This window comes from Vanellus vanellus (assembly GCF_965231255.1).
Source record: "Vanellus vanellus genome assembly, chromosome: 3".
Lineage (NCBI taxonomy): Eukaryota > Metazoa > Chordata > Aves > Charadriiformes > Charadriidae > Vanellus > Vanellus vanellus.
In genome coordinates, this window is record NC_138907.1 from 109833073 (window position 1) to 109905161 (window position 72089).

Here is a 72089-nt window from a genome sequence, read left to right on the forward strand (position 1 = left end):
TGGTGTAGGGGAGAACTTTGTAGAGTAGGGTAGATGGTTGGACTCGATGATCCCAAGGGTCTTTTCCAACCTAGACAATTCTATGATTCTATGATTCTGAAATTCCAGGGCAGTATAAGGAGAAGGATGTTTCTGCTTTAGAGAGGCATTCTTACCCGTGTGTAAATTAATAGTGTCCGTGAGTCATAAATGCTTCACAACTGGTGACCGCAAAGCTGGAAAATGGAAAGCCAAGAGCTCAGCAGCCCCTGGACAAACAGCCGTCATGGCACAAATAGTGCCCAACTAATCCAGTGGCTTCCATGGTGGAGTGATTGCATCAGTGGGCAAGGGAAGATCTATGGCTGTCATCCACCTGGACTTCTGTGAGGCCGCTGATATGGTGCCCCACAACACTCTTACCTCTGCCTTGTGGCAGGCAGACACTGGCTTATTGCCCCTGTTAAATACTGCCCTGGGGCAGCCTGGAGGAGCCATCTCTGGGGCTGCAGTGAGATGCATGGGGACATGGGGTCGTTGGGAGCAGGCACAGCACCCCGCTAAAGCCCCAGGGTGGGCGGTTCGTGCACAGGGTTGCGGGGGTCCATGCCACTTTGTGCATGGGGATGTTCCCGTGAGTCCTGCATGGAGCCATCTGTCCTGGCTGCCCCACCAAAGGGCTGCTTTCCCTGGGGAAGCAGACAGGGGGTTCACCCCCCATGATTGCCTGCAGCGCTGGCGGTGACTCAGCCCTGGGGACAGCATGGTGCCCTTTGGGGCTTGGTGGATCTGATTTGGGGCTCAGCAATGCTTTTGCACCACTTTAGTGCCATTTCCTGGTGCCACTGCACTCCCTCCCCCTCACAGGTGGACACAGAGAGGTTCAGGATAAATGGCCTTTAATGGAAAATCTGAGAACAGAACGGTCAACAAAGCTACTACATCATCAACACACCCCTCTCTCCCTCCCCAAAACCATCTCTTCCCTGCAACAGGTCTAATCCCACCCTCCTGGCCCAGCACTGGCTGTGGGAGCCTTGCACTTGCTGCCATGTTTTGGCAATGAGCCATGTCGACGCTTCTTCCCTCGCTTTTCCAGCCTGATGTTGTGCTGGGACACGCTGCCTTTGGATGGTGGCAGATCTGTCCCCACATCCTGCCGTGGATCCTCAGGCTTCATCCTGGTGGTGTTGAAGTGTTCCAGGATGAAGTGCTCAGGATGGCTTTGGAAGTCTTGGGGACACTGCAGTCAGTGGAGAACATCTTCTCAGGCAGCCACAGCAAGCTGATCTTGTGGTGGGGGATGGTAGGGTCGCAGGGCATGGTAACGCTGCTGGGACTGTCCTGGCTGATCCCCACTGCCCCCAGGGAGCAATCCAAGTGCCTCATAGCTCCTTTCCACAGGACCTCCTCAGGCAGAAAATGTCACCATCTGGAACCACCATGGTGTCGCTGATGGCTTGCACATGGAGGGCAGCAGAGGGACTGTAAGGAGTGTCACTGCGTAGGGGGATGTTACTGCGTGGGCGGCTGCCTTCCTCCATGGGGACATCACTGCTCAGGGAGGTATTATGAACTGCAAGGGTGCCTTCCTCCATGGGGACATCACTGTCCAGAGGATTGTCACCACCTGAGAAGGTGTCCTCCTCCATGGGGACATCCCTGCCTAGGCTGATGCCACCATCAGAAGAGGTGCCATCATCCACGTGGACATCACTGCCTGGGGGGGGCTGCCACTGCAAGGGGTGCCCCCAAGGGGTTGGCTATGCTGGACAGGCCATGCTGTGTGTACTGTCCATCAAGGTGGTTGTAGCCATGCCAGGGTGGGAGCAGCACTGAGGGGCCAGGGCCACTGTTCTCCCCTGATGCTGGTAGGGCATGAACATCTGCGGTTGGTCCTGGAGGGCCCCTTATCAGCCCAGGCCATGGGGAGCCCACAGGCCTGGGGTCCCCACAGGGCGGTGCCTGGCAGAGGAGCAATGCTGTGGCGCATTGTGAAGGTGGCTGACGGAGGCAGGTTGGTGCTTGTCCACTCAAAGTGGAAGATGTGGGGGTTGAAGAAGCTGCCACACAGAGCCATTTGCAGCCCACCACGGGTGAGAGGGTGATGTGGTGGGCTGGAGTTTGGGGGGAGTCTCCTGGGGCACCCGCTGAGCCGGCTGCGAGCACAGACGTGCCCCTGCTCTGCGCCAGGAGAGCGGGGAGCCTGAAGGGAGGATGATCCCTGCAGGGTGAGCTGCTGTGCCAGTGTGATGGGGTTTGAAAACCATGGAGGTGAAATGGGAGAGATGGCCCCAAGGTCCTGGGAAATTATTTGTAAATTATCTTTACTGAGCAGGCCTTGCCGAAGCGACGGCAGGTATGCTCACTGTGCCTCACTGAGCCCACGTGCCACAACTGCCATGGAGTTGGGGTTGCTGGGGATGCTGGCGGTGCTGGGGGGGATGCAGGAGACAGAGGAGCCACGGGTGCAGAGGTGTCCAGGCAGATGGGGATACCATACATGCTGGGGGTGTTCAAGGTGCAGGGAAGGGCTGCCTGACTCGGGGCAACCCCTGACATTAATACAGACTAGAAAACAGAAGGATTGAGAGCAGCACTGCCGAGAAGGACTTGTGGGTACTGGTGGATGAAAAGCTGGACATGATGATCTTTGAAGATCCTTTCGAACCCCCAAAATTGTATGATTCTATGAAGTGTAGGAATATGAACCATAAATGATAGGAAAAACGGAACAAAGAAGAGAGCTTCTGAATTTGAAAGGAAAGAATGTAAAGGAGGATCATGTAAATATCACATTCTGTCTGGAGGCAATTGGGACCTTGCAAGTACTAACGTAGGGTCAAAAGGAGCACATAGCATGACCTTTGGTGGCTGTCATCAGTGACTGTAACTATCATCGCTACAAATGCACTAATGAATGCAAAAGCGACTCTGGTTACTGGGACGGGACAGCGTAACCCATCCAGATGACAAGCTCTGTGTTTGGCACTCGGAGATATAAATGACAGAAGAAATTGTAACTAAGACAGATGAATTAAAAGAACACTGGTTTATCGCTGCACTTTTTTGAATGCCCCTGAGAAGACTGCAAAGTTACTGCCGCTCAGTTTTCTACACTGGTTATCCCTTTTCTGCAGAGGAGGTTTTGTGGGCTTCTGTGAGATGGCTGTAAAACCTGCAGGAAGCGGAAGGAGTAGTAACCCCTGAGCCTGGAGTAGGAATGTAAGAAATTTGCCACGGAAGCCAGCACAGTAGATTGCCATATGGGATATTGTCAGTGCTAGAACATTTTCAGAGGGCCACAAAATTTGTTGAAAGGTATCCTCATGCTTTAGGGAGGAATGACAACGTTCCCGACACAAGCAGAAGTTATACTGAGTATCTGTCAACACTAAAGAAGGTATTTCAAAAAATGGAAGCAAAACAGCCTCAGGGAAAACAATTTTTTTTTTAATTTTTTTTTTATGAGACAAGGAATTGTGTAGCTGGACTGCAGAGAAAGCAAGGAGGATATTCACCCCATGGCAAAACATGCCAGTTTTTTGTGTTGAAGACTCCAAGTTACAAGATTTCTCTCTGCATTAAGTTATAACACATTTCTCTGAAAGTTTTTTGTATCGTCAGAGCTTTAACACCACCAACAGAGGACTCAGAGCCTTTGGTATATTAAAGGCATGAGAGAGAGATTTCTAGATGTGTGAAGGGCTACTCGAACCATTTGATTTTTTGTTTTGAGTTGACAATTATACCTATCATTCTTCTTCATTTAGTATAAACGAACTTTTGTCTGATAATATGTAACATGCTTCCTAAGGAAAGCTATACATGTTTTTTTTCAGAAGTAACAGTAAAAATATCCCATTAAAAATACTCTTTCCCAACTACAGTTGGGGAATTGTGGCAGGAAAGGGTTTTGTGCTGCTGTAAACTGGCTTTCCACCATACACATGAGGGTTTAAACATAGTATTTAACCCACTGCAAAACAGATCCAAGCTCTACCTTGACATGCGAATCGGTTTCCAGAGGAGGCTGGAGAGCGGTGTTTCACCTGTATCAAAGTAGTAAGAGGGATGGGCAATGGACGATTCTTCCTTAAGCTGAAAAATGCCTCAAACTCTGGTTTGTCACTGCCATGAAGTGTTTTAACCAGGATGTTTTTCTTCTGATACTCCTCTGAATATGGTTCCAGGTGGGAGGTGATAGGAACGTGGCTGCCAGAAAACCCAAGTTCTTGCTCAGGATGAGGAGATGTTCTATTAGGCAGAAAGACTGAGGGATAAAGTATGATTTCCCTGAACTGTTGTGTACTTCAGGGACTGAAATCTTGCTTGTTTCCATGGGGAAAGAAGGTCACCAAGAACAATATAAATGGAAACTCAGCAAGAAAAAATACATCTTTTAGAGACCCATAGGCAGAAAACCTTTGCAGGGCCTAAAACACATGCCTGTGAAGTACTTTTTGTTCCATAAATGAAATGTGCTATGTGAGTTCAAGATACCATTATTTTACCCTAACACTCCATGATGTACCTGATGGTAACCCTGTGCTTTCTGTAGCAGATTACTGGGCTTTACTGGGGATTTTAATCCCCTCTGAAAGCCTCAGCCTAAATGCTGAATGGCTAGCTGTGTTACGGAAAGGCTGACAAAGTACTGTCATATTCTCTCCATTTCAAATAATGTCATAGTTTCTGTATCTGCCTTGAATATCTACATGCTGTAGAACGGATTTCTGGGATTCAAAAGCCTCACTGTATGATAATAAGGTACTGCCTAATTTGGAAAACAACTTATCCATGTCCTTTTCTTTCAGATTTGATTTGAGATTTTTTGGTATTGACCTTCAGTTTTGTAGTGGATTACGAATTTATTATTTGATTTTAATAGTTTATTGGACTCTGTGGCAAGTGAAAAGTTCTGAGGTATAAGTGAAGGTCCTTTGCTAACAGGCTGCTACATGTGCTGTGGCACAAAGTGACAGTTGTCCTTCAAAACAAAGAAGTCAGGTGTTCAGTTCAGGTTGGCTGCCTTTGTAGGATGGCACAAAGTTTTCTGAGTCTATCTTTTGTGCCAGAAATTACATGCCTCCTTTGTGGAGAGTTGTTTTTAAGAGAACAAGTGAAGAGCACTTAATGAGGTGCCATATGTCAGGTCTGGAGTCAGACTAAAAACAAATAATTAAACTATATCCCTTCCCTATCAAAACAGATTGTGGTATGTTTGTGGAAGGAAGCTGAATCTGACATATAATGTTTTGACAGTTTTTGGGACTATCAGTCATACTTCAGCAGTATCACATTTAAAAGTTGCAGTTCTATTCATATGCAATACAAGATTCAAGCTATAACTAATTCATGTTTCCATAACTATTCTATACTGGCAATAAAATCAGAGCCACACACTTCTGAATGCATGACAGAGTTTGAAATCCTTTTAGTTATATATTGGTTTCAGGCATGAAATAGGATAACTCTGCTTTTGCAGGTAACTTACAATCCACTGAATCCAGGTGAGAGCGTTCTACAAAGTATTTCTTGCCAAAAAAAATCAGTTCCCTGTGTCATATGTCAGAGAATGACATGCAAAACCCTCCGAAAATACATTTTTATAACATAATTTTTGACAATGTACCATATGTGGGCAACTTGCAGCTATGGTTTTAACACAAAATATCAGGAAGTACATGCTCAGCTGTAAACAGTGAGTTTCTGCCTGTTCCCAATGGTGATTAAAATTTACCTTTCTTTGTGTATCATCTTTGTCTAACATTCCCGATGCTAGAATACTTGCCAGTTGAGGACAGGATCCTATTACTTCTCCACAACATTAGACATGCATGTATACCTCAACAGATAATTTCTAAGCATAAATATCATCAGGAAAAACAGGGAAGACTTTGACTAATAGACTTCATGAACACAACACTTCCAAAAAAAGTCTCAAAAAACTCAACCAAACAGCAACCAAGACAAGAAAATGAGTACAGCCTTGTTCCTGCAAGTGTGTAAACATGCTTTAGGTCTGCGTGGATGGCAGGTTGCATTGCAGAACTTTTACAAAACCATAATTTCATCAGCGACATCCTCATATTCAGAAGGATTCCTGTTTATCTGAAATGTTACCAATTTTTTTTGAACCATTTTTGATTACTGGTTTGAATGTGTGCACAATTCCATTTTAATTTTCTAAGAAGTTTTCCAAGATACGAGTTACTGAATCTAACGCACCTATCAAATCTCTTTCTCTATTCAATAGCTAACACTTAAGTAAATAAAAAAAAAAAGAAGAGTGGTTCTTCTAGTCTTCATAATCATAGGCAGCTTGGTTTTGTTTAATAAATTATTCTTGCTTGTTTATTATAAATTCTTCTTAGTGGTTTTGTGTTTTTCCTTCTAATTATTTGTTCTGTTACTTTATAAGGAAGTGAGATTAGGTTGTTTCCTGTTGTTATCTCCAATCAGAAGTTCAAATAGGATCCTATCAATTTCTAGATAGATGAGACTATAGCACCTGATAAAAGATTCTTTTTAACAGACCATATGAAAAATCTGGGCAATCAGTACCATAATTACTCAAATGATTGCCATACCATGCAATGTGTCCCTAGGTCAGATCCAGGCTTGTGTTACAAGATCCTTTAATTTGCAAGTAATGGAAATACAGTTTCTGAGAGTGTCGTTCTTAACTTACATCTACTGTCCAGTAATAATTATATGGTGCATGTGTTGGTCCCCATTATCTACTTAATGGTTTACCTATTGTTTAAGTACAAGACTAATCATAAGTTTTAACAGCCTATATAATCCAAACAATACCAAGAAAAATTCTTATTCAATACCCCATTTCACATGCTAACAAACTGCATATACATGTTTAATTTTTTTTACATTGCCATTGTGTGCCAATAGGATTGTGCTTTGGGTCTAAACCAGAGCGTTACTTATTTCTCTAAAACAATTGTCTGAAATTAAATGAAGTCACTGAGTAAGTCACAGGAGTAAAGACTGACATCTTCACAAGCAGAGCTATCTTGAAGGAGCCGCAGGCTGAGCATGCAAATGTGGACAGATATAGAAAACTGAAATGGCGTACCTGCAATACGGAGTGTCTGTACACATGCACAGAAGTCCGATTCTTCAGCAATGCTGCATATACTCAGAGCAGTTACACTGCGCACAGTCAGTAAGTCCAACATATCTCATATTGGACTTTCACAGTCCCCTTCACACTGAGGGCCCATTTTAGGTTTCCTTCTCTTCTTAGAAATCACATACGTTCCATTAGCAGTATGTTATTTACCTAGTTTTTCTTAATTGCTGATTGTGTAGACTTTTCTTATGAAGCACTGAGGCTTCAGGCATGACACTGCACCTATATGCAGGTATTACTGGAGTGCAGTATCTAAGTGATTCCTGTTAAACATAAATGCTCCTCTGTCTATTGTTTTTAATCCACTCTTGTAAGCTTAATAGCCTGACTTACTTGAGCAATTTTGCACTGCGACAGGTATATATGTGCTTAAGTATTTTCAAGGTTAAGGTCTAGACAAAATTTGCATAAATGCTTTTCTAAACACTTTGCCTTAGAGCATGTAATATTAAATGCTACCTGTCAATTACTGCATCTTATATTTATCATTCACAGGGTTGTACTAATGAAACAGTTAGGAGTAGATATTTTTGTTTGTTTTGTTTTGATTTCTTTTACAATTTGTGGTTTCAATAGCACTGAAATATTTACAGTCTTGAACACTGAACAGATATTAATTCTGTACTAATTCCTGTACTTTATTGTTCTTTTGTAATTTCTACTATAAGCAATACACTTATATGAAAAATTTCATGCTTTTTTTTCCTTACAATGAAAACCTCTGCTTCCATGCTAATGGGCAATCTACTTCAGGCTCCAAGTTCTGATTTTCTAAGTGCCATTAAATTCCTTTTTATAACTCCACAGTCATTAAGAGCTAAAATTGCTGACATAGTAGTTTACACATTATGAGCAGAGTAGGTAAAGGAATGCATATTTTTATTAATTAACGGTATCATGATGGTAACAAGCTCTTCATATTCCACAGAGCCTGCATATATGGTAATACTGTCCTGAATAAAACCAGAATATTTCCCATTACAAAATCGCAGCTGAACAAGCCCAGCTGCGTCAGCCTCTCCTCGCAGGGCAAGCACTCTCATCCCTGACCATCCTGGAAGAACTCACTCCTGTTCATTGATTTCCTTCTCCCACAAGTCCCGAAGCTAGATGCAGTACGCTGGCTTTGGTCTATGGAGTGTTGAACTGCAGGGCTAGTGTGGCAGTGAGTCAGAATGGGAAGTAGGTGAGAACATCAGCTAACACTGAATCCACGTTTCATCACTGTAAAAATTTTGGATGCCCACATACATGCACACACTTCTACTGAAACTACTGCATACTTGTCCTCCTAAAGTCATGACAGAAGCACATAAAGTTGTATGTCTTTCCTTTCTGAGCAGTCTTCATCTTCAGGACAGCTAAAAGGCAGCCTAGGAACACTATAATAAAAGGTATAATAAAAGGTAGCTGTTTCGGACTTTGGAATTGTAAGACCTCAGCAGTGATCTTGTTCCCATTATTTTTTTTGCCACTTTCTCAGTATGTTTGTTCCATGAACTGTAAAATAAGGCTAATGAAACAGTCTGCTGTTTAAAATGCTTGGAGCACTTTCACTGAAAAGTGCTATAAAAATGCTAGTGGTGGTGTTATACACTGAGCAGTCTGAGGATGCTCATTCTGCTTCATCAGATATCATGGATTTACCACCTTAGTCTAAGGATAGAGGATATCTCAAAACTTCCAACACTCCTAAAATCACTAGGATTTTTTTCAAGCATTGGACAGCATTTTAATCACATTGTTCATTTAATCTCTTATGTTTGTGATTTTCTCTTTACTGATGGAGCAGCTCATATCTAGAAATTCAATTAATTTGCTTTCATCATCTGTTACAGCTTAACCAACCTTACAGGGAGAATTTGACCACAGAGATGAAGATGGCTAGATTATAATTGCAACATATTTTGAATAAAGACTCATAGTCCATTAGAAAACCCAGGCAGGTCACATAGTTTTACCCAGGCAGATCATTCTACTACCGTTCTGTTAAAAGCGATTAAACTCTTTTTAGTACAATAGATAATCATGTAAGATTCTTATCATATCTAGTTTTCTGGTTTCAGTTGTCATTCTCTAAAGTGTTTTTTATCAACCAGCACTCTTCTTCAAGTTGGTGTTAAACTAAAAGGAAAACCAAGATTGCAGCTTTCTTATGACAGGAATAATACATATGGACTTGCTTTTGCAGTCTATTTGTGATGTTAAATTACCTAGTGCTTGCTTTTTCTTCATTATTAGCTTCATTATCAGTCCTGAAAACCTTTTCTGTATGAGTGATGTCAGTGAAAAACTACGTATGGATGAAATCTTGCCTGTGCAAGAAGTCCATAGATTTGTGTTTACAACTAAATCCCATTTATGATCTCCCGGGAGAATCTAATTAGGACATGTGTAGTTTATGTTTAAATTTCCATCAGATAAGGAAGAGTTATAAGCTTCATTAATTTGGGGCTGCAATTTGGAAAAATGTATTGCCTGACAAATTAACTGAAATAAGCAGATTGGTGCTACTTAATGAAATGAGTAGAATACCAGTGCCACAAAGTCTTGGTCATTTTGCTTCAGGAAAGTCAAGCTTTTACTTCTCTATTAGTTTAAAAGATTTAACTATCTTCACATCAGGATCGTCATTCTCTCATTTAACTACCAAGATGAACTATAGGAAGTATTGTGTCAACACTGGAAACTGGAGAAGATCATGAGATTATAAATTCATAGGAGAGTTCAATATGGAAGGTCTCTAACGTTCTGCTTGAAGCAGAGGCAGCTATGATATCAGACCAGTTTGCTGAGGGCTTTATCCATTTGGGTCTTGACAACTTTTTTGAACAACTTACTGCACTGCTTGGCTGTTTTCATGGTGAAAATGTTTCCGCTTATATCCAGTCTGAACCTCTTTTATTCCATTTTTTTTGTCCAGTTCCTCTCAACTCCTGCCTTCTATCACTGTGAAGAGCCTGGTTATGTCTTCTCCATGCTCTTCTTGTAAGTACTGGGGGGCTTCTGTTAAATCCCCTCAAAGCTATTTCTTCTCCAGGCTCCCTCAATTTCTCCTCACGGGGCAACCACCCTCAAACACCTTAGTGGACTTCTTGGATTTGCTCTACTTTATCAATAATTCTTCTAGTTCAGGGTTCCCAAAGCTGGATGCAGTATTCTTTAAAAGCATGGCATATGCTGAGTAGCAATTGACCCTTCCATCTTCCAGCAACCAATGATGTAAAAAATGGCCACAAATGAATCTGTACTCCACAACTGAGTCTGTTCTGGTTTTTTGAAAGACTTAATTCTGCAGTTTTAGTTTTCACAGCATCCCAACTTCAGGGTTATATTTAAAAAAAAAAAAACAAAACACAACCCAAAACTTAATTTTTTCTTCTTTATATCTTTTGCCTCACACTTTTATTGCTGTTTTCTAGCTGAAAGAGTAAACATTCACTCCACGTTCGCCTTTTCCATTCGTGATTTTATAAATCTGTATAACACGCTCCTCTTCGGTCATTTATCTTCTAAGTGTAAACATCCTTTCTAGTATCTCTGGTTATCCATTCAGGCCTTGTCTGTGACATTTACTTAACAAAAGTGATCAGAACTACAAACACCATTCAAGGTGTGGCACGGTAGTTACAGACATGGTTTAGTGGTGGTTTTATTAGTGTTAGGTTGATGGTTGGTCTTGATGATCTTAAAGGTCCCTTCCATCCTAGCCGATTCTATGATTCTATCTATTTCAGCAGTGGCATAGTTATATTTTTGGTCTGACTCTATTCCCTTTTGCATAATTCTTTCCTGTGGATTGCCATTAAATATTGTTTCTCTGTTTTCAGAGTGTTACTCACAGTGACTTTAAAATCCCTCTCCAGATTGGTGAAAACTAATTTAGAGCCCGTTGTTGTAAGGTCGCTAATCAGCAGCTCATTTCCTATTTGCATTTATCAGTGATGAATCCTGCTTTGTTGCTGTTTTCAGATAAAGAGGCTTCAGGGTAGATGACAGATTCCCCTTAAGACTCATCAAGTTATGCTTTCTGAGGTGGTTGTGTATGATGGCATGGCCTCCTTACTAGTTCCTTACTAGTTGTAACCTCCTGTAAAAGGCCGAGCAGGAGTTACAGAAGGTGTGAAGGTTGGGATGCTGGTCACTGAAACCTAAACCAATTTCAAAAAATGCTTTGTTAACGGAAGACTTTGACATCTCACTGTTTGCCCTATTTTTGCCATACAATTTATTAATATGTTAAAAAGCACGTCACAGTACTCAAGATGGCCTATAACCAACAAATTTTATTTCTCTCTTATTTTTATCTAGTTTCATTTTTTCAAGAGAGAAGATACTATGCTAAGGGTCTTGTTTCTTTATTTGTTTGTTTTGGTCTGTTTTTCATCTATTTCTAGGAGACAATGTTGAATTGGGGTACATTATGATCACTATTAAAGGAAATGTCTTGTTGGAAGTCTCTTTTTAGTTATAGCCTTAAGGACCCAGCTGGTCCTGGACAAAGTTTAGGGTTAGATCAAGACTTAATTGTCTTTTTCTTTCCATACAATTTACTAAAAGAGAGAATTTACAATATACAGAAACTTTAGTTCCTCTTCATGATGGTTATGTACCTATAGTGTGGGGAAAGTAATACAATTATTTCTCTTTTTAAATGATATGGGGTATTTATCATCCATTTCCATATTCTATGATGCTATCACCATTCAAATTTGGAGACTGATTGCATTGATCTTTCCCCATATTCCTTTTTATTGTTCTTTGAATAAAATCCTTAGAGTTCCTGTGGAACATTTTAATCGTTAGCATATTTATCTAATCTGATCCTGTGCTTTCAATAAAATATACTGATACTTCTCCATCAGATGCTTCGTTTTGTCCATCTCCTGAGGTCTCCAGATATTAGTCAGTGATAGCAAAGACCTACAAGAAGGATTCTCATCCAAGGCAAAGTGCAGCTCTAATGTTTTTATCAGATTTTCAAGCAGAACTGCCAGTGTGGATCAGTCATGACTGAAACGAAGAGAAGTATCTGTGTCCATCAAGATGAATTGTCATTTTCCTGTGTAGCACAGTCAGAAACATTCACTCATCTCCATTCCCACCATTCAGATTGGTGTTTGTCTATTTGGAGGAATCGCATTCTTTAAAAAAAACAGTTCAAAATTCACCATTTTCACCAGAAAAAAAAAATAGGTCTGAAGTATGACACAGTCACAGCCAGTGAAGATTTCCAAAGGAAATTATTTTAACAGGCCATCTTTTAACTTAGGAGGCCAATGTATAGTAAGACCTACCTATTGGAATAAATTAGATAATTCGCACTAGAAAGGAGTTGTAACTTTCTGACAGTCAGAGAACAGTTGCCTTCTGCAACAATTTACCGAGGCATTTGAATTCTTCATCACTAGAAATTCTTATGATATAATTAGGTGGATTTTTTAAAAGATATGCTCTGGTTCGAACAGGATTAATTTCTGGAAAATCCTGTAGTTATTAGATCAGACTATCTACTCACAGTGATCTGTTATTCCTTATGAGATGTGAGAAATTTGTGATGACTAAAATTGTGATCTTAATATGATTCAGTACTTGTCTTTACATTAATAGGACATATATATTTCCTTTTGTAAAAATTCCTACTCCATAGAAAACAGTGGTGATTCTATAAGCAGGTAATTGAGCACAACTTAAACAATTATTTATATTAAAACTAAATAAACTATAGGAGCCTGCAGCATATGCCAATCCTAGCTGTACAAATGTGTTGCTCCTAAAGCCTAGAATGACACCTGTCATTGACATTAGCGAAAAGACCTGAATGTTACAGTATAAAAAGCTTGAATTCCAAAACAGGACAAATATAGGCTGACTTTCTAGTCTAAATATACAGAGCAGGAGGAGGACAGTCTAGTTTAAATATTTATTTGTAGCTTCTACTTTTAAAAACTTCCAGAAAGCAATGTGAATTCACAGCAATTGCTAAACTTTAAGAAAATCTTGGTGCTTTTAGAAAGCCTTGATGAAGGAAAGATCAGAGGTTAACCAGTGCACTTTCTCAATTAAATATAAGCATTGGGCCACTGCAGTATAAGATGTGAAGGGATTAATTTGAAGATGGCATCCACCACTGAGCTAATTATAAATGAAACTACTGAACTCTTTATTGCACGTGAATGCGGACTTGATATTTCAGGCATTTTTGTCCTTGTCTTAGGCAGCTTCTTGTCTGCCTTAAGTACTAGTTAGAATATTCCTTTAAGCAACAATAACTAATAACGATTAAATAGCTTGTCCTTTTTAATTATTTTTTCCTAACAGTTGTTTTTAATTCCTTGCTATTATGCCAGTGTCATTCCTTTCCTGTATTATCTCTCCTTGATATCTCACTAGAGCCCTGATCTGCATAACTGAGCTTCCTGAATTCATTGAGGCTATTCTGCAGTTTGAAGTAACATACAGCAGAATTGTGTGCAGGACTGTGAGGTGGATGTGGCGAATGGGAACAGCAGGTTTACATCATGGTAGGAGCCCAGCTAGGTGACAGCAATGGTCAGGAATGCATGCACACATCACTGGCTGTCAGGTTGGGAGGACTTCTTTAAAAAAAAAAAAATGAAATCCATTTCAACCATTTTTTTCTGCATCTCAACTTTAATTTAAGACCAGAATCTTACACCTGACATACTTTTTGGTGCAAAAATGCTCTACAGTGTTATATGAAGAGCCACATGATCTATCACAAATGTGGGCAGTAATAGGAGCCACCAACAAGTTTCTTTGACAGAGGACTGCACGATGTTCTACATTAGCAGGCATTGAGCACAACATTTGCATATAGTATCAGGTACACTTTTAAATAACTTTTCAAAACCAACCAACAAAGCAAGAAGCCTCTGGGAGTTCTTCACACTTAGTTCTTTCCTTCTTTTTGCTGTTACGTGTATGGCAGCATGGTTATACCAGATCACTCAAGTTTTTTCCATGTTAGGACACACAGGTGGACCTACTACCTTCTGGTTTCACAGAGTGTGTACTGGGTCTGGCTGGGATTGAATTAACTTTCTTCATAGGAGCCCATGTGGTGCCCTGCTTTGGATTGGTGGCTAAAACAGTGTTGCTAACTTTGGCTGTTGCTAAATGGTGCTTGCACAAAGTCAAGGCTTTCTCTCTTTCTCTCTCTGCCACCTTCTCCCTTTTTTCCCTCAAAGAGAGTGTGGGCAAGAGGTTGGGAGGGGACAGCTGACCCAAACTGACCAAACAGATATTCTGTACTATATGATGTTGTGGGAAAGAAGAACGAAGGCAGAGAGTCTGTGGTTATTGCTCTTGTGTTCCCAAGCAAATATTACGTGTACTAAGGCCCTGCTTTGCAGAAAGTGGCTAATAAGAAATAGTGAATAAATTCCTCTTATTGCTTTGCTCGTATGTGTAGGTTTTGCTTTCACTATCAAACTGTCATTATCTTGATCCACAAGCCTTTTCACCTTCTTTCTCTTTTTTCCCCATCCTGTGTGAGAAGGGCATGAGTGAATGGCTGTGTGGGTGTTTGGCTGTTGGTCAGGGTCAATCCCCCCTGAGGTACGTACTCAGCTTTGGTAACTCAGCTTTGGTAACACAGCTTCTGCCTGTGCACATGTATTTGACCCTGAGGAGATGCACAAGCTCTTAGATCTGCTCTGCTGTGTCTTTAGTGGCACTTGACAGAGGTATAGCCCACTGAGCTAATAGCTTCGTGAAGTGTTAGCTTCCATAAAAATGTGGAGCCTTGTACCCTTTACTAAAAGAGATGGCAAGCACTGGGATTTGGTGTGTTCACCCCAAACCTTTTGCATGACCAGATATCTGCAAGATTGTCTCCAAATCCCATTTTGTAATCTGGGTGTGGTGTGGTGTGTGGGTGTGGGTGTTGGCATTGCTGATCTTTGATTGTCCTGAGTTGTCAAGGTAAAAGAAGAAAACCTCAGTCTAGTTTAAGATTTTTTGTAAGGTTTTTTTTTTTTTTTTTACTTTTTTAATACACATGTAGAGATTATGGGTCTCTTGTACAAAAATCCACTTGCCCTGTTTTCTATGTGTTTGCATAAACATGGAAGATTACACAGAAATCCATATTTCCTGTCCTACCCATATCATCTCTCCCCCTTCCTTTGCACGCAAAGAGCTACAAAATAAGAACGAAATAGAGGTGGCAGTGTAAGCACACAAGTTACACCCGCAGGTGACAGGCTGCTAACCTGCTGACAATGAAATGTTAAAACATGCATTTGCATGCAACGCTAGACTCATCTCTGTTGTTTGTTGAATAACTTATTACTTCTGAAATATTGGGGCTCCAGTTGATAACTTCTTAGGGCAGTGGATGCATTGTCACTTGATTCTATGAAATGACAGGTAGTTCTGTGGATGCTTATGAAAAGTTATAAGATTGGAATCTTCACAGAATCACAGAATCACAGAATTATCAGAGTTGGAAGGGACCTCTAGAGATCATCTAGTTCAACTCCCCTGCCAAAGCAGGATTGCCAGAGCACATTACTCAGGACTGCATCCAGGCGGGTCTTGAAAATCTCCAGGGAAGGGGACTCCACAACCTCCCTGGGCAGCCTGTGCCAGTGCTCTGTCACCCTCACCGTAAAGAACTGTTTCCGTGTATTTGAACAGAACTTCCTGTGTTCTAACTTGTGCCCATTACCCCTCGTCCTGTCACTTGGAACCACTGAAAAGAGCCTGGCTCCATCCTCCTTCAACCCACCCTTTAGATACTTGTATGCCATAATAAGGTCTCCCCTCAGCCTTCTCTTCTCCAGGCTAAAGAGTCCCAGCTCTCTCAGCCTTTCCTCATAAGGCAGATGCTCCAAGCCCTTAATCATCTTAGTTGCCCTTCGCTGGACTCGCTCCAGCAGTTCCCTGTCCCTCTTATACTTATACTTATACTAACTTATATACTTATAATCTTATACTAACATAATTAGTATTGATACAGCTGTTACTATTCAGCCTTATTCCAGGTAGTCAAAATGTCAATTCCAAGAAAACACTCTATTGCATTTCCACATTGAAGTTATTGTGTATTTGTAAGCTACTCAAATCAGTTTTCAAAAGTCTGCAGGAACAATGGAAGGAGAGCAATATTTGCGTGGCTGAATCAGGCGGCAAAAAACTCTTATCCTTTAAGAAATGTCAGGTCAATTGAACTTCTTGTCTCCCCGGACACTTTCTGCATCAGTAGAAAAAATCCTGCACTTGAAACTAGACCTTAGAAAAATTATTTATGTCTTTTTCCACATTTCTTGCTGTTTTACTCATAAATGATGAAATTCATCTTTGTCTCGACAGCCAGTAAAGGTCTATGCCTCACTTAAGTCTTGCAAACAGGATTTAGGTGGGAATTAAAAGTGTCCACAGTTTGGTCTGCCAGCGGTGGATTTCATCCTGCTCGAGTAAATCGAGCAGAAATACAAATCAGAGACAGTGCCGTCTCCCTGTTCCCCGGTCCCAGGCTCATGTAGACTTTCTTAGAAATTCTGACTCTATTTTGTTGAGAAAAGAGGCTGTATTTTTGTCTAGAACAGAGAAGTCTCTCCCTTTGATTCCATTTCTGATTACATTTATTCCTCATAAATACTAAGGCCATCAGGGTTTTGTTTGTTTTCTCAGTGTACCCAGGTACTACGCAAGATGATGCTGAACTGGAAAACAAGGATTTGGATGCTGCTGTCCTTACTCAGGCAATGTTTCCAATTTGCTTCAGTTTCAAGGACAGGTTCTTGGGGTTCTGTTTGATAACCTGTACAGATTGCCTGAGTATATGTTTAAATTCTTTGCATAAGAGTTTCCCCAATATTGTCCTCACAGTATTGAAACCAACACTACTTCTTCTGTGTGTTGTTTAAAGATGCAAGTGGAAGAACATGAACAAAGTGTTTTCTTCTCTTTGCTATGTGCATTTTTGTCAGTGTTTTTTGAAGAATATTCTTTAGATAGATCAGTTGTCTTTGGAGATAAAGAGCCACACCGAGGTTCATTTGAAACCCTTCCTGCCTGCCAATACATAATGTGTAAGAAGAATCTATATTACTAAATAGACTTTATAGGCTACAGGAGTATTTCTCTTTAACTGGAGGCAAGTAAAAATTTGTACATAATCAAAGGCTCTTCAAGTGGGATCATAATGAATGATGAGAAATTCTATCACTTTATTAATAGGAAAGGTCATCTTGTGGAATAGCTAACTTCTATTTTGATAAACAGTGAAATCAAATTAAGACAACTTTTAGTAATGTATGGAAATTTATTCCTCTCTTTTAAGGGAAACAAGAGATAAAGGTAAATGTCTCATAATCTCTTCTGAAGTAAGTAGGCAAAATTGGTTGAAACAAAATGGAAGGTAAATACTTTTCAGCAAAATAAGCATATCCTGTTCTCTTGATCTAAATTTCTCCTGATCTCTTAATCTTTGACTACCTTCCACTTTTAGGAGAAATACAGCTCCTTATTTATTTAGGAGATTTAAAGAGTCACTTAAGCAAATTCAGAAAGAACTGACCCACACTCTGCTCAAACACAAGTACAAATAGAAAAATGCTGTACAATATTAAGACAACAACATATGCTGCTTTGAAGATAAGGTTATAGACCTACTACTCTACTGATACAACTAGCAATTAATTATTATGCATATACTGCTAGCATCAGTAACACTCTCTTTTTTCCCCTCTGAAATCTCAAAACTTGCAAGTTGTAAACTTGAAAATTGTTAATAATAAAAAGAGGGCTAGAAACTAATATTAGGAAACAGAAGCTGACTAAAAGTCTCCACAATCACTTGCCCCGTGTGCAAACATCAAATTTAAAAGGAATAATAGATATGTTCAGTACAGTCTAGCAGACGTTTTGCTTTTTAATGCTCATTAAATCATAAGACTGTATACTGGAATACCAGAAGTCTGTCCTTACATGATGATTATAACTTCTGTCATTACTAGTTTACAATAATTGGTTCACTCTGCTTCATCTTTATACACCTGTTTCTTTTGTATCACACTGGTTATTCATCTTTCCATGCTTTCAAGTCTCATTGAATCTTTTTGCTATATAATCCAGCAAAAAAATTACCTTTATTTTCACCATACTGACCTTCTTTATTACTCTGTCATGGGAATTTTGTCTACTGAATAATACATAAAAAGACAAGTTAAATTAAGCAGAGCTTGCTGAATAACCTAATAACTAGTCCCTGAAGAATAAGGCTATTCTTTCACTCCAAGAGGTTAGCTTTGGAGTACGTGCTGATTTCCTGCAAAGACTCTCCACCTCCTGGATTGGTACCAGTTCAGCTGCTTTCCAGGACTCCAAGAAGAAAGACAGTGATGAAACACTATGAAAGTTGCAGTGGTAGAACTGGGGCATAGTCTGCCTCACCTCAACAATTTTCAGCTTGGAGCTGATTCTTCAAGTTCCAATTTATCATAAGTCCTAGGATTTCAATATTTATATCCCAATGAAGAGAAAAACCTCAAAGTCTGCCTAGACTCAGATGAATTATTTTTGATTAATGCATGAAGAATCTTGTTTAGCTGAGGTAGCTCACCTATAGAGTTCAATGAAACAAAGACATAAAAGAAGAATAATGTTTTGCATTTTTATTAGCAATTTTAACTGTCCTCATTTTCAAGAAGCTGTTAGTAGTGCCACAGAATGAACACCACCAAAAGTAAGACTTCTAATAATCAGTAACAGCAAAGATAGATGAAGAATTCTTCAGAATAAAATTATACATAAGGATAAGTATTTTCTATTATTTAGACTTCTTAGTGGGTTGCTCTGGTTGGACTGAATGCTCTAATCCAATTTTATTTTACCCCTTTCAGTAGTCACTTTTTCCTGTTGCTTGCGGAAAGAAAAGATAATTCACTCTGTCTAGAAACAACCAGTTGTAACAGATCTTTGGCTTCAAGTAAGTGGGTGTGGCTTTTTTTGTTTGTTTTGTGTTCTTTTACAGTGCACAAATATGACTGAAATTAGAATGATGAAGTCTGTATTCAGAATAGCTGCAACTCTGTATTGATGCATATACTATACCATCCCACTAAAAATACAGCAAAAAATCACTCTGAATGTTTTCCTTTTTTATAAAGTTGGTATTCATGAGATAGTGTCATATGTTTATGTTTCTTCATCTGCCATGAATTATATTCAGTAGATTCCACTTAAATACATCATTCTCTATGGTTCTATGCATTTATATGTATTCTGTTAATTTTCTGACACAAGAATACTCTCTTCAAACCAGAACAAAATATATATACAAAAGTAAAAAGGTACTTCCATAAAAATATAGCAGATTATATAAGACATCCCTTCTGCTTTTGCTGAAAATCAGATCTACTCTATAAATTTGGCAATGGAAGAACTAGGACACAAAGGAAAAAATACACTGTTGCTGTGTAACTCCACTAAAGTTGTTGTAGTTAGAATCAATGCAGATCACGTTTATGCTTTTTAATGCTATGTTTATAAGGCAGATTTATTTTCTCTTGATTTTTCTTTTTTAAACTATGGTGCTTTGTTTAAATGGCTGTGTTGAAAAAAAAATTATACATGTGTTATGGTTGAAATGACACAAACAATGAATTTAATTTCTGCTTTCCACTTCAATGTGTCCTGATGGACTTCGGTCATATAGACTGGATTGAGAAATGAAAGACAGACTCCCAAGTCATTTTGTGATTTATTTTAGCCATAGCAGCATCTGAAACCTCCTCAGATTGTTTCCAATATTGCCTTTTAAATTGGTTTTCAGTTTTCTTGTATATCTGAGTACACCTGCGCACACAGAAATAAGATTCTTATATTTTCCTTTTCTGAACACTGAAGCAACGTCCTGTTGAAAATGTGTTTTTTCAGCTCTTATTACCCATCAAGAATTACTTAACAATACCTGGTTTAAGAATAGGGAAGAAGAGCTTGTATATAAATATAACATTAAATCCTGCCTGTATTATATTAATGTAGCTGTGGCAAATGACATGGACAGACAAAAAAACAACTAGACATTGGGGCCTAACAACCTATTTGTGTGCAAGAGATGTATGTCCTTCTGACCTTTCTTTCTATTAAGGATGAAATAAAAATTCTGTTCACATCCACAGGTGGATATGATGTACTGCTGGAAAGGAAAGAAAACTACCCAAACAAGGTTTGCAGACTTCTTCCTATTCTTCCCCCACTGCTCGACCGGGAATGAGGGTTTTGAAAAGAAGGACTGTGTCAGGGATTCATTTTAGGCATTTCTTCACTGGCAGGAAACGTGTTCTTGGAGGGTATCTAAATATCACTGCTTTACCTCCTACTCTCATTGGCAGGAAAGGATGTTCTTATAAGCAGGGATACCTTGAGGCTTACAATGAAAGTCAAAACTATAATGACGTATCAGGGTGCAATTTTATCTCAACAAATCCTCTGGAGTCTCCCAAAACTTCTCTGCTTGCTCTTCATTTCCTCACTCAAGCATCTGCCCGTGCACAGATGGAAATTTGTGCGCTGCATCTTGTGGGCTGATGTCCGTCAGTAAAGGCTTGCTGTGGGTAAAAGCACTGGTGTGGGTCCCTGGAACTCAGAGCCTGAATGTATCTGGGGGAAGTATGGTAGTAGGGATTACAATCATTTCATCAAACCTCCCCCAATAATATACTGGGAAGGTTATACAATAATTTAAGCAGAAGCTGGTTTGAAGTCAGGTAATAGAATCAGCAGTAGCTAAACGAACTCAGGTAGATCTGTGCTGTGGATACACAGAATAATACAATCATAGAACAGTTTAGGTTGGAAGGGACCTTAAAGATCTTCTCGTTCCAAGCCCCCTGCCATAGGCAGGGACATCTCCCATAAGACAAAGTTAAGCAAAGCCCCATCCAGCCTGGCTTTGGACACCTCCAGGGATAGGGCATCTACAACTTCCCTGGGCAACCTGTTCCAGTGCCTCACCACCCTCAGAGTGAAAAATTTCTTCGTAATATCTAATCTGAACCTGCCCTTTTCCAGTCTGAAGCCATTCCCCCTCATGCTATCACTACATGCACTTGCAAAATGTCCTTCCCCAGCTCTCCTGTAGGCCCCCTTTAGGTACTGCAAGGCCGCAATAAGGTCTCCCCAGAGCCTTCTCTTCTCCAGGCCGAACAGCCCCAGCTGTCTCAGCCTGTCTTCATAGGAGAGGTGCTCCAGCCCTCGGATCATCTTTGTGGCCCTCCTCTGGACTCGCTCCAACAGGTCCATGTCCTTCTTGTGCTGAGGACTGCAGACCTGGACGCAGTACCCCAGTGGGGTCTCACGAGAGCGGAGTAGAGGGGCAGAATCACCTCCCTCGACCTGCTGGCCACATCATTAAATATTAAATACGCCGGAACACGTCTGACATTTTTGCTCTGTCTGACTGCCACCCGGTCGCCAAGGCGAGCAGCTCCGGTGCTGGCTGGCTCCGCAGCGCAGCGCTCCCCCCGCTGCCCGGCGGGTCCCGAACCCTCGGACCGGTGGGGAAGAGGCGGGGGAACCCAGAGACCCGCCGGCGCTGCGGGCCGCGCCTGACGAGACCTGGGCGGGGCCAGGAGCAATGGCGGGCAAGCTTCTTCCCCGCCCTCCTTAGCTTCCCCTCTCCTCCCCACCCCCACCCCCCCCACCGGAGCGTGGCGCGGCAGTTTGCTGTAGCTCTGCTGGCTCGGGCAGGGAGCAGTGGTGTGGACCCCGCAGAAAGGCATGGCCTCGCTAAGCTCTGCACCCGCCACAGCAGGCACAGCTTGCCAGACAGAGCCCCGGTGCCAGGCTGGGGGCTGTGCCCCACGCTGTGGCTCTGTCGCCAGTACTGGGCGGTGGCAGTGGGCACCGCTGTGGGGGGTGCGCCCAGGTAGAGGAACTCCTCCACTTGGTGAGACGGTGCCTGGAGGAGGTGACCGGGTTGAGGAGTATCAGGGAGTTGGAAAGAGAGATACATGACTGTAATCGCATCCTGCCTTCTCTGGGACAGGCCTGTCAGGCAGATAGGGCCTATGACATGGAGGATTCCCTTTCCTCTCCCCACTTGGCTGAGCGCTGTGACTTAAGGGACAGGGAGGCAATGGCAACAAGTTCCTGCCCAGCGCAGCAGGCCTGTCTCCTCTGCGGCTACCCCACCTTCCCCAGTGTCCTTGCAAAATAGGTACGAGGCTCTGCAAGTGGAACCGAACAGTGACGAGAGGTGGTATTCATCTAGGTTGGAGGTCTCTTCAAGGTTAAGTTGGCCGAAGCCCTGTGTCAAAACCACTTCCATAAAGAAAAAAAGACGGGTCACTGTCAAGACAGTGTCTCCTGAGGGACCAGAAGGCCCGATGTGCAGACCAGACCCACTTCTTAAGGAAGTCTGCTGCCTCCCTGGGGCCTGGGTTAAAGATGTGAAGAGAAAACTTCCTACCCTGGTACGGCCTAGGCATTATTACCCATTATTGATTTTTCACGTAGGCAGCTTGATGAAGCTGCAACAAGAAGTCGGAGGGCAGTCTAGACAGTCTTCAGTCTGGGACAACTGGTTAAGGGGTCAGGAGCACAAGTAGTGTTCTCCTCTATCCTTCCGGTTACAGGGAATGAGGAGGGAAGAAACAGGAAAAGGCAGTGGATCAATACCTGCCTCCGAGCCTGGTGTCACTGGCAGAATTTGACAGAATGAGAAAAAGTATTTTTCTTTTATGATATTTTTTTCTCTTCTTCCATCTGCATTGAATGTGCCCTGTTTCATGTGTTGTGAGACAAAGAGAACATAATCTTCCTTTCAGCCTCCTGTAGACCTCTCCTTATTTTACATACCTTTACCACGTTCCCAGTTTCATGATTCATTTCCAGCATAGGCAATATCAGTGAGAATTATGTAAAATTATTGGCCAGCTTGGGACATATGGGGTCAAATTTACTGCTGGTATAACATTATAATAACATTTGTGTGCTCAGAATATTAAACACATAGCATAATAAGTCCTGAAATAATGTTATCTTTTTACAGTATTGCATGGGAGATGTAGTTATTGTAGTATGTTTTGCAAATTTCTACTTTTATTTCCCCAACTATTAGATACTGAAGGAAAGTTAAGGACAAGTCTGTGGTAATGAAGGTCTTGATTTTATAGCTGGATCGGGAATACAAGCTACCATATCTCTGGCTCCTCCAACAATAAACTGAGATGAAAGAAATAAGAGTATGATTAATACTACAGAAAAGTAGGGAAATGCCTTCTGTTAGGAAAGTGACTCAATGAGCCAGCTGGGGTTATGCTCAAAAGGAGGCCATGAATACCATTTGGTGGAAATTTTTGGATAGAACTTGCTTACGTTAGCTAGAATGAAGAAGATGGCTATATCACAGAATCACAGAATCACAGAATTATCAGAGTTGGAAGGGACCTCTAGAGATCATCTAGTCCAACTCCCCTGCTAAAGCAGGATTGCCCAGAGCACATTACTCAGGACTGCATCCAGGCGGGTCTTGAAAATCTCCAGGGAAGGGGACTCCACAACCTCCCTGGGCAGCCTGTGCCAGTGCTCTGTCACCCTCACCGTAAAGAACTGTTTCCGTGTATTTGAACGGAACTTCCTGTGTTCTAACTTGTGCCCATTGCCCCTCGTCCTGTCACTTGGAACCAATGAAAAGAGCCTGGCTCCATCCTTCTTCAACCCACCCTTTAGATACTTGTATGCCATAATAAGGTCTCCCCTCAGCCTTCTCCAGGCTAAAGAGTCCCAGCTCTCTCAGCCTTTCCTCATAAGGGAATATATGTCATAGTGTGGGGACTGAGGCAAAAGAAGTGTTAAGTCTGGTAGAACTAATAGGGAGGAATAAGCAGCTGCAGCACTGTTCTGGCAGAGGATGAAGTTGTGTGAAGCTACTCCCTAGATAAGGAGGTGCTGCTCACATGGAAGAGAGATTCCCTTTTCGGTGGGAACATGATCTTTTAGAGTACATGATGGTGTAAACAAGTAAAGTAGAAAATTACTGGTCTTGGTAGAAAAGTATATAAAGAGCACGCTTGCTTGATAAAGCTGATTTTGATCCTGCATATCGGAGTCCGTGCCACTTCATCTCTGACACCATAGAAGAATTAAAGGCAGAAGTATTTGTGTTACCTCTAGAATATTCCACAAATATCTAATCATTTTGTATTCCTGTGGTGGGATTGTGGAGGAGGAATGACTTTGTCCTTCTGGCCAACAGGGGCGGTCAGCCAAGTCTGATATCAGTAGAACAGAAGGGTCTCAGCAGTCAGACTGGGACATGACCAGCCTTCACTCAGCCCATATTCTGTTACTGACAGTGGCTGAAAGCAGATCCTTAAGGAAAAGTATAAAAGTCTAGCATGAATATCTCATTACTTCCCCAGGTGCACTGTCCCAGCCTTCATCATTTGTGTCTTTGAGATTTCCTGGCCACCAGTGATATGGACTCTTCATCCATGAATTTGGCTAATCATGCTGTAAGTGTATGTAAATTATCAAAACCCACAATGACTTGCAGTTGGACTATTAAGCATGTAAGCATGTAAAGAAATACCCATTTTTGTATGGTGATTTTGTTCTTGTTAATTTTTCAGGTGTTAGTTTATTTGGGTGCCTCTCCATTCTAATTCAAACACTTACTACCCATTCTCCTTCTCCATGCTGCTCACAGAACATATTTCATATCCTTTCAAGTAGTTTTTTTCCTCTCCTTGCTGGGTCTGTACAGTTCTCGATCCCTACTATTCTGGATCCAGATATCCAGAGAAAATTGAGTTGTGACAGAAAGGCACAGCAGGGGAACTACTTTTGGAAAAAGTGAAGGTGGGATTATGTCTTATGTTTTCCAAGAACACTTTTTAGCACTTAAAAGTCTGTGTTTTTTTTCTGAAACTCACCAGCTGATAGTTTGATACCATGGCCTGAAAAAACTCTGCTTCCACATGAAGCAAGGCAAAAGAGCTCGGTTCATGTTGTGGCAGACAGAATCCATGTAGAAATCTCAGGTTAACTTTAGGTTCGAATAGGTAAAACTGAATCTTATTGTAGAACGAGCATATATAACAATCCACAAAACCCAGCCTATTTTACAAAAAATCAAATTATTTTCCTGTCCTATGTGTATCTGCCTGAAATATTTCAACACAGCATTTCACCATTGTGCAGATTCGCAATGAAGGAAATTTAAAGTTTTGCTAATTACTAAAATATCCTCTGTAAAATGCTGGATATCCAATATAGTGCCCAAGTCCTTCATCTTTATCATTCTCTAAGTATGTTTTCTTGTGTCATTGCATCATTAATCCATTAATTGTTTTAATTTCTTTCCTGTTAATACATTTTTAACAGGGATGCACTGTTGTTTTAATGACTAGTTGAATACAGGATCATTCCTTAATATATTAGATAGACCACACATATCCTTTAAAAGATTAGTCAAATAGATGGAAAATAGTTGATTTGTCACACACCCTGATAAATATTGTGGCTTCATGATCAGTGTCAGCAGAGTTTATTTTGTTGTAGGGTTTTTTTTGATCCATGCTTTTCTCCACAGTAGCTTAAACATGGTTTCAGGAAAACTAAACCTGGAGAACTAAACCTGATTCAAACAAAATACCAGGGCCGTATACAGAGAGGGATGTTTCTGCTCATTCTTACCCATGTGTAAATTAATAGTGTCCGCGAGTCATAAATGCTTCACAACTGGTGACTGCAAAGCCAGAAGATGGAAAGCCAAGAGCTCAGCAGCCCCTGGAGAGACAGCCATCTTGGCACAAATAGTGCCCAACTAATCCAGTGGCTTCCATGGTGGAGTGATTGCATCAGTGGGCAAGGGAAGATCTATGGCTGTCACCTACCTGGACTTCTGTGAGGCCGCTGATACCGTACCCCACAACATTCTTACCTCTGCCTTGTGGCAGGCAGACGCTGTGGCTTATTGCCCCTGTTAAATACTGCCCTGGGGCAGCCTGGAGGAGCCATCTCTGGGGCTGCAGTGAGATGCATGGGGACACGTTGGGGTCGATGGGAGCAGGCACAGCACCCCGCTAAAGCCCCAGGGTGGGAGGATCATGCACAGGGTTGCGGGGGTCCATGCCACTTTGTGCATGGGGATGTTCCCGTGAGTCCGGCATGGAGCCATCTGTCCTGGCTGCCCCACCAAAGGGCTGCTTTCCCTGGGGAAGCAGACAGGGGGTTCACCCCCCATGATTGCTTGCAGCGCTGGCGGTGACTCAGCCCTGGGGACAGCATGGTGCCCTTTGGGGCTTGGTGGATCTGATTTGGGGCTCAGCAATGCTTTTGCACCACTTTAGTGCCATTTCCTGGTGCCACTGCACTCCCTCCCCCTCACAGGTGGACACAGAGAGGTTCAGGATAAATGGCCTTTAATGGAAAAACAGAACAGAACGGTCAACAAAGCTACTACATCATCAACACACCCCTCTTTCCCTCCCCAAAACCATCTCTTCCCTGCAACAGGTCTAATCCCACCCTCCTGGCCCAGCACTGGCTGTGGGAGCCTTGCGCTTGCTGCCATGTTTTGGCAATGAGCCATGTTGATGCTTCTTCCAGCCTGATGTTGTGCTGGGACACGCTGCCTTTGGATGGTGGCAGATCTGTCCCCACATCCTGCCGTGGATCCTCAGGCTTTGTCCTGGTGGTGTTGAAGTGGTCCATGCTCAGGATGGCGTTAGAAGTCTTGGGGACACTGCAGTCAGCAGAGAACATTTTTTCTGGGCAGCCAGAGCTTGCTGATGGGGGATGGTAGGGTCGCAGGGCAAGGTAACACTGCTGGGACTGTCCTGGCTGATCCCCACTGCCCCCAGGGAGCAATCCAAGTGCCTCAGAGCCCCTTCCTGCAGGACCTCCTCAGGCAGCAAATGTCACCATCTGGAACCACCATGGGGTCCCTGATGGCTTACACGTGGAGGGCAGCAGAGGGCCTGTGAGGGATTTCAGTGCATAGGGGGATGTTACTGCCTTGCAGTGTGCCTCCTCCATGGGGACATCACTACCTGCGGAGATGTTACTGCCCAGGGAGATGTCAGCACCTGGGAGGGTCCCCTCCTCCATGTGGACATCACTGCCCAGACGGATGTCACTTCCTATGAGTGTGTGCTCCTCCACAAGGACATCTCTGGCCAGGGGTATGTCACTGTTTTGAGGGTGTGCCTTCCTCCAGGGGAACATCACTGCCCAGGGTAATGTCACCATCTGGAAAGTGCCATCATCCATGTGGACATCACTGCCTGGGGGACTGTTGCTGCCCAGGGGTGCCCCCAAGGGTTTGTCCTCCATGGATGGTTGTCCACCCCCCCAAGGGGATGTCCTCCATGGGGACATCATTGTCACCACCTGAGAAGGTGTCCTCCTCCATGGGGACATCCCCGCCTAGGCTGATGCCACCATCAGAGGAGGTGCCATCATCCACATGGACATCACTTCCTGGGGAACTGTTGCTGCCCAGAGGTGCCCCCAAGGGGTTGGCTGTGCTGGACAGGCTATGCTGTGTGTACTGTCCATCAAGGTGGTTGTAGCCATGCCAGGGTGGGAGCAGCACTGGGGGGCCAGGGCCACTGTTCTCCCCTGATGCTGGTAGGGCATGAACATCTGCGGTTGGTCCTGGAGGGCCCCTTATCAGCCCAGGCCATGGGGAGCCCACAGGCCTGGGGTCCCCACAAGGCGGTGCCTGGCAGAGAAGCAATGCTGTGGCGCATCGTGAAGGTGGCTGACGGAGGCAGGTCGGTGCTTGTCCACTCAAAGTGGAAGATGTGGGGGTTGAAGAAGCTGCCACACAGAGCCATTTGCAGCCCTCCACAGGTGAGAGGGCGATGTGGTGGGCCAGAGTTTGGGGGGAGTCTCCTGGGGCACCCGCTGAGCCGGCTGCGAGCACGGACGTGCCCCTGCTCTGCGCCAGGAGAGCGGGGAGCCTGAAGGGAGGATGATCCCTGCAGGGTGAGCTGCTGTGCCAGTGTGATGGGGTTTGAAAACCATGGAGGTGAAATGGGAGAGATGGCCCCAAGGTCCTGGGAAATTATTTGTAAATTATCTTTACTGGTCAGGTGTGGGACTATGAGCTGAGACTGTGCCTCAAACCTTGCTTGTGTGCTGCTTGTGCAGAAGGTCACAGGAGCCTGTCAGTGTGCAATACAAGGTCAACTTTCGGTGCAGAGGAGGTGAGACTGTGCTGACCCCCTCGTGGCTATTGCCGGGGGACTTCACCTGGTTCCTTGTCGCTGTTGCTGGGGGATTTTACATAGCAACCATGAACTGTGCCTGCACCGGCTTAAAGGTTAAGTGGCGAACACTGTAAGGTAGGGAGCAAAAGACCCCTGTGGGACCCCTAGCGCTCACCAGGCACATGCTGCCTTAACCACACCTTAGCACTGCTCTACTGCATTTCAAATGCAAATGATGGTCACCTTAGGACTGCTCTACCATGCTTTGAATGCAAATGAGGATTACCTCCCAGAAACCTGGAAGTATAAAAGGTGGCCAGACAGACTAAGAGGGAACTCCTCCCCACTGTATGGTGGGTAAAGAAGACCAACGAGACATCACTGGATCCACGGGTGGTGACTACTCTTTCTCTCCTTTTCCTTTCCTTTTTTTTTTTTTTTTCTTTCTTTCCCTCTATCTTGGGCACTTAAGTTGTTGTTGAATAAATCGTTTTGGTAAGTTTTCAACATTTGGCCTCGTGTGTGTGCCTTAATTCCAACTAGGCAACTGAAATTTTACATTAATGGTCTCAACCTGGTCACGACAGCAGGCCTTGCCCAGGCGACAGCAGGTATGCTTGCCATGTCTTGCTGAGCCCACGGGGCACAACTGTTGGGGGGCAGGGGTGCTGGGGATGTTGGAGGTGTCAAGGGGGGATGGAGAGGACAGGGGAGCCACGGGGGCTGGAGGTGCTGGGGGCTGGTGGGGATGGGAGTGTGGAGGCGCCAGGGCAGATGGGAATGCCATACCTGCTGGGGGTGCCCAAGTTGCGAGGATGGCTACCGCTCTTGCCCAGGTAGTCAGCAGAGGTTGGTTGCTCCTGAAAGAGAGACAGGAGCAAACGCTGGTGGTCACATCCCAGGCTGGGGTGGGAGGGCTCACGAGGGGACTGAGAAGGAGGATGGAGAGAAGCAACGGAGGAAAGGCTGCTGTTGGCCCTTACCTCTGGTGGAGAAGGCTTTGAGGGTGACAAATGGCTGAAGTAGCCACGGCATCAGTGGCACCCAGTGGCCCCATGGTGGGTGCCACAGGCCTGACAGTGCCATGGTCATCTGTGGTCAGTGGATGGTCAGTTGTGTTCGGTGGAAGCAGGTCAGGCCATGTCTGTTAAAGTGTCTCCCCTGAAGGGATGTGGAGGGTCCCCGTGTTCTGTCCCACCCCCAACAACTTTGCCAGCTCTTCATGGGGAGAGAAAGGGTTAACAAAGAGTTAAAAGAAGAGTTACAGCCAATGGCTCAATGTCCAAGTGGAAACCAATAAGAAGCTGTGTCTCTCAAGGGTTTGCACTGGGACCAATACTATTTCATATCTTCACCAATGACAAAGACAGTGGGATTGAGGGCACCTTCAGCAAGTTTGTTGGTGACACCAAGCTGAGTGGTGCAGTCGATACGCTGGAGAGAAGGGATGCCGTCCAGAGGGACCTCGACAGGCTTGAGGAGTGGGGCTGTGCGAAGCGCATGAAGTTCAACAAAGCTAAGTGCAAAGTCCTGCACCTGGGTCAGGGTGATTCCCAATATCAATAGAGACTGGAAGATGAAAGGATTGAGAGCAGCCCAAATAATTCTATGAAACGCAGGAATATGAACCAAAAAATATTCTGGGAAAGGGAAAAAAGAAGAGAGCTTCTGAATTTGAAAGGGAAGAATGTAAAGGAGGATCATGTAAATATCACATTCTGTCTGGAGGCAATTGGGACCTTGCAAGTACTAACGTAGGGTCAAAAGGAGCACATAGCATGTCACCTTTGGTGACTGTCATCAGTGACTGTAACTATCATCACTACAAATGCACTAATGAATGCAAAAGCGACTCTGGTTACTGGGACGGGACAGCGTAACCCATCCAGTTGACAAGCTCTGTGTTTGGCACTCGGAGATATAAATGACAGAAGAAATTGTACCTAAGACAGATGAATTAAAAGAACACTGGTTTATCGCTGCACTTTTTTGAATGCGTTTCCCCGGTGCCTGCAGTTTCCTGGGACACGGCTGTCTGCCCCTGAGAAGACTACAAAGTTACTGCCGCTCAGTTTTCTACACTGGTTATCCCTTTTCTGCAGAGGAGGTTTTTCAGCTTCTGTGAGATGGCTGTAAAACCTGCAGGAAGCGGAAGGAGTAGTAACCCCTGAGCCTGGAGTAGGAATGTAAGAAATTTGCCACGGAAGCCAGCACAGTAGATTGCCATATGGGATATTGTCAGTGCTAGAACATTTTCAGAGGGCCACAAAATTTGTTGAAAGGTATCCTCATGCTTTAGGGAGGAATGACAACGTTCCCGACACAAGCAGAAGTTATACTGAGTATCTGTCAACACTAAAGAAGGTATTTCAAAAAATGGAAGCAAAACAGCCTCGGGGAAAACAATTTTATTTTTTTTTTATGAGACAAGGAATTGGTAGCTGGACTGCAGAGAAAGCAAGGAGGATATTCACCCTATGGCAGAACGTGCCAGTTCTCTTGGTTGAAGACTCTGAGTTACAAGAGTTACTAAGGAAAGCTATATATGTTTTGTTCTCAAGTAACAGTAAAAACATTCCATAAAAAATATTTTTTCCCAACTACAGTTGGGAAATTGTAGCAGGGTAGGGTTTTCTGCTGCTGTAAACTGGCTTTCCACCATGTACATAAGGGCTTAAATATTGCTGTAAACGTAATATCTGACTCACTGCAAAACCAGATCCAAGCTCTACCTTCCCATACGAATCACCTGTTTCTGTGTTGTGCAGCTTCCAGAGGAGGCCGAAGAGTGATGCTTTGCCTGTATCAAAGTAGGAAGAGAGTTCTTTCAGAAAAATACATTTTGGAAAAAGTTGTTTTGTGGGATAAACAACTGATTTTTTTTTGATCCCATGAATACTGAAGGCCAGTTGGTCATATTTTCCCATTTTAGTATTCTATATTTGAAACGTGGGGTTTTTTTGTCATGTTTTATTTGTAAAATCTACTATGATGTGATGATACAGGGACTTTTACATTAACTTTCATCACTGCTCAGCGTATTCACAAAAGGTAACTTGAAGCCTAAACAGATCTAATTATCAAACAGGATCTTTTAATTTGATTGAGACTTCTGCTGACATCTGCACTCTACCATTCAAATGAAATGTAAAAATCAGAACCATCATTAACTTTATAGTACTTTTTGAATTGGCCAGGTATGGTCCTTCACTGTGTTGGATATGTGTTTCACTATATTTCCCTTCCTACATCTCTCTTCAGTTTCAGACTTGATGAAGGAATTGATGGGAAATCTTCTATGAATTACAGGCTAGAAAGGGTCACAATGGTGTGCGTGTGCGCTCACTATAAATCTGTGAGCTATCCTTCAAATACTGCTTTCAACAGGTCTGAAATTTCAGACAGACGATTCACTCATTCCTATAAGATCTGAACAGCTTTTGGAGACATTTATATGTTTAGACTCATAATCACAGATACTATAGAAGTTTCAGGACTTCCTGATACAGACTTTGAATTGGGATATGAATTGAAAGGGCAACCAAGTTCTGGAGAATGGATAGAGAATTGGGGAATCACACTGGGAGAGATTTCAGGCTGTATCTGTCTCTCTTGAGTCCAAGGTGAGCCATGGGAAGACAGCTTTCCAAGGTTAAATAAGCTTCGTGTGTACTGTCCATGGTGTACTACTAAATCTATGGGTTGCTGTGCTTGCATTAGCTGGAACTTTTTTATGTGGGTGGCTTCATTGTTAAATAATAGCTGCCGTAGTTGAGTCTTTAAGTAATGAATTCGAGGGGTCAGAGTGGCTAAGTCAAAACATATTAGGATGAGTAATAGTCTTCTGTCCAGGAGAAACTTTAAAGGCATCTTTTCATTACTTACTATTAGGCTTTACTCAGATCATTTGTGTTTAGAAGGTAGTTTATTTCGCTGTCTAAAAATAGACAACCAATTCTGGTCATTCAGCCTGAGTTAGGTGATCAGTCTTTATGGTGAATGGCGACCCATGGAAAAAAGCAAGTGCCTCTGAAGTTAGATCAAATGAGAGCTTCCTTAGTTTTATGTATCTTTTGCAGAGCTCCTGGGGAGCAGACCCCCAACAGCTAGTGAAAACTGTTAGGTCTAGAATTGAGACATAACAAACATTTGTTCTCTTAGCTTACAGAATGCCTGTTCATTTTCTCAGAAATCACAAAAGAGATAGTGTAAATATAAAAGGTTAGAACTATGCTTGAGAAAGAAAAGATCTGGGTTTTAGTCTTTCCTCATTTTTTCCTCCAAAGTGGTTTGAACATGATGTCCAGTCTTCCAAAACCTCTAAGCAAAAGATTAAAGCATGCTCTGTGATGTTTCCATCATTCTTACTGAGTCTGGGCCATTATACAGAAGAGATTATAAAATTTAAGTGACATTCCTCCCACACCTGTGTTTAAACCTCTGTACTGAAGCGGTGGAGGAATTCTAGTCTCTATCCCAGTTCCTAAAGCTGTTAATGTATCTCACCAGTGGCTGTTAAACAGAAAATGCACAAGGAGTGTCTAAGAGAAGAGATCATATTCCGTCTTGGCAAAAGAACAATTTCCTTCAATGACCTTCAAAGTTGTGTTTTAGCAGAAGATTTCAGAGACTCAAATTTTTTCTTTTTAATTTGAGTTATCACCATACACTTTCATAGCTTCCGGGTGGTACTGCTATAATTTCAGTAAAAACATTACGGGAACTGTTGACTTCAAAAAGAATTATACTATACTCCATATTAATAACCATGATGTTAATTATGATGTGAAAAATTATATTAATTCAGAAGTCTGACCTTTTTGTTTTGCATGAAAGCAGTTTGACTTGCTTTGTTGCATCACAACTGAAGTAAAGAACTTGAATCCCATTCAGAAACTCAATCTGCATTATAACATTGCTTCAGAAGACTATTAGGGCTCTTTAAGGATCCACATGTAGACATAAACCACTTTTTTCCTGAGTTGTGGTATGAAATTCCTATACTTCAGGCATAGGTTAGATTTCTGGAGAAATGAGTTCCCATCCTGTGACTCAACTGTTCAGCCTCTCTGTATTTCTACAGTTGAATAATAAACTAAGAACTCTAGTGTTTTGATTGTAGGGCTGAATATAAGTTGACAGTCTGCCATAAATGGAGAGTAGTAGGTGGGATGGTTCAAGTTTTCTGATTCAAGATACTTTGTTTGAAATTGATGACAGTAATATTTAAAATACAATGACCCTTTATAGTAGCAAATAAATGACTATGGAGCATAACTGCTTTTCTAACATTTCTAGCTGTAGTAAACATAGCTTTAAAGAAAAAGATTTGCTAGAAGAAATCACTGAGCCCTCATTGACAGTACGATGTTTTAGGATAGTTAAGAATTCTGTCCTGGCTTATCAGAAATACAATATCAAATGAACAGGTAGATATGAAACTAGTTAAAAATATTATGAGGATGGGCAGCTTCAGAAGAAATAGAGAAATGTGTCTTTAAAGGTTTTTGTAAATAACCACAGCCACACAAACAATGAAACTTTATTTTCCTCATCAAATCTGTACTATTCAAATTCCCAGTAGTTTTTCTGGGCTCCAGTAATCCCATAAATATGTTAATTAGAAAACTATTGACTGTTTTTACACTTCACAGTTCTCAGCTGATCCAGATGCTGCTTTTAGGACAAACAGATCTTTAGTTGTCATGTGTGTGTGTCTTACATAACATGGAGTTGCTCAGCATATTTTCTTTCTGAAGAAATGTGCACGTTAGAAATGCATTAAGAATCAACACAAATCTTCATTTTGTTCAAGTCAGTGGCCAAGAATCTGGTAAAAAGATTGGCATCCTTCCTTTACTTCCTGACTCCTCCATTTTAGGCTATGAGATTCAATGTTCTAATTATATTTTTCCAAGGAAAAAGGTCCCGGTACATTTGAAATATCACAGTATCTGATTTATCTGACAGTGTACTCTGATCAGTCCTGTGCTGCCTTTGTTCCTGTCCAGTTTTGAGACAATCTGTAAGTCCTCAGCAGGTACAGATGAGGTGGCTCAACTAAGTCAGTTATCCAAATAATAGTGATTCTTGATACTCTGCTTATGTTTCCATATGTCTCCTCTGCTTTGTGCAGATGCTTGAGGTCCAGATCCTGATGTACTGGGGTAGATTGCACTCTACCCTGGGACTCCCTATATAGACCTAAAAAGATAGACATTTGCAGACAATATCCCAGCATAGACTGGCACCTACACATGTCTTGGCAGGGGAGTACAGCACATAGAGTGACTAACATAGACTCAATGAGCTGAATTTTAGAAGCCTAAGTTAGATGAGATAAACACGATTTATCTGGAAAAATATAAGCAAGTCATGTAAGCTATCTCTACAACTAATAGAGAGCTCATAGCAGCCCGGAGTGAAAGAATAAATGCTCCCTTTGCAAATTTTGTTCTGCTATGACTAGGTGGCTACCAGCATGGGAGTTTGGAGCATAGAGAATAAGTGTTGACACCAAACTCTTTTCTATGCTTCTTACACTTAAATGTATTTCTTCACACTTATGTTCTTACATTAAAAATACTTACAAAGCTGTTTTATTACAAATATCAAAACACTCATCCTACAGAGACAGTCATGGGAATATTTCATATTTGTGTTACTGCTTCAAGAAGCCAGAGAGACTTCTTAGGACCTGAAGAAAATTCTGGATGCAAACGATCACCTGTGAAAGAAGATTCCAGCATCTCTGTGACAGAGATGCTGTAGCTCCCACCAGACTACATGGCCTCAGTTGGGCAATAAGAAGTAAAAAGAGCAAGTAAGCTTCAACCGTTGGGCAAAATATGAGAAATACCAATTCATGTATGGGGCACTGCTGGAAAACAGGAAAAACAGCAGAATACTTATATGAGACATATAGGATGTGGGTCACCTTAGGATAGTCACTCAACATTCTATTCTCATTTGACCCTCCCCATTGTGTCTAGATGGCAGATGAATGGCAGAACATTTCAGTACTTAAGGCTTGAGCCCTAGGAGATCTCACTGTCACTCCTGCTCAGCTACAGCTTCTCCTATAGCTGGTTAAGTCAGAGAAAAGTCTTTAATGTCTGGATTCCTCCCATTAAATTTTAGCACATCAGTTGTAAGACTGAATTTAAATGCTTAGCATAATCTTCCTAAAGGAAGATTAAATTGTCAATAGAGAAAAAAACACCTCTACAGGGCCAGTGAAATTTAGATGAGCTGATCACTGACTGTTTATTGCATGTTAAGGTTTCTGTCTTCATCACCCTAGAAAAATGCCTCAGGGTAGGTGTGATGAGTTTGGGCTTTGGAGCTTTCTTTTGGGTTCCTATGCCTAATGGGAATGCTGTGAGAATAACTACTTTTTAAAGTTTTGAAGTTCTTGGCTATGTTATTATATATGTTAACTGTATAATGACCCAAGATATGGTGATACTCTGTCTTACATTGACCAGCACAAAAAGTCTCTAATTTCAGCTGGGTCACCAGGCAACAAATAGAAGTTTTCTGAGATTTCTTTCCATCACATTTACTAAACTTTCTCCACCACACACAGAGACACTTTTATTTGACCTTATACTGGAGGCCAACCTGTCTCTGAATATTTTGGCCTGTTGAACAGCCAGCATCTGTAGTCTTCAGGGCCTTGCATAACCTTGGAGACCACGGATGTTTTTCGCTGGATAGGTCTCAAAATTTTCTTTTTCCAGTTTTTAAGGTTTTCTGCCAAAACATCTACTTTGCTTATGCACCAGTATCACCAGTGAGACTGGCATGGCCCTGGGAATGGAATGTATTACTTAACTAGCACAGGAGATTTAATAGAGGACAGATAAAGTATAACTTGTATGCTTCTGCAAAGCCCAGCTATTAAGAGTCTGATTGTACTTCTGTTTACACAATTGCAAGTTGGGAACAATTTCACTAAAGTCAACAGTTATACAGGATACATGTGGTGTTAAGTGAGATCAGGAACAGGCTCTTAACTTCCTCTGGCCTTTCATAGACTCATTATACCTTTAACATACAGATTTAGGGTTAAAGCCATAAGGGTTCTGTTAGATATAAGTGTCATCCTGTCAAAATCACATCTGGCAGAATGTTTTTGAAATCTGCTAGGGTTACGAGCACTACCAAAGTTTCCTGTTACTTAGAGAAGGCTATTTTTAATTACTTTTTAAAAAAACCCCACCTCTCAGTCTGTTCACTTTGGGAGTCTGTGAGTACCCTAGATGGAATCTAGATGGAATCAGTTTACGTATTTAACCGCATAGTCACTGCTCCTCCTCTTATTCTACACATCTCCTGGTAACTGGGAAAATAAATATCTTTAAAACAGGTCTTACTAGAAAAAAAAAAGAAAGTTGGTAGGGTGGTTTGATATAGGTCATATCCCTACTATGATTTTTCCTGGTCTTAAAGCCTAGACTTCGAATTGCTTGTGTTCTACGGACAACCTGATTTTACATGAGAAAAATAGAGGAATATGGGATGACACAGTCATCTAGCCCTAGTAGAAAACGATGAAAAGACTGCCACTAGTTTTGAAGGAAATTGATGAGATCTGCACAATCCATGGTTCCTTTGAGCTCTAGATTTTAAACAAGGGGCTTTACCACAGATTTATCTTGCTTATACATGCTGAGAAATACCTTGGCTCACTGAAGTTGATAGATATACTCCAAGGAGACTACATTCTGGCTGTGTCCCATTCCTGAAAGCCTCAACACTGTCCCAGGGGGACTACAACATGAGCAGATCAATGTCCGTGTATAAGGTATGTACCAGTCTCTGTTGGTCTCTGATTCTTTATATGGTCTATTTACGATTTGTGTGCCAGCACATGTTATAAAAAATCAGACTTCTGCACTGGCATTTCTCCAGTCTACTAACCCTGTATCTCACGACCATTTTGCATATCTGAAAACAGTTATAACTCTTTGTTTGGTGTTTTTTTTTCTCTTTAGTTAGTACTTACTCTGTCAGTCTCAGGGTCTTGAAATTATGCCAGTTGTTTAAAAAAGTGTACTTTTACTCAATCGATTACGTGTATACACCAGTCTGGTGATTTTGGCTGTAGCAGGCGTGAATTTTAAAACCATACTACTTAGCTGGAAAGCTGCAATGCCGACACCTCAAACAAAAAATACAAGCCAGAAGTTTAGAATAATCTCCAGCTACTTGGCCCCTCTAATTACACTAGTGCTTTGGATCCAGCACCCATTTCCTCCTCTTTCAGAACAACTGGATAGTAAGGGGCAAATGAAAAGGAAAACTAATACCTTTAGATCGCTGTGTAAAACAAATTAGAAGGTGGGAACTTATCCCATCCTTACACTTTATCCCATCCTTCTCAATGCCCTTGGATGGCTTTTGGGGAAGATGAACTTGCAGCAAACCCAAGGAAATGAGAAGCTGAAGCGCTGTGTGAAGTTTTTACTTAAGCATTTAAGAAAAGTCAGCAAGCAATCTATATCAGCAAAAAATAGCACCCCTTGCATATGCTCTAGCATATACTAAGATTTTCAATTAAATATGTATCTAATGCATATCTAATTCAATAAGTAAATCAACATTACCAAAAAGAATTCATTATATTAATCAGGCTGTATATATACCTCATATGCTTCTTCTTAAATTAGAATTAAAACAAATAGCAAACATTTTTAAATCTGTAATGCAAATAAGTACAAGGTGTTCAATGGTAGTCCACCATCCTCAAAACAGCAGTTAAGGATCTAAGCCAGCCCTTTGAATGCCCAAAATGCCGGGACCATAGGCAAATGTACTGTTCTTATTCTCCAGCCCTGTATTCTCTAATGGGATCTGAGCAAGTCAGATAAGGACTGATGGGAATCTCAAGTCCATTCCACATGAAGAGTAATTCTGTCTTTTAAAAAAATCAAAACCTGTGACATTGTATGACAAAATATTCTATGTGTCACCTATTATATGGGGTTGTAGGTGGTGTGGGATGTTCCAAAAGTGTAACTGAATTGTCCCTGTCATTCTGGTGTTTCCACACAGCTTCTTAAACTGTGATAATAAATAGTACACAGGTTCTCCCCAAATCATAACTATCACCGTGTCGATGTCCTCCTTACTGGAAAAGAATGCGACTGCATCTTTTCAAAATTCAAGTGCTATGTGTCTTGGGTGTCTCTTACTTACAGGCATCCTTTGATCCAAAAATGCCTCCAGAGGAAAGGAACACCACTTGCAACGCAGTTAACATTCATGAGCTGGCTGCCGTTCACACTGCTCAGGGAAAGCCTGTCCTAAAGCAGACACCACACAGCACAGCACCTGGCTCTGAGTTTCTACTGGGCTCCATATTGCATCCTTTTGGCCCCTTGATAAAAATATAACTTTCTGCAGTATTTTTCAGTTCAGTGCATCTCAAATAGCATGAAGATGATGTTACAGAGCATGTGTTTTTATAGCATGAAACTGAAGGTATGGATTACATGTCTGGGTGTTAATGGGTGCAGTGCCTGCTGGGACACCATTAGAGAGCTACATACAGAGGGAGAACCTGGCTAAGTCTCAGCCATGCTATTTATTGGAAATGAGTTTTAGCTATATAAGAGCTTGAAGTCAGTATAATTTTGTCCACTGAACTCAATGTATAGAATATTATTGTCTTTCAGAAAAGAAATGTCTCATATTTTAACAGATTAATGTAAATGTTTGACTTGTATTCAGAGAAGAGAATTGGGTTTTTGGAAGAAGAGAATGCCAATCTTCTAGCCTTGTATATCTTTACCTATATAAATACCTAGATACATACACGAACACCTTTAAAAGCAATTTCAAACACTGTTAAAATTGTCCTGTACTTAACCTTAAATATCACTGCTTTTGCCACTTTTAGTTGGAAACAGTAGTTATATATACAGCCCTTTGTTTTTTCTTTGGTGAGAACAAATTAAAGAAAATCCCTCAGAGCAGTATTCAGCTTTAAGCTGTCCTCTTTCTAAGCCTCAGAACATACAACAAGTTGTTTTCGAGAGGTCATACCGTTCACAGGGGCCAGGAGTCCCTTATACCAAACACTGAACTCGCTCTATATGTCCTCTCCTGATGTCTTCCCCTGTGCAGGTGATGCATTTGGAGAAACTCTGCTCCTCCCCGTCAGCTACGCATCTCCCGCCTGTCACCATGAAGGTACCACGAGGACGAGCAGTCTCAAAAACAGGCAGACATGATGTTGAGTGGTGAACTCTTTCCAATTCTTCAAACAAATTAGGGCAATATTCAAATAGATGATCAGCTCTTGAACAGAATAACACAAATGTAAAATTTTTTCCATTCTCACTGATTTGAACCACTTTATTTTTTTTATCTTCTATTTTTATCATGAATATCTGAACAAGGAAAATTGAACAATTCATGAGTATTCAGTAGACTCACAAAGATTTAAATCAATTAATTTAGATTATTTTTTAATACATTTTAAAAATAATTCAAAAGCAAATTTCACTGTTACTACCATGACTGAAATCAGCCTTTTCAAAATCAATTCAAAATCCCATTCTTCTTTGACAGAGCTGGAGTTCTGCTCTTTTACTTTAGATTGTTTGTATTTAAATGGTTATATAATAATTTAAAACTTAGGAATTTTGTGCAAGCTATCTTTTTCCCTAGCAGAGAAGTGTTTTCTTAATGATGCAAAGGCTGTTCTGCTCTATACAGCTTGCCATACATCACACTGTAATGTAACAGCGCAAATGAACAATTTAAATGTAGGATGCTAGACTACAAAAGTACCTCTATCACATTTTCTCAACTGAGATAGATGTTTTATTCAACAGTTTAGACTGAGCTAGATATTATTTACCTCTCTAAGTATTTAGACACTTCAAAAAGGTTTTTATTTATGATGTCACAGACCAAGGTCTTTTGAGGTTGGATTAGAAAAAAAGCACTGGGCACAGAGTGAAATACAGTGCAGTACCTTTCCACTCTGAAACAGGATTTTTTTTTTTCAGAAAATACAGAGTATCTGTTTGTCATGAGTGAAATATTGGCAACTATATTAAATTTATAGTATATGTCTGTGAAATTGAGAGGAAGACTTCCGAAGGCTTATATCAAAAGTCTCCTTATAATAATGGTACATGGGTGGTACTTATTTCAGCTGTTATTTATATCATCTAAAATGTGTTTAGCATCTTCCTGAATGTGTGATGAAATTGTTTCTGCAGCCCACCATAACAGTAATATCAACATCACAGGATAGTTCCTGGCAAAACTTTTAATAAAATGAGAAATGATTGATATAAATTTTAAATGTCTGTACTTGATATCCTAGATTTATGGTGGAAGAATGTAAACCTTGAAAAGTCTTGCTCTGAAATGTACTTCGTTTGCCTAACTACTTAGAAGTTAAATTTTCCAAATACACGTTCTTTCCAAGCAGGGAATTTTTTTTCCCTCCTTCAAGAGTAAATTTGATTTTCTGTTATTTTGCTTGGACCTTTCATTAACACTGAACGATGCCTAAGTTCCTGTTACACTGGGGAGGGCAAACACAACCTTCCAAAGGACAGTGTTGCTGGTTGTTTATAGAAATATCTTTTCAATAATCTTAGTAGAACTTGTTTACTACCTCCCTCAAAGAAGCTAGGATGCCAAAGCAACCTTTCCATGTGAATCGGTAACTATACCCCTTCTTGATTATGTCCTGGTGGTTTCCCTTCATAAATGCGATTTGCAGTAGGACTTAACCTACATCAAAGACAGTAGCCCACTGATGAGAAATCAGGTTACTATGTCTGGATGACTTCTGATAGGACCTGATCAAAGGGCCAAAAGCTATCAGCTCAGACAGGCACCTCTTTTCCTTTTGTTTGAGTCCGGAAATGAGAGAGCTGATAGCTGCCTTTTGGTCCTAATCCGTACCACTCTGCTTGACAGGAGATGAAAGGTGCACCAATTACTGCTGCTGACTAGTATATGCGTTCATTACTGTGGTTATCATTACAAATTACATGATATTCTTTACCTGAAACTTAGTGAAATGTTTCACTACAGCAAAATTTTTTAGTGTTATTTCTTATTCTTTGTGTACACCAATAAGAGCCTAAAGTAGAAAAGCTTTCGAAAAGAAATTCAACATGATATAATCGCATGAGAGAGTCCAAGAACTCACATAATGCTAACAGCTGTAATTTGTTTTAGTACATAATATGAGGAATAATTATATTTATGTAAAACTGATATCCACCTTCTGCTTCAAAAACTCCCCGTGGCTATTGAAAATGTGAGTATATGTCTCCCAAATACAAATCTACATGCACGAAGACAACATGAAAATGGAAAGATAATATATCAGCAACCATGAATTATAAGTCTATAATTATATCAAGTTGTTCTGGGGGCAGGAAATCACAAGCTTTTTTATTTCTGCCACATTAACATAAAATACAAACCTTTTAACAGTAGCACGAGTACAGTAATGTATAATGAGAAATGGAAAAAAAAATGAAGAGAAAGACTGAGATTCATTGTTTGAGGCAGCAACCCAGGAAAGTCTTCTAGTCTACTAAGGCGATCTGTCAGTCATCACACACAACCAGATTGCACAGCAAATAAATAAAGGATTTTTTACTCCTAATATATCACGAAGGTAGAGTGCTGAGAAGAGCTGGGAGACGTATAGGGAGGAGGAAAAAAGGCCAGTGTTCCTGCAAAAGCTGCATGAGACAGTTTGGAAAAGTTTAATTTACCAATGATACATGATGCGTTCAATGATTAAGTACTGTTCTAGTTTGAACAGGGTGCAAAAGCAAGTTCTGACCTCAGAACTCAATCATATGTATATGTATATGTATACGTACATGTGTACGTGTATGTATATGTATGCGTATACGTATACATATATGTATATGCTTATGCTTGCGCTTATATGTCTACAATGGTGTGCTTTTCATTCAACCGTACTGTCAAGGCATTCTGAAACTGCAGCTGGTGCAGAATGCCACAGAGTCCACTTGAGATCCCGGAGCACCATTTTTGCATGTTTTCAGGGAGGAACTTATATGTTAATTTTGAATTCAAGCCCTAAATTGGTTCTTATTCTTAAGAACTCATGTTATTGCCTTCAGTAGCAGTACTTGTTCTTGAGTTCTTTAGTCTAACCAGGTAAAGGCTCTGCAGTAGTTTTCTTCCTAAAGAAACCACGTTATATTCATTCCCAGAACTAGAAGATCCTGACATTTTGAAAGGCGTAAATTAAAATTTGGAGGAAATTTATTCTTGTGAGGTTTGTTTACGAGGAACAGACAGCTCACTTTAATGAAGAACTGACTATGAAATCAATTTTACATGGAATATTCCTAGGACTATTAAAGGAAGTAATATAAATGAATTTGGAATTGTTTGGTGTGTACACAGCTGGCATGAATGAAAGAATGAAAGATGTCTGCACAAGCAGCTCCCTCTGCTCCTCCACACAGACACACAGAGCTTCACTTATTTCATTAAGGTTTCTGAACAGGACTCCTGAATACAGAAGAACTCCTGATTTTATTAGGACTCCTGAATTCATTAGAACTCCTGAATATAGAGTGCCTGTTTGTGAAGTGTCTGATCCTAGGCTTGGTTCATGAATAAGGAAGTTTCTCTCCAGCATTCACTGCTGTAGAGAAAGTAGTAGAAGTACCTTGAACAATATAGTGAAATTCCTTACAAAGGGGAAGAAATAAAGAATTATAATGGTGGTGGCACCTGTACAGCCATTAAAGCACACAATTTTTGTTGTGAATTTCTAGTACCAACTGTTATACACAAAGAAGTTCAGCTTGAGTGTGTCTTCTTCAACTTAATCTTGTTGAAATATATTTTATAAACAGGTTCTGCAGTATTTTTTACAGGAATTGGTATACTAGATGAAACCTAAAGTCCAGAAAAAGATTCAGGAACCTCTCTGAAATCCCTCTATGCCAATGCACACAGCATGGGGAATAAGCAGGAAGAACTAGAAATCTATGTGTGGTCGCAGGGCCATGATCTCATTGCAATTAGAGAGACGTGGTGGGATAGCTCGCATGACTGGAATGCTGTCATGGATGGCTCTGTAGTTTTTGGGAAAGACAGGCCAGCGGGGCGAGGTGGTGGAGTTGCTCTCTATGTGAGAGAGCAGCTGGAATATGTCAAACTCTGCCTAGGGGTAGATAACGAACGTGTTGAGAGCTTAGGGGTAAGAATTAAGGGGCAGGCTAATATGGGACACACTGTTGTGGGTGTTTGCTACAGACCAGTGGATCATAAGAGGAAGTCGATGAGGCCTTCTACAGGCAGCTGAAAGTAGCCTCATGATCACAGGCCCTGATTCTCATGGGGGACTTCAACCACCCTGGTATTTTCTGGAAAGGCAGCACAACCAGGCATGCACAGTCCAGGAGGCTTCTGCAGAGCATTGAGGATAACATTTTGACACCAGTGGTGGAGGAACCAACAAGGAGAGGTGCGTCGCTGGACCTTGTGCTTATAAAGAAAGAAGGACTGGTTGGGGATGCGAAGGTTGGGGGTAGCCTTGGCTGAAGCAACCATGAGGTAGTAGAGTTCAGGATCCTTCATGGAAGAAGCAGGGTAAAAAGTAGAATTACAACCCTGAACTTCAGGAGACCTGACTTTGGCCTCATCAAAGACCTATTTGGAGGAAGGGCCTTGGAGGAAGGACCCACTTCTAGAAGGAAGGGGGGTGCAAGAAAGCCAGTTAATATTCAAGCACCACTTCCTCCAAGCTCAAGATTGGTGCACACCTATGAGTAAGAAATCAGGCAAAGGAGGCGGGACACCTGCATGGATGAGCAAGGAGCTCATTGTCAGAGTATGCAGGGATGCAACAAGGAAGGCTAAGGCACACTTGGAATTAAACCTGGCAAGAGATGTGAAGGACAATAGGAAGGGCTTCTTCAAGTACATCAGTAGCAAAAGGAAGACTAGGAAAAATGTGGGCCCGCTGCTGAATTAGGTAGGTGCCCTGGTGATGGAGGATGCAGAGGAGGCGGAGTTACTGAATGCCTTCTTTGCTTCAGGCTTTACTGCTAAGAGGGTAGAGACTTGGGTGGAGAGGGACCTAATGAAGTTCAACAAGGGCAAGTGCAGGGTCCTGCACCTGGGGAGTAATAGCCCATACATCTGTACACGTTAGGGGCTGACGTGCTGGAAAGGACCTGGGAGTCCTGGTGGACAAGTTGACCATGAGGCAGCAATGTGCCCTTGTGGCCAAGAAGACCAATGGTCTCAGGGACTGCATTAAAAAGAGTGTGGCCAGTGGGTTGAGGGAGTTCACACTCGCTCTCTACTCTGCCCTGGTGAGGCCACATCTGAAGTACTGTGTCCAGTTCTGGGCTCCCCAGTTCAAGAAAGACAAGGAACTACTGGAGAGCATCCAGCAAAGGGCTACGAAGATGATCAAGATAATGGAGCGACTCTTTTAGGAGAGTCTGTTTAGTCTGGAGAAGACTGAGAGGGGATCTCATCAATGCTGATAAATATCTAAAGGGCAGGTGTCAAGAGGGTGGGGTCAGACTCGTTTCAGTGGTGCCCAGCGACAGGACAAGGGGCAACAGGCACAGACTGGAACACAGGAAATTCCACCTAAACATGAGGAAAAAGTTCTTTACTTTGAGGGTACCAGAGCACTGGAACAGGCTGCCCAGAGAGGCTGTGGAGTCTCCTTCTCTGGAGATATTCATGACCCACCTGGATACGTTGCTGTGCAACCTGCTCTGGGTGAACCAGGGGGGTTGGACTAGGTGGTCTCCGAAGGTCTCTTCCAGCCCCTGCCATTCTGTGATTCTGTGAAAGGCCCTTATAGTGGAACATACTCCCAGGAAAAGCTTTTTTCTTATGTTTAACAGTTAGAATTTGGTTTAAACCTGGGTTTGACTACCTGAGAGCCTTGTCACAAAGTCTAGTATTTGGTGTTTATTTAGTTTTATTATGCTTTCTTTCTGGCTTGGGTCCAGAGGTCCGTAGATCCTTATTTCCCTCAATAGCCAGTGTGACTTCTTAAAGAGGAAAAAGTTTGAGCTCCTGCACTGACTTAAAGACCTGTGTGTATTTTGTGGGCTTCATGAGGCTTACTAAGGGATAACTGAAGTTCAGACCTTTATTGCTCTCCCTTTTTAGTGTTAATGTCTGTTTGCTTCTCTATGGGGGTATTGCACTTTTTTTTTTCATGTGAATTAGAAAGAGAGAAAGTAAAGGATTTTTTGGTGTTACTTTTTTTTCTTTAGATTACACCTTTTCTACGTGTGCTTGTCTATATTTAAAATAAGAAACCTGTTTTTAAAGGAAAGGACTACTAGGTAATCCTTCAGCCTCTTTAAATTAATAGTTAATATGTTAGACTGATTTTATAGCTCTTTATAGCTGCCACATGGTTTTTATAGCAAGAATTTTGCTGTATTTTTAGTCATTTCAGAGATCTACTGCAACAGGAAATGTCTTTTTGATTTACTCATTGAAATCAATAAGAGCCATGATACATTTCTCAATGGTGTAAAATCAATACTCTAATTACAGCAGCATCAAGGGTACATACCAGATTGAAAAAGAAACCTTGACTTCATGGCAGTAGCAATTGCAAAACCAGTTATGAAGCATGCGTGACAGATAAATGACTTTTTACAGGAAACCTATTTAATTTTGCTGTTGTACTCAGTAGTAGCAATTTGCTTAATAGGGCAGTGATCAGTGAAAGGGACTCTGAAGTAATAGTACAATACACATAATAAAAGCTCACTAATTATTATTCAAGTCCAGGTTAGTAAATAGTACTGAGGTTGTCCTACTTTGGTGAAGTACAAAACTACCAGAGATTACTCCACTAAATCAGCACTGGAAATCAAAGACTCATTTTTACTGGTCTTTGTTTATTTACACCAAATATCTGAAATACTATGTTTCTAATGAAATAAATTGGTGTTATATATGATACAGTGTTTCTAATTCTTATAAGTTTCTTTTTATTAGAGTAACTACGATTTACATTTCTGATGACAGTACAAAATTTAATTATTTAAAAAAAAATATCTGGCTAGCTCCATGCAAAGTTTTAGCTGAAATGCTAAATACACTGTAATAAATTGTATTTCTGACCACAGTCCTCATCATGTGCCTATCACACACACTAAGCATGTCTGGCACTGTTCTTCTCATTGTGACTTTTCAAGAAGCTTTCTGGATATATGCGTTAGTCTGAAAAAAAGCAAAATTTCCTTTTACTCAATTTGTAACGACTACCTAATTACATCAGCATTTAATGGTGCTTTTTACATGTAGAAAATAGGATTTTCCAGATGCTACATGCACAGTGTACAGTCATCTTGATTTTTTTAGCTGTAATTGGGCTGTCCACTTATTCTTTTTTTTATTTCAGTGTTTCACTCTGTACTATTTCAGCATGGAGCTCATAATTCCCTGTAGTTGCAAGGATCTCAGATAAATGGTTCACTGATGTTACTACTGAAAACTTTCACTCATCCTGGAGCATTTTTAATGTCCATCAGGAGTATTAATTAATGCATTGTGGCCTGCTGCCTAGCAGTTTCTGAGAACACTGTCTATGATTTATTATTGTACTGATTTTTTATTTTCCTTATTTTTGATTCTCATAAATTATTTCCATTTTGGGTCATATATGTGTACACACACACACACCCCAAAACACACATATGCAGCTATATATATATGGATATTGGGTACACATATATATATATGTTTATGGATGGATGCATGGATGTACATAAGCAGTATCTAACAGAACAAAAATCGGGACTTCAAGTCAGGTTCATTCATGTTTAAATGTCCTTAACTTTAGGAATAATTAAGTGACTTCCTTGAGGACTTCAGCAGCCTCAAAACAGACCTCGTTGGGATTCTTGGCTCTAAAACAAGTTGGCTTCCTTGTCAGTCTTATAGCACACACCATTGTAAAATCGGTGAAACTGGGAAAAAAGGTTATAGAGAGATTTTCAGTGGAGATCACCTATTGGTAGCTGTGTCAAAGGGTTACTCGCTGCCACCCTCTCTGCTGTTCTCTTTTATACGTAAGTGGCTAACTGGGGAGGTCCCAATGGAATGGAGGGTGGCAAATGTAACACCCATCTACAAGAAAGGCAAAAAGGAGGATCCAGGTAACTATAGACCTGTCATTCTAACCTCGATACCAGGGAAGGTCATGGAGCAGGTCATCTTGAGTGCCATCAAAACCCACATAATGGGCAACCAGGGGATCAGGCCTAGTCAGCATGGGTTTATGGAAGGCAGGTCCTGCCAGACAAACCTGATCTCCTTCTATGACAAGATTACCAGAATATTGGATGAGGGAAACGCTGTTGATATTGTATACCTGGACTTTCAAAAAGCATTCGATACTGTCCCCCATGAAATTCTCATGGAAAAAGTGGCTTCGCACGGTCTGGATGAGCATACGATCCGCTGGATCAAGCACTGGCTGACTGGAAGGTCCCAAAGAGTGGTGCTCAATGGATTTAAAACCAGCTGGCGGCCGGTCCCAAGTGGTGTGCCTCAGGGCTCAGTGTTGGGACCATTTCTGTTCAATGTCTTTATTGATGATCTCGATAAGGACATAGGGTGTATCAGCAAGTTTGCAGATGACACCAAGTTAAGCAGGAGTGTTGATTCCCAGGAGGATAGGGAAACTCTACAGAGGGACTTGGATAGATTGGATCATTGGGCCAACATCAATGGTATGAGTTTCAACAAGGGCAAGTGCCAGGTCCTGCACTTGGGCCCCAATAACCCCATGCAGCGCTACAGGCTTGGGGAGGTGTGGCTGGAAAGCTGCCTGGCAGAAAGAGACCTGGGGGTTCTAATTGACAAGGGGCTGAATATGAGCCGGCAGTGTGCCCAGGTGGCCAAGAAAGCCAACGGAGTCCTGGCTTGTATTAGAAATAGCGTGGCCAGCAGAAGTAGGGAGGTGATTGTGCCCCTGTACTCAGCACTGGTGAGGCCACACCTTGAGCACTGTGTCCAGTTTTGGGCACCTCAATACAAGAGAGGTATTGAGGTTCTGGAGCGAGTGCAGAGGAGGGCAACGAAGCTGGTGAAGGGCCTAGCAAACAAATCATATGAAGAGCAGTTGAAGGAGCTGGGACTATTTAGTTTGAGGAGGAGGAGACTGAGGGGAGACCTCATCACTCTCTACAACTATTTGAAAGGACACTGTAGAGAGGTTGCTGCTGGTTTCTTCTCACAGGTCATTAATGACAGAACAAGAGGGAATGACTTCAAGCTCCAACAGGGTAGATTTAGACTGAACATTAGGAAAGAATTTTTCACAGAAAGAGTGGTCGGGCATTGGAATAGACTGCCCAGGGAGGTGGTTGAGTCACCATCCCTGGATGTGTTTAAGAGACGTTTAGATATGGTGTTGGGGGATATGGTGTAGGGGAGAACTTTGTAGAGTAGGGTAGATGGTTGGACTCGATGATCCCAAGGGTCTCTTCCAACCTAGACAATTCTATGATTCTATGATTCTAAATTGGGCACAACTTCGCTATAGGAAGGAGCAGAGGTTACTGAGCAGGCAGTGGGGTCACTACAACTTGCTGAGAAACTTTTGTATGTTTGATGACGGCAAAGATCGATAGCAAATCCCTCCTGAATCTTTTTCTCATTAGAGGGTAAAGATGCAAAGAACTCTTATATTCTTATATTAAGATATTTCTCACTGCATCACTGTTGAGATGTATCTTGCAGGAGAACCAGTGTTCAGTTGGTATATTTTCAGGACGTTCACAAACATATATTTTGTTTGTGAAGTTTTTAACAGAATTGACAGGGGAAAAATAGATAATTTTAAAGAGCCACCTCAAAATCTTCACTGCTGGACAGCTGCGTTTGCATACTTATGCAAATGTTATTGGGGCTTGTAAGAAACTATTCTCATAAAGAATCCTGAAAATGAGTAATTCTACCAGATAAGTGTCAAGATAGATTGACTAATTCCATAGCAGTTTATTCCCTTATGACTAAAAGAGAGACTAAGGGATTAAAATCTACAAATAAGCATATAGAAATTGTGACAAATGTAACATCTGCAATAACCAGGTCTGCAGTCCATCATGATACTATCATACTACACTCTGAAATGTGCCTGAAGTACGATGCAGACTTATTTTCCTTGCCTGTACAGTTTTATTCCTTGAGGCCATCTAGTGATCAATTCTATCGTTTGTGCAGGCTGGTAGAGATTTTTACTTATGTAGGCACTTTCAAGGTGCTCAAACTTGCGGTCTTGGTGTCCTAAATGCCTTTTTGCCCTTTTAAGAATGCGGTGCCTCCTCCATCAGGTTTAACTCAGGCTATCCAAGTAGTCCACCCAGACCTCATATGCTCAGTAGGTAGACACTTCCACAAGGAATCAGAGTGACTTGGGAAAGCTGTATGAGGAAAAAGCCCTTCTATATAGAGAGTAAAGAGTGACGATATAGTAACATAGTATAAAATGTGGAAGATAGAGGTTCAAAATATTTTACCTTCCTCTTAGGACCTTCATCTGGGAGGTTTAAGAGCTGCTGTTTAAGTGTTACCTTTTTAGGTCTCTTCTGGTTTTTTGATCAGATAACTGATGAATAAAATCAGAACTAATTGTAGGTGTTGCCCTTTTTGGGTCAGTTCTCAAAACATTTCTAAAGACATATATATCAATTTTAGGGGCTGTCAGGGGGAAGGTGATGCATGAAAATAGGCAAAAAATAAGCTATCCACCATGTCATGCTGTAGTGAGTGGCAGGATTGTGTCATTACACAACTTAGGTTCAAACTGGGAAAGTGCTGATGCTGAACTAATGTGTCCCCCACCCTGGGCCATGCAGTGGGCAACCTCTTCTGACTGGATCTTCCTCACTGTGTGCAGTGTGTCACATCTAGGAAGAGATGTTTTGAAGCCGTCTCTAAAATGTGCTGAAGTGCTTCTTGCCATTTCAAAGCAGAGATTAAAATTAACAGCAACACTTCACATCTGAAATGGCCACCAGCTTCCTCTCTGTAAAGGTGAGAAGGTGCACCCAGGGGCCTGACATCAGCCTCTCGGCCAGCAGCAGAACTGATCAGAGCCCTCCTCCTTCCCTCAGTTCACTCAAGGTGGGCTGTCTACTATCACCTTAGAGATGCTTTTGTTTCCACTGACTGGGTAAACCTACCTCACAAAAATGGAAGAGACAAATAAACACAGCTCTATGGTTTGACTTAAAAAGGTGATGATGCTACTTATTCCAGCTAAGATCTGAGTTTAGGTGCAGATGTGACAGCAGTGGGTCAGTAGCTGACCCCTAGCAAAAGCCTAGGGCCAAACCTCAGCATAACATGCACTGTAAGCATAGTCTTTGGCATTTAGGGTTCCAGTTTAAGTGGGCTAATCTGTCTCTTCTGTCCAGGTTGCTTTTCTATAATGTTCTGTCTAACATTTTCACTATATAGAGTGAATATTTTTAATATTGCTTGAAATACATTGCTGAAAAGCAGTGTATGATCATGACAAATAACCTTATCACAAATTAGAAGAAAAAGTGTAACCCAAACAACAGACAGAAGGGGAAGAGTCACAAAGAACAGAGGAACAGGAAGGAAAAACAAACATCAGATTTTTTTCATTGTAAAGTAGCATCCAGAATATGTAAGTATGTGACTATAGCCTCTAGTTTATTCAGAAGCAAAAATAACTATGTAGTTGGCAAGTATGAAAACAACTTAAGAAAACTGAATTTAGGGTCAAAGACATGTTCAAAGAATGATTTTGAAATTTTAAGCCATGAGAATGAAGCTTGTCTGGATGACATTGGTGTGAGTGATCAATAGCTGTAATTTCTTGTTTGTTGCTTGTATGTCTCTACTGGGAATCTGTTAATCATTCCCTGGTCTTCACCACCACTCCTTTCACCTCTCCCTACAGTAACTGTGACCATCATTCTTTATCCCCATTTCATATTTCTGTCAAAACTTTATATGGCCTGTAATTATAGAATCATGGAATGGTTTAGGTTGGAAAGAACCTTGAAGACCATCTAGTTCCAAACCCCCTGCCATGGCCAGGGACACCTTACACTAGACCAGGTTGATCAAAGCCCCATCCAATCTGGCATTGAACACCTCCAGGGATAGGGCCTCCACGACTTCCCTGGGCAACCTGTTCCAGTGCCTTACCATCCTCATAGTGAAAAATTTCTTCCTAATATGTATTTTAAATCTACCCTCTTCCAGTGAAGCCATTACCCCTCATCCTGTCAGTACATGTCAGCCCTTGCAAAAAGTCCGTCTCCAGCTTTCTTGTAGGTGTCCTTCAGATACTGGAAGGCTGCTATAAGATTTCCCTGGAGCCTTCTCTTCTCCAGGCTGAACAACCCCAACTCTCTCAGACTGTCTTCATAGGAGAGGTGCTCCAGACCTCTGACCACCTTTGTGGCCCTCCTCTGGACCCACTCCAACAGGTCCATGTCCTTCTTATGCTGGGGGCTCCAGAGCTGGACACAGTACTCCAGGTGGGGTCTCACAAGAGTGGAGTAGAGGGGCAGAATCACCTCTCTCGACCTGCTGACCACATTTCTTTTGATGCAGCCCAGGATACGGTTGGCCTTCTGCTCTGTGAATGCACGTTGCCAGCTCATGTTGAGTTTCTCATCAACCAACACACCCAAGTCCTTCTCCTCAGGGCTCCTCTCAATCCATTCCCCACCCAGCCTGTATTTGTGCTTGGGGTTGCCCTGACCCACATGCAGGACCTTGCACTTGGCTTTGTTGAACTTCATGAGGTTTGCATGGGCCCATCTCTGAAGCCTGTCCAGGTCCCTCTGGGTGTCATCCCTCCCCTCCAGCATGTCAACTGCTCCACACAGTTTGGTGTTGTCGGCAAACTTGCTGAGGGTACACTCAATCCCAACATCCATGTCACCAGCAAAGATGTTAAATAGTCCCAGTACTGATCCCTGAGGAACACCACTTGTCACTGGACATTGGAGCTCCAAGTGGTCACTCCACTTGGACATGGAGCTATTGACAGCAACTCTTTGAGTGTGACCGTCCAGCCAATTCCTTATGTGGAATTGTAGTATATCTGCGCAGGTAGTTCCTTGCCTGTCTCTGCTCCTAAAACATGATGAAGTGGTACAAAACCTGCTGTTAAATATCTGAACTTTTAATTGAGTGCTTCTTTTATTGGAGTCCTTTTGGAATTCACAAAGTGCTTTAATGTGTAAGTTTACTGGGAAGGAGATTCTTTGAAACAGGAAATACTGAAAAATATTCACTGTAGTTAAATTACAGATTTGAGTTTATGAATGTATCAGAAATTTAATTGCTTGAGTGTGTTGGGGTGTAAAAGTGCTGCAGGAACTTTTCAGAATCAAAGTACCAACTTTAAGGATTACTAAGTATCATGTGGCCTTAGCCCATCAAAAGTTTGGGCTGTAGACATTGAATTTTGACAGGGACCTTATGACTAAGAATTACCGATAATTAATTGTCAGACAATGGCGATAGATTAAGGCAAATGCCATTGCATTCTCTCTCAAGGTAGTTAGAAAAATACATCTATCTTGTGGGTGTTATGCAGATACCAGATGTAAAAGGGAGTGGAGGGAAATGATCCAGTCTGGTCAGTCCTCACCACAATTCAGTGTGTTTAGTAACACTGGAGTTTTGTTTTGTGTGTCCAAATAGGGAATTCCATGGTGTTGCCCTGGAGATTTGTGCGATCCTGAATTTGGGAGTATGTTTCTGTATTATCGCTTTAGAAAATCACCAGTGCTGAAAGTTCAGCTTAATTAAAAGCATTTGAAGGATTAGACACATTAATCAGAACAAATGTATCCCATCCCTTCTTTACCCATTAAAGAAATAAAGGAAAGGCGAATCTGTCAGTGACAGATAGTCTTCCGTCACTTAATATCCCACCTTCCCAGGAGATAAAGAGAGTACAGGGATTACACAAGTAAAACTCAATGTATGTATTAGCTAACTTCTGACAAATGTAAAAAAAAAAAAAAAGTCATCTTTTTCATTATGTACAGTGTCTGTAATGGGACAGTGCTCAGAAGTATGCAAATGTTGCTGTAACATGTAACAACTGGGATTCAGGTTTGGGACACATTGTCCTATAGTAACAATCTCCTGTGGTAAAGATCCAGTCATGTTGTATGGCTATTGGGGAACAGCACAGAACTTCAGAAAGCAAATGTGCTGGTTTTGCCTGGGATGGAGTTAATTTTCTTCATAGTAGCTAGTCTGGGGCTATGTTTTGGATTTGTGTTGAAAACAGTGTTGATGACACAGGTGTGTTTTAGCTATTGCTGAGCAGTGCTCACACAGCGTCATGGCCTTTTCTGCTCCTCACAGTGCCCCACCAGTGAGTAGACTGGGGGTGCACAAGGATTTGGGAGGGGACACAGCCGGGACAGCTGACCCCAACTGACCAAAGGGATATCCCATGCCATATGACATCATGCTCAGCAGTAAATTAGGGGGATGGTTGGGGGCAGGGGGGGTGCTGCTGCTTGAGGACCGGCTGCGTGCTGGTCAGTTGGTGGTGAGCAATTGTTTTCATTTGCATCACTAGTCTTCCTTGGGTTTTATTCTCTCTCTTTGGGGAATGGCTTCAAGCTCCAACAGGGTAGATTTAGGAAAGAATTTTTCACAGAAAGAGTGGTCGGGCATTGGAATAGACTGCCCAGGGAGGTGGTTGAGTCACCATCTCTGGATGTGTTTAAGAGACATTTAGATGTGGTGTATGGGGATATGGTGTAGGGGAGAACTTTGTAGAGTAGGGTAGATGGTTGGACTCGATGATCCCAAGGGTCTCTTCCAACCTAGACAATTCTATGATTCTATGATTCTATGATTCTTTGTTTTTGTCCTTTTCATTACTATTATTACTATTATTATTATATTTCAATTATTCAGCTGTTTTTATCTCAATCCATGAGTTTTCTCACTTTTACCCTTCCAATTCTCTCCCTCCCACTCCCTGCTGGGGAGTGAGTGAGCAGCTGTGCGGTGCTTAGTTGCCGACTGGGGTTAAACCACGACACCAAACATGCTGGAGGATACCTGCACAAAAAAACCCTCTGTCCCCCCAGATATTCCATCCTTGCTTTCTTTTCTGCATTTTCTTTTATTTTCAGTTATTCTTGCTCATGAACACAAAAAGATTCTCCCTCTTTGGGAAATATACACAGAGAAAGGACAGACTGAAATCACCAAAAACTTCTCAGTGGATGCCATGTTCTGTTTGTCTTGCCAAAGCCCTCAGATTAAAACCAGACACTTTCCATGCATACATCAGTTCAGTAGCATTTTTTGTCACACATATCTGTGTGTATATACCAGCAGCTTTTGTGCTTGGTTGTAGATTGCAGCTAAACTTAGAGAAAGAGGTAGAGGTCTTAAATGTGCTAAATTCCATCAGTGTTGAGAAAGGTGGGCTGCTGGGTACAAGAAACAGAGCTTGAATTCAGCCTTTATTAGATATCAGAGAATCCACATATGAGATCACTCTGAAATCTAAACTGTACTGAACACATACTTCATTAATTACGTTGGTCACAGAGCAACTTATATATAAGCTGCTGCTAAGTAACCTGCAAGGTTTTTAGGGAGAAATAAAATCTCTTATTAGGCTAGCTGATACAGTTGTAAAAAATGGACATATCTCAGGCACATAAGTAATCTTTTGTGTAGACATTCTAATCTTTTGTGTAGACATTCTTAAGGCAGTTGGAGAAGGGGCAGACGTTGATTTAGCTTAGGCTGTTTTCATTGCAGTGCTTTAAATAAACTGGCCTCAAAATTACTTAACGTGGTGTTAGCTTGGATTTGGAGAAGGCTTGAGAGAAAAGGTAGCTACAGCTCTATGTAGCTGCAACTACTTCCATTTAAAATCCCCTAAGACCACTTGCAATCATAGCAACACTGCTAAAGAACTTTAAAAGATCTTGTAATTCAGTTTTGTTCCTGACAATCATTTTACCATGAAATCAAATTACAATTTCTACAGGACCACACCAAACAAACTGACTACATTTGATGCTAGGTGTGGCGGGTCTTCCAGTTACCAAAAGGGAAGTGATGCACGAGCTCACCGGTATATCTCATCCTCTTGTCATGGTCTGCACTACTGCTCTCTGCACTACTGTAATCACTGAATTGCAGAATAAGGTAGTTGGAAGGGCCCTCTGGAGGCCAAGTAGCCTAAGGGTTTTCTTGTGTTGTGAATTTCCTAGTTTTAAATTTTTGCCCATTGCCTGTCCTGTTCTGTCATTGGGCACTACTGAGAAGAGTCTGACTCACTCTTCTTTGTTCCCCCCATCAGACATTGATATACATTAGTAAGATTCCCCCTGACCATTATCTCTAGATTTAAGAGCTCTAGCTCTTCTCATAAGATGCTCTAGTCATTTAAACCCTTGTGGACCTGCCCTGGACTTGCTTCAGGATGTCCATATCTGTCTTAGACTGAGAAGCCCAGAGCTGGACACAGTACTCCAGATGTGTCCCATCGGTGAATAGATGGAATCAGCTTCTTTGACCTACTGGCAACAATTTTTCTAATGCAGCTCAGGATGCTGTTGGACTTCTTTGCTACAAGAACATATTGCTGGCTCCTCGTCAGCTTTTTGTCCACCAGGATCCTAAGGTCCTTCTATGCAAAGCTGCTTTCCAGACAGTTGACCACTGACATGTACTAGTGCCTGGGTTTATTACTTCCCAAGTGCAGGACTTCACTTTTCCCCTTGTTGAACTGCATGAGATTTCACTTGGCCCAGTTCACCAACCTGTCAAGGTCCCTCTGAATGGTGGCACAACCATCTGGTATATCAGCTTCTCCTCCGAGTTGTATATCATCTGTGAACTTGCTCGTGATGTACTCTCTCCCATCATCCAGATTGTTAATGAAGGTGTTCAACAGGACTGGCCCCAGTATCAGCCCCTGGGGTATACCACTACTGACTGGCCTTCAACTTGACTTTGTGCCACTGCATTGTGTTTCAAAAGTGAAAAGACCATAGATTTTCATATTTCTTCCAAATTATAGAAGAAGCTTTCATGCTAAATTGTAGTCTTAACATTTTAAATAAATGACATAGCTAATATTGCCTCCTTTTCGTCTCCCACTCACCTCCCATCTAAATCACTTGCCATGAAATGACAGTGATTATTTGTGATATATTGTTTAGATAATTTGTAATGTATAGGCTAGATTTGCTTGAAACAATTTTGCTTTCCATACCTGTTCACAGATTTACTAAACTTATCCAATTTCTAATGAACTGAAAATCCCCGATGAAAAAGAAAACGTTTTTTCTTCACTCATTACTATTACCCTTAGTTTTCAGCTGTGCATCTGTCTAGCTACGATGCAAAAAAAAAGCAGCCTTTGGTACCTTAGGACTACTTGCTGGTCTTTTCAAAATGAAGAAAATATCTGTGGCTAATTTTTTTGTCCTTGAACTAGAGCAAGCAACAGCTATTTTCTGACAACTGTGAGAGAACATTCATATCTATCTGGCTAAACTGTGCTTAGCTATGGGTGATTTTTTATCTTTCATTTTCTATTTTGTGTTAAAAGCCATAAATATTGCTATCCACGTGAGAATTTATTGTATTACTTCAAAATCTTTTCTAGAAAGGACTTATTTTGTTATACGCATCGTTGTAATTATAATCCAACATTTTAAGTGGAGACCTATAACTTTCTTAACCTGCAATGATAAAAATATGTTCTTATTTCCCCCATTCTTGTCTTTTCAACTGTTATTAGGTAATTGATTATTGTATTCAGATGATGTTTAAGTGTATCAGGAAATAATACTAACATGTTCCTCAGGGGTCAGTACTGGGATCTGTACTGTTCAACATCTTTGTTGGCAACATAGACAGTGGGGTTGAGTGCACCCTCAGCAAGTTTGCCAATGATACCAAGCTGTTTGGTGAGGTAGACACGCTGGAGGGGAGGGGTACCATCCAGTGGGACTTGGACAGGCTGGAGAGGTGGGCCCAAGCCAACCTCATGCAGTTCAACAAGGCCAAGTGCAAGGTCTTACATCTGGGTCAGGGCAATCCCAAGCACAAATACAGGCTCGGCGGGGAATGGCTGCAGAGCAGCCCTGAGAAGGACCTGGGGGTGCTGATTGACGAGAAGCTCAACAGAGACACCAATGTGCCTTTGCAGCCTAGAAGGCCAACTGTATCCTGGGCTGCATCAAAAGAAGTGTGGCCAGCAGGTCAAAGGAGGTGATTCTGCCCCTCTACTCCACTCTCGTGAGACCCCACCTGGAGTACTGTGTCCAGCTCTGGAGTCCCCAGTGTAAGAAGGACATGGACCTGCTAGAGTGTGTCCAGAGAGAATGATCCGAGGGCTGGAGCACCTCTCCTATGAGGACAGGCTGAAAGAGTTGGAGCTGTTCAGCCTGGAGAAGAGAAGGCTCTCGGGAGACCTTATATCAGCCTTCCAGTACCTAAAGGGGGCCTACAGGAGAGCTGGGGAAGGACTTTGTACAAGGGCATGTATCGATAGGACGAGGGGGAATGGCTTTAAACTGGAAGAGGGCAGGTTCAGATTAAACATTAGGAAGAAGTTTTTCACTTTGAGGGTGGTAAGGCACTGGAACAGGTTGCTCAGAGCGGTTGTTGAGGCCCCATCCCTGGAGGTGTTTAAGGCCAGGCTGGACGTGGCCTTGGGCAACCTGGTCTGGTGGGAGGTGTCCCTGCCTATGGAAGGGGGATTGGAACTCGATGATCTTCAAGGTCCTTTCCAACCTAAACCATTCTAAGATTCTATGATTCTCTGTGTCTGTAAGAAGGTTAGAACTTGATGAAAGAAGTTGGTTTTAGTGCCATAAAGGGGTAAGACCACACAATATTATTTGAACAAACAGTAGACAAATTATGCTGCTTTTTTGCTACTATTTATGTAAATAATTTGTTTATGACTAATTGATATTTTCACTGCAACTTATTTTGTTGAAAATTCCATAATAAAATAAAAATATCACAACAGCTTTTGTTCCTTAAAAAATTTCTTTTGTGTTATTATTTTAACCATACTGAGTGTAGGAAGCACTGCTCTGAGATTAAAGCTAGTAACCAGTGTATCTTCAATCCGTTCTCAGAAACCAAGGATGGATTCCTGCCCTTACTGAGATCATTGCCAAAGGAACACCAATGAATTAATACAGTTTGAGGTTTAGTTTATGGTTTTCCATCCTGGGTGGATCATATTAAGTTGATGTGCCTTAAACATGAGGTTAGTGTTCATCTCTGGCAAGTCTGAAAAGTAAAATCTTTGCTTTAAAGGCATAGTGGAGAACACTTGTGCTTGCTTTCTTACAGCCTCTCCGCCTTTGAGAAGACGGAGATCCTATTCTAATTTCTTCTATACTTACCTTTTTTTTGCCCTCAAAAATACATAGAAATGCATCTGATTGTAAAACATAACAGCACCATTGCATTGTCTTTCCATGTTTACATCTTTCTGCCTAGTACATTAAAAATAGGTTCTTTGTTCTCTGTGTGTTTCTCCTCTGTCTCTTTCTGCGTCTCTTATCCTCCTTGCTACTAAACAAAACAACTAAATATCCCTTATACTGTCTGTAAGAAATTTGATGGAAATCGGGTTAAAGCTAGCAGATACATCAAGACCCTGATTTTCTGGTTTGCTCTTTCCCTTAAGCACAGGTGTTGTGCAGACTTTAGTCTTGTCTAGTACTGCATTTCGGAGTTACAAAATGCTTTGGAACTTGTTATTTATAATAAGACCGGAAATATCAAAAGTCCCCTAAATCACCTCTTCCTGGGCTCCTCTTGGTCTTGAAATGTAAGCCAGAAAAGACAGACAAAAAGGGTCATTAGTTGTATTCTTAGCTGTGTCTGTACTACATAATGCAGTGCCATGAAGAGATATCTAAAAGCTAGCCAGGACGCAGCAGGAGGCTCCTTCCAGTTCCACGGGCCGCAGACTTACAGCCAGCACTGATACCTGCACAATGCTACATTACAGCACGTAAACAACCCTCAGCCTCGGTGTGAGTGCACTGCTCTAGCAAAAATATCTCAACAACTACAGTCAAAAATCTACCAAACATGAGCTTTGTCTGTCTGCCAAGTTACATTCGTTTTATGGAGGTTTCCATCCAAAAAAGCTAATAACACTGGAAAAGTTTTCTGTTGAATCAAATCCACTTGAAAGTCTGCATATTTAATTAGCCTCATGTACTTTATTCACCCCAAACCCCCTTCTCAATCAGATTTTCCCTGAGATGGATTTTTATCCTTTGAAGATCATTGTGTATGTAGATACCTCATTGTGTGCTCACTGCGCATCATGATTGAGACAAGTCTCTTTCATGTTCAAAGTTAGCAATTTGTAAAAGAATTATATCTTCAGAAAACTTTAGCACCATTAATTAATTAAAGTCTGTAATATATCTGACCTCAGTGTCTCCAAAGCAACAGAAGTACACAGGAGGACAGTTCTGTGACCAGCAAAGGACATCAAGGGAGACAGATATGTCTCCGGGATGTTTTCTTGGAGGGAAATGAGATTCATAATTTCCAGCATCTACCTCCTTATTGTTTTAGGAAATTTTGTTCTCATGGAGGACAATAGTTCATATCTTAAGTCTATTCTTCTATGAGAATTAGAGCACGTGTATTTTCTATGAAAATAGAACTATGCTGATTTGTACTGCATTGGTCCTCTAAGACTGAAGGATAAAGACTGGAGGAACAGCTGTCCTAAAAAGTGTGTATGCAGTATAAGCAGGTTTCACAGAGGAAGGAAAAAAATAAAATGGTTGGAATTGTACACTTTAGAAAGGAATTCAATGACTAATGGGATAAAAAAAAATACAGTGAAGCATAGCAAATTGAGTTCTGAAACCTAAAATCAATGAGACGCTTACCGAAACTAAAGAAGTAGGAAATTTAAGACTGCTAAAGGAAGTGATTTTTCATATAAAATGTGTAATTAAGTGGTGAATTCCCTGCTATGGAAAGTTCATTAGCTAGGCCAAAGACTTAGTAAGAGCCTTTGTATGTATTTCAGAACTACCCAAATTGGTCATTGGACTGATCAACATTTTGTAAGACTTGTTAAATTTGGGTTTTTTTAGGCTCTAGATTGATGTCTATAAGCTGCAGAGAAATTGAAAACACATAATTTGGGAGCCTTCCTGTGTCTCCCAACTGTGAGTTCTCTGGAGCATCTGGAATTGATCACTGGAGGCGGATGCAGCACTATGTGACTGTTCTTCTGCAGGCTTGCCATAAATACAAAGTAAAAAAGATTCACACAACTGGCAGAGAGATCAGAGTATGGAAGGAATTATATATCACACTTGTCTACTACAGCGCAAAACCTTAATGACACAGGAATTCTCCTTTTAGTCCTGACTTTAGGTTAAGCACTCACTAAACCTGAAATACTTCACAGCACCCCTGCAAAGAAATTAACTTAAAGAAAAGACCTATTGAGTACAACTGAAATTAAAGAAAGCTTTCTTCACAATAGGACAAATACCTTTTCTAACTCAAATTTACTTGAGTTAAGGTGACCTTCAAGCTCTGCTTTCATTATATGTTTGCAGGTACTGTTGAGACTTTTATCTATTTTTTCTGGTTTTATAAGAAGATCTTTAACAATCATAACTAGATCCATTATCTGTAAATGTAAGTCTTTGTGGATGCCTTCTTATGATCCAAATACAAAGCTTTAGCAGTCCTGTCTGAGAACTGGCATTCTTGCTGACATGAAATAGCATGGGCAAAATTTGTACAGTTAGGATCTAATTTGTGAACATCCAAAGTTCCTGACTACCGTGGATTCTATTCAAAGGTGAAGAGTGCCTCTGAAAATGACCTGCTCTTATTAATATTATTCACAAGGATACTTCTCATAGTGGGTGCAGGATCACAAATACTGCCAGGATTGTAACTAATGGCAAGTGGTCTTTTTCAATTAGAGATTGGTTTATATTTGGAAGCACAAGGCTTCATGTCCCTTTCCCATATATTTATGTTCTTTAGTCATATTTCTGTACGATCATTAAATGTGAAAAATCCCTCTTTCATTTTGTTAAATTCTTAGAACCAATGAATTGCACAGTGCAATAATTCCACAGATCAATCACATATGGAGAAGGCTTGATATTTTATCACTTCGTGTCTCTCAATTTTGTACTTCTTTCCATAATCCTTTTTTATTTTTCTTCTGAGACTGGGAGAAATTCTGGATCGACCCAAGCCTTTTTAATAGGACAATGCTAGTGCATGACTGGACTTTTTGACTTTCTTATTCTCTTTCCATAGAAATTTAGGAAGATAAAACAACTGGAAAAGATGATTTTTATAACCTGCAGAATCTGCAAGAAAGTAAAAAACCTTTTGTGTTTAGTTTAAGTCATTCAAGCAAGAGAATACTATTGTGGGCTGGAATGATATATTTGTCAAAAGAATAGTATGTTTAAATGTTGAATATTATCAAGATTGGCAATGATTTAGTCAATGATTAAATATTTAATTTCATGGTTTATTTTTTTAACATTGCTACATATTCAAAGGAGTTTAGAAGAGTCATCTGCTTCTTTCTGTGGCTACTAAAAACAGTAAGTAATGCATAAAGGCACTTCTGAACTTTATTGTCAACTTCCTTGGAATGCATTCACATTCAGTCAATATCAATAGAGGTATATGTTAATAAAAGTGGTATGACGAATTTAAGAATAATACACTGAATTTTTTATTATTTTTTTTTTCTTTAGAGATTTACTGTTACAGATGATTCCTATTTGACTACATTTTACATTGCAAGATAGAATTTGAGATTTAACCACAGCAAATAGTGCCAGGTGAGAGCTTTTACATATGGTCGACTTAGACTTGAGCATCAACCACAGTCATGCATCTCGGCCTTTCCAAGGTTTATCAGTGTTACGCAGCTGTTGCTTCTCCTAGAGAAAGTGCCAGCAAAACATAATGAAGTTACAGTAAACTCCAGAAAGCAAAAACTTTCAAAGTGAAATCACAGAGCGCTGCAGCTGAAACCTCAGTCAGTCTTACTGCTTATTTACATAACATTACCCTGAAAGCTTTGCCTTAGGATTTTACTTTGAAAACTGGTCCTCTCTGGGGAGGCTTCGCAACACTGTCTCTCTGTTTCTCTCTGGAACTCACACCACACTGATAAGTCCTAAGAAAGCCAAAATATGGGGCTGTAGATGCTCTTTCACCCTGAAAGACAACCTTGACTGGCAACAGAGTTATGCCGGTATTTACTACTTTCTTAGTAACAGAAAGATACTTGGCTTCCAAGTCACAACTTCTGTTTTAAATGTACTGTTTAACAGGTCTGTATTTAGCAACAACAATAATAAGCCAGTTTTACTGAGTTTAGATCCTAATTTCAGAAAGAAGTGACTTGTCAACAGCCAGTGTATACTGTTAGATGGAGGACCGTTCGAGCTTCTTTAGCTCTGGCTTTATGTTTACCGTAATATTTGCAAATTACTTTATCGTACATCTTTCACCTCATTATATGAGGCACTGAGCCTGCAAACATTTACACACCTCATTTTTAGGAGCTGAGGCAGTGTGAAATCCACAAGTTTGTCTCCAGCAGAATTCAGGTCTGCATCTTTCTTATCTGAACTGGCAGTAGCAGATTCAGTGCTCCATTTTGCATAGTCATATCTGATTCATTTGAGAGAAAAATACAATTTTTGATTCTAGGAAACTCCAGTCGGATCCTGAAAATGACTCAAATATCTTCCAGAACAGCATAGATGTTTCAACTCTTTTATCAAGAACTTTTATTTATTTATATATGTGTGTTTGTGTGTGTGTGTGTGTGTGTACACACATGTTTTTTGATTTTGCAAAGTGGTTGGCAGGAGTAAGGCTGAGATATACTCCTGGGTAGATTTAATCTTATTCTGACTCTAGCCTAGTGTGACTTCATTCTATTTGTACCAGTATAAACAAAAATGTATTTTCTTATCTTTCTTACAGTTCATTGTAAAAACTTGAGATATTTCATCAATGAAAACTGTGGCGATTACCATACTCCCTCTTCCCAGAAGACTTTGATTGTATTTTTTTCTAAGAAAGTATATATTCCTGAGCAGGGAGTGTTTATCATGTGGGATGTTGGAATTCAGTGAATTAACTGTACCTTTGATGCATTAAGGTCTCCATTAAGAAGCAGTTCTACATTTCTCGTTTGTCTACCAAGATGTGCTTAGCTGGCCTTTTGCTATCTTTTAAATATATCCCTTTGTAAGCAATACAATTCCCTGTAGCTGCAATTTTACTGATTACTTTCATTTTTTCTACTTAAACTTAAGTATAATGGTTTCTGGGACTTCTTTTTTTTTGTTTGTTTCACTCTAAAATTTACTTCATATTTTTTTTTCTATAGAGGAAGAGTTGCAGAAAAGATATTTGGGAAAAGAGAACTGAGAAAATGTCTCAAACAAAATAGTCTAGTAGCATTATCCAGTGTTTGCTTGTTTGTAGAGCTGTGCTGTAAGTTCTGTTTTTTTTTTTTTTTTTTTATATTTCACTTTATTGATGTTTAGCTACTTTTCCATGAAATATGCCTCACTTCTGAGACTGTCCCATCTTTGTTGGGTTCCAGAAGAAAATTCATTTTGCTACCATTTCGTTTTCACCACCAAGCTTCATTGACAACACCAATAGGAATTGAAATATTATAATTCTTCTCTGCACTTCCAAATATGAAACAAATTAATAATCATTACCTCTCACTTTTTCCAGATTTCTTCAGTTTATTAATGTCCCCATGGAACCAAGATCACCAGCAAAAGATTATGACCGGTAGTGTTACAAGTGGTTTGGCAAATTTGTATCTATTGAAAATGCAACTCATTTCAAAAAATAAAACATTTGACATTGAGATCTGACAGCTGCAATTCCTTGTTATAATTCTTTTCAAGTACTATTAGTGACACTGGCATTAAAATAAAATTCGCGTGAATAAGAAACAAGATAAAAATCTGATTTTATTTCAATTCAACACATCTAAAAGCTATATTTCAAGGATAATACAGTCCAGTAAAGCACAAAAAGACAAAGAATTTCTAATTTACATTTATAATATATCATTCCATCATACTGAGTCATCTGAGTTTTGTTAGAAGAGAAGGTCTTGTGATGTAACACCTATTTGAAGACCTGAACTAAATAAATTGAAAACTGATGCCTCGATTTAGTTCCTACCGCACAGGATAAAATTTCTGTTCTCATTGGGGGCAGTAGTTTTGTTACTATATTTGCATTCTCAGATTTGAGGTTTTTCAGTATTCAATATTCAGTGACAGAAATAATCAGATGTTCTTATTTGATTTTTGCTTCCAAGTACATCATGTTAGTTTCTCTTTCCAATCCTCCTACCTATTATCCATGTTGGTTTTCTCATAGTTACCCTCCTGAAACCTGAAGTCAAACACTCATTTAGCTTCTGGTCTGTACCTATTAAATCTTAAATCTCAAATCCGTTTGCATTGCTTACCAGCTCAACTTTTGTTTTATTTATATTGCTAAATAACCTTTTACTGCTTGTTTTCATTTCCTTTGCAAGGTGTAACTCAGCTTGACTTTTGTAAATTCTCACCTTATCCCTTCACTTTTTTGGCCTCCCAAGATGTAGCTTTCATTGCCAGTTAACCCCTTTTTACCATTTCTCCTAGAATTTCCCCCTATTGCAAAAATATGCTGGGAGTAGAAATTAATCCATGTAGGCCTGGAGCCCTTCAGCAAAACTTTAATCAGCATAGAAACCATGATTTGGGGACCATTTGCATCCTGGGTTTTGAGAGATAACAGTGTGTCCTTCCAAGATCTTTAGCTGACTTTACTAACAAAATGCCTAATTTCTTAGTGATGTCCTGTTAGCGTTTTCCTCATCACATTGTGAAGCTTCTTGTAGAACTAGTTGAATTTATCCTTCAATTTAAACTTAATCAGTTTGTGATCCCTCGGTTTAAAGATATTTGCCTAACTGCTTCCCCTATTCACATTTAAAATAGAATCCACTCTTCTTGGTTTAAAAACCTTCAGTGCAGAAAGACAGGAAAACTCGGATGGGATTTTTTTTCCAACTGGTCCAATTTTTGTCTGCTAATAACCGATCCCTGAATACCTTATTTTCCATTAGTTGCATTTAAAAGGTAGAATTATTAAAAGAGCCTGATTCTTCCTACAATAAAATCCTGGGTTTTCATGGCTTGTAATTTTTTGTTCACACTGGAACGTTGACTTGGATTTTCCACACCAGGTGTCTGCCTCAGGCTAATCTTCCTCATTATTATTAGCACTAGCAATTCAGATAAAAGAGTTGGGCAGCTTCCTATGGAGTGAAGTCTGGTCCATTTTGATTACAACAATTTCCCTAGAGCAAAGGGACTGGATCTTTAGTGTTCCTTTGTAGGAACCTGGAGGTCAAGATCTTGAGAAATTTGGAAAAGGACCTGAAATTCCAAAGCCTCCTTCTCTGTGGCCACCAAATGCATGTTACATCAACAGACAAAGTATGAGTGACTTTTCATGCTGATTTTCCTAATATATTCAGGTTAACAGTTAACTTAAGTTGCAGAATTCTGCTGCTGTAGACTCAAGTTTTCAAACCTCTCGATGGTCACCCTGAATGTAAGCAAGGTGCTGCATGCTAGATTTTCTGATTATGCCAGTATTTTACATCGTAATATCCCAGTACTTTATGTACATAGTTGTAAAAGGGAATCCACTCTATTCTTGCTTTTTGGAGAGAGTGCTACTTGCTATCGCATGGATGAGCTATATAGGGGAAGAAATACAACACAAATACTTTGATACTTTTATATTCAGGATAGGACACAGGAAGACAATCATTGGCCATAAGTCAGCATTGGAGTGAAAAAAAAAAAAAATTAAGTGTGTACTTGTTAAGTGAGAATCCCCAGTCCAGTCGACTGTTTGAGGCAGCGATCCTTTGAGTAAAGTAATTTCTCAGTGTATAATTCATGATTTATGTAAATGGGGGCTGAACTGAATTTGCACCAAATGTTTCTAATTTCCTGATTTATTTTGCCTATTTGATTTGCACCCTGAAGAACAGTATTAACCGAGGGTTTTATTTTGTGTTTTTACTACTTCTGTTACTCTTAATTTTTTAAATTCAGTTCCGGTTTCTTTACAAGCTGGAGAAGTAAATCCTTTTAGCTATTACTAATTGGATCCGGGTTTAGACTGCAAGTTTTAGGCATGAATGAACAGTGCTTTACATATGTCTACTACTTGCAGGGTTACTGACCTGAAGGCACTCTTAAATTTATACAGGTCACTGAAGTCACTAATTTGTAGGGTGAAGTCTTGCCTGTGAAGACTGGTGAAATAAATAGATTCTGCCTGTTCAGAAGTGGGGTTTGACTCACTATTCCCTGCAACTTTCCTTGCAATCTCACACAAACGGTGAAAATGCAAATCTCATCTACCTTTGCATAAATAGCTCCTTACCAGTCAGAAGTACTTAATTTCTCCAAGAGTCCTGGATGTGCACTCTGTATGGCATCAGATCAGCATCATTTTGTATGGTACCTCTGGACACGACTGTGAGGGCACAGTCTGCAGCCTGATAAAGAGGAGAAAAAATAGTATTTTTAGATAGGTCGTGCATTTCATAGGGTTTCAGGTGAAATTCATCTGTTCACCCAGAATTCATGCAGATTAAAATAATCTGTTTTCCTTGGAAGTGCATCCCAGGGCCTTTAGAGTGAAGGCCCACAAAAGCTTGATTTGGAGACTGTCTGACTTAACCTGTGATTGAATTCTGTGTAAAGTTGAATTACAGGCATGGCAGATGTGAATTATGGAGTTGATATTGGTCTAGGACAAAAACTTTCTGAGATTACATTCACCTTTTTGAGATGTTTTCCTTTCCCTGTGTAGTGACCAGTGGCATTTGGGGCAACAGCAGCTCAATCCAGATTTGCAGAATTATTAGGAGGGTAGTGCTTATTCCTACACTGGTTTCCTTGAAATCTACAGACCACCCTGAACTGAGGCATTTTAGACCACATAAATCTGAGAAAAACATGAAATACATTAAACCACACACAAATGTTTTTAAAATATTATTAGGCGTTACTCCATTGGAAGGTGTTTCAGCATTAACTTTATACATACTGGCTTTGGCTGATCTTGGTTGTACTTTTTTAATAGGTTTTGACAGTTTAATTTCCTTTTTTATTGTCCTATGCTAAGATTTTTGTTTTATTTTGCTAAATTTAAGTATTTTACTGTTCCCTAAAAATTTGCACAGTTATAAGTGGACTAAAGGCCTGTTGCATGCATGTAATGGGAAATTTTTGGTGAACTCAAGACAAAGGATAGGCTTTAATCAGGCTTCAAAATCTGTTTGTTTTCTGTACAATGGAACTGTTAAATTGCAGTCTCTTCAGGAATGCAATGTGTATGTCACTTGTACGTCTATGGCACTTCATAAATTTTAAAACACAGCATTACCTAACCTGTAGGTAAGTATTTCTCAGCCATATATATTAACAGACTATTGTCTGAAAAGTAGGCAAGGTTTTCTGAATGGTTATTAATAACCTCCAGTTGCACAGGCAGCTAGTTGACTAATTGGCTACATTGCTTGTCTGAAAATGAAAGCACAAATAAGTACTGAAAAGGTAAGAAACTTCGACTCTGGGCAGTATATGATATGGTTAAAGAAATACAAGAAATGTGGAGGGGAAGTGACATCTAGCAGTCATTCTGTCTCAGAGCACGGGAATCAACAGTTATTTTTGATTGTCCTTGATACACTTATCTTTCAAAATCCTCCTGTGATGTTGGTTTCAACACATTGCAATGTAACTTGTTCCATCGCATAACTGTTATTGCAGCATTTTTTATACCTGAAGTTTAAATATTCCTTGCTTGGAAGGAGAGCAAATATTTCTTGTCCCAGATTCAGTGGATGTGAATAAGACTACTTGACTCTTTAATACTGTATTCTGCCCTCAGTTTCCTCTTTCATAGACCCCTTTCCTTCAATCATCCTTCATAAATCCTGTGATTTTTTTGGCCTTTGCTGTGTCTGGAGTTCTCTTCTACATCCCAGTGTGTTGAAGCCATCTTATACTGGGTGCACCAACACCAGATGTGGACTCCATTTCAGTATGGCATAACAGAATACATGACATAATTAATTCTCAAATCTTACGAGTGGCTATATGTATGATTAATGTTCATGGAAGTAATATGTCCCCTTTTTTGACCCAGCATCTCATCTTTCTGAAATATCTCCGCCTGATACATTATTTTCCATCCTTGCGCATTTGATTTGTCCTTCCCATGTTTACGCCTATATGTATTTCTGTATTCAGATCTGTCTTTGTGGCTTCTACATTTTCTCAAGATCTGCCTGAAGTCCAGTGCTGCCTTTCAAAATTAAATCCCTCACCAGCTGTTGTCATTCAAAAACTTTCTAAGTACACCTACATTTTTTGGTTGAAATATTGAATAATATCAGGTCAGCCTTGTGAAGGGCATTATGTAATATATCCTATCCATTTTGCAACAAGCTATTAACAAGTTTTCTGGGCAAGATTTTACAGCAGCATTACTCAGACCATATTTTCCCACTTGGTTTATGAGTGTCATGTGAATCTGACATCTATTACTTTCCTGGATCTTGTTATCCTGTCAAAGACATTGAATTACATTGACATGAGTTATTCTTGACAAATTCATGTTGGTTGTGTTTTGTCTTCACGTGAATACAAATTGATTGTTTAATAATTTGCTTCAGTTATCTTTCTATCAAAGAAAAGCTGACTCTTCTGTAGTTCCCGGTGTCCCTTTTATCCTCCCAGGCTTGTTCTCTGACTTTCTAGAACTTACCTTACACAAAACTCTCTCATTTCTCCTGCACCACTAACAAAAGTCTCAAATTGCTTTGACTTACTCTATAAGTACTTTGAGGTGATGCTTGTCAAGTCCTAATGACTTGAATATATTCAGCTTATTTAATTGATTGTTCCATTCTCAGGCTGGTGTTCCTATTTCCTCATTAATAATAATTAAGTTAAGCATCTGGTCACAGTTAGCCTCTTTGTGAAGACTGAGCTGAAGAAAGCTTTAAACATTTCATGTTTCCTTCAACTGTCCATTAATCGCTCGGTTTTCTCATTATGTTTGCTTCTATTTTTCTCTTCTATGTAATGTTTTTATAGACTTTTTCCATGGCTTTTATAACTGTAATACGTTTTCCATGTTATATTTTCTTGAGTTGTTCCCATATACTTTTGCTATTTCGTAGTCTTTAGTTTTAGTAAAGTTTTTAGTGCTATTTTTATTTTAGTAAGAGTTTCCTTGGTTTTGTTTTTCATATGATTTGTATTTCATTATCTGATTATTAAAGAATTCCTAATGCAGGCATATAAGTAATTCCTTATATTTTTTTTTGTCTAAAGTACAAAAATTTGTCATTGCACCATTCACAGTCTCTTTCACAGAGACAAACACCTAAGTTCCATATAAAATCAGTGTTGAGAGACTCACGGAGGAATCGGTTATTGAAGTGATACAAACCTGACTCTTTTTGTTGGTACCTGGAAAACATACAGAAGATGCTACTTTCACTACAGATCAAGCCTCTGTGTCCTCTTGCTGAGAACAGCAGCCCTGTGGAAAAGGAATGAAGCTTTTCTTAAAAGAAAATGACAGGTGAAGCTGCAAAGTTTTTTTGTGGTCTTGAGGAAATAAGAGAAAATCTAATTGCGCTTGGAAAGGAGAACTGTTTTATAGTAAACTGTTGCTGGATAAAATAAGTGGTCTAAAGAAAAATATCGTGAGTCATAAACCCCATTTTCCCTGCTGCAGTTGACTGCCTTAAGCATCAAGGTCTTTCCCACATGCTTTCCATCTGACTCCTTGAGTTCCTCGCTAGCGAGTGTCCGTAAATTCAACCTTATCTTTTTAGAAAATATCTCAAAACCGAATTTTGTCTCTGGTGAAGTAGTCCTGGAACCACCCGTACAGTAAGCATTAAAGAGGGAACAACATTGGAATTAGATATTCGATTGCTGATTACCATTTTAGTGCTTTATATGGCTCAAGCTTTATGGTGCTGTATGGGAATAGATATGCTGGCGCCCATAGAAATGGACCTACTACCAATAATCTTTAGAATTCCAGTTTCTATTTTTCACTTACACGTGACATCCTACTTTTTTTGTAATACATTCCTTAGGCATGTCTGTTTTATCCCGAGACTAATAAATTTGGTGTACAAATTGCTTAACAGATTGTGCACTATCCTGGTCATGCCTGCTGAGAAGGGATTATTCAGGCACTCTCACTCTAGAGAAAAACTGTAGATATGTATAAAAATAGTAAGCATCCTATCCATGTGCACCTATGAGTGTCTTTCCTTGTGTCTAAGGACTATTCTTCAAAGATAATAGGTAAATTAATGAAATAGAAATTCTGGAATTTTATCATTAGATTTTTTTTTAAAAAGAGAATATCTCTCTAATCAGAAGATACAGCTCTTCTCCTTTTATTAAATGAATTATGTTTTATTCATTTTTATTTCCTGTAGAAGACCACTGGTTAGGTTGCAGGTACTGCAGGTATACATTTTTGGAAGTAATAGAAGGCTTCAGTCTTTTATCCTACCCTTCTCTAACATTTTCAGGCATTAAATTATCATAGCCTATATATTAACTGGGAGAGATCAACATGCCAGCATTTCAGCAAACCCTACAGTTTGCTTGTAGTACAAGCACCAATACAAATAGACTGTCTCAATTTGTTACTTAATATTTACATCCCTGTCATCAGACTGACATGAGCAGTAGGTCTAATTTAATTAAAACATCATGGTTTGGTTTTTGTTTTTGGGGCTTGGGTTGTTTTTTTGTTGTTGTTGTTTTTTTTTTCTTCCCACTAAAGAACAGCATTTGGCTTTGAAGTATAACTTTGAATAGTTAAAAAAAACAAAACAAAACAAAACAAAAAAAAAAACAACAAAAAAACTGCCCCAAAGCCTCATATGAATAGTTTCCCTTGTCCTCGAAATATCAATCTGTTTCCCTTTGCTTTCTTTCACACTGAACCACCCTGCTAAAATCTGAAAAGCCACTTTTTACACATTGCCTTCCAAATAGCTGCTAGTCCCAATTTTCCTCAGCTGCCCTTAGGATCACTGGGCCATTAGTCCGCCTTTCCCCAGGCTAATTGCCAGCACAGCCCACCTGGCTGTTTTTCAACAGAACCACAAGTATTTGGGTAAGCGAAAGAGCCCAGCTACAGAGAGGCAGACACAAAAGGAAAAATAGGGAATGGCAGGACAAGACAATTTTCTTTGCTCCGTGCATAACATTAGTTTGGCAAATCATCTTGTCACAATGATAGGATTACTTTTAGAGACTATGAACAAAATATATACACGACAGGCTAAGTACATAAATAAAAAGCCAGAGAAAGCCTCTGTTTCAAAGCCTGCATTTTTTTCTTTTTTTTTTTTTTCCTTTTTTTGGTGAAAAATTTTTCCACGTTTCTTTCACATGGAACATCCTGCAACACCAGCTTCTGGCACGGATGAGGCACTTGGTTATTCAGTCTTTGAAAAGGAATTTGGCACCAATATCCTGGCCAATATCAGCCTGGTAACTTCGCGATTCCTGTTC